General features: G+C 41.3%; 2 protein-coding genes across 3 annotated transcripts in view; both read right to left on the bottom strand.

Moving 5' to 3' along the window:
- Positions 1-16,120: 16,120 nt before the first annotated feature.
- On the bottom strand, positions 16,121-53,421 carry DMC1 (DNA meiotic recombinase 1; the record flags this gene model as incomplete). Of its 2 annotated transcripts, XM_080812192.1 has the most annotated exons (13): positions 16,121-16,190; positions 23,708-23,824; positions 35,662-35,722; positions 36,078-36,192; positions 36,316-36,389; positions 36,803-36,894; positions 41,807-41,879; positions 43,175-43,216; positions 44,956-45,008; positions 48,452-48,534; positions 51,464-51,610; positions 52,543-52,587; positions 53,371-53,421. In XM_080812192.1, the coding sequence occupies 13 exons, from the start codon at positions 53,419-53,421 to the stop codon at positions 16,121-16,123; spliced, it is 1,023 nt and encodes a 340-aa protein (XP_080668318.1). The 2 variants fall into 2 exon arrangements, with proteins under 2 accessions (XP_080668318.1, XP_080668319.1); XM_080812193.1 differs by lacking the exons at positions 36,803-36,894; positions 41,807-41,879.
- An 8,119-nt stretch (positions 53,422-61,540) lies between these two features.
- FAM227A (family with sequence similarity 227 member A) overlaps positions 61,541-69,633 on the bottom strand; it is a gene marked incomplete at both ends in the record, with an annotated part of 75,009 nt that continues 66,916 nt past the window's right edge. Inside the window, one exon of the mRNA XM_080810189.1 lies at positions 61,541-61,631. Within this exon, the coding sequence (XP_080666315.1) occupies positions 61,541-61,631 (91 nt within the window). The remainder of the gene's footprint in view (positions 61,632-69,633) is intronic.

Genomic DNA, 69,633 nt, shown 5'->3' with positions numbered 1-69,633 from the left:
ATAAAAACAAATCAGCTATCGAGCCATAAAAAGACACTGAGAAATCTTAACTGTGTATTGCTAAGTGAAAGAAGCCAATCTAAAAAGGCCCTATAATGTATGATTCTAACTACATAACATTCTGGAAAATGTAGAACTATGAAGACAGTAAACAGATCAGTGATAGCCAGGGATTAGCAGGGAGGGAGGGATCAACAGACAGAGTACAGAGGATTTTTAGGAGAGTGAAACTATTCTGTATGGTACCATGATGGTGACTACATATCATTATGCATTTATCTAAACCCAGAGAATGTACAACATTAAGAATGAACCATAACATGGGACGCCTGGGTGGCTCAGTTGGTTAAGCAGCTGCCTTCGGCTCAGGTCATGATCCCATCATCCTGGGATCGAGTCCCGCATCGGGCTCCTTGCTTGGCAGGGAGCCTGCTTCTCCCTCTGCCTATGCTCGCTCACTCTCTCTCCCTCTCTCTCTCTCTCTGACAAATAAATAAATAAAATCTTTAAAAAAAAAAAAAAAAAAAAAAAAAGAATGAACCATAACATAAACTATGGACTTTGGGTGATGGTGATATGCCCATGTAGGTTCGTCAATTGTAATGAATGTGGAAGTGTTGATAATGGCTCTGCATTGATGGGAAACAAAGGCAAAAGAAAAAAATTTCCTAACTACCTACAGCCCGCTGACAAGTCCATGAAACAGGCAAAGTGACATTCCTTGAGGAACTCTCAATGTCGATACTTTGCTAAGAGCAAAAGGCAATCTTAGCCCAATCCCCAGGATCCTGTAAGTCTACTTTAACATATAAAAATTCCTTTGGAAAGTTCTTTTGTCTCTACTACCCAAGCTATATGTTGGCGATCATCCCCCAAGCATATGACCCACTGATACGCATCTGAAGGGTCTTGTGACTTAACCCCCTCCCCACTTGAAAGTGTATAATTGCCCTCTCCTCATGACCCCAGTGCACTCTTTCTGCCCATGGACCTGTCCCTATGCCTTAATAAAACCACCTTTTTGCACCAAAGACATCCCAAGAATTCTTTCCTGGGCTTTAGCTCCGAACCCCAACATCTTTCTTATATCATGCATGTGTGGGGCCAGAGGTATATAGGAAATCTCTGGACCTTCCTCTCAATTTTGCTGTAAACCTAAAACTTCTCTAAAAAAAATAAAGCCTTAAAAAAAAAAACACCCTAAGAACTGACAGCTATCGTGTACTCATGCTTACTGTATCCTAGGCACGTGCTATGTGCTTTATTTTATTCTCATCTGTAAATGAGGCAACAGTGCCTCAGAGGATTTTAGAAGGAGCAAATGAAAATACACACTCAGAACAGTACCCGGGCACATTAACACTCAGTGAATGTTACCTGTTATCATCCCTCCACTTTCCTGGATGAGAAAGCTGAGGCTTAAGAGCCTAAGTCACTCACCCGGGGTCACACAGCAACTGGCCTAGCTGGGACTCAACCCTAGGTGCTCTAGCATGGCTTTCACGTGGTACTGTTGACATCTGGGGCCAATTTGTTGCGCCGGTTATCTCGTGTGTGATAAGATGTTAGCCGCATTCTGGACTCTATCAACTACATGCCTATGGAATCTCCCCCTCCTCCAAGTTGTGACAACAAAATGTCAGAAAATGCCTCTTAGGGAATGCTGAGAATGACTTTAACTGACAGCTGCTCAAGAAACCCTATGCTGTACTACCTCCCCATGGGATCATAAGATGATTATTATTCTCTTTCAACTGTCAATTTTTTCTGCAAATTTGGTTTGTCTTCTGCACTCTACCTGCCAACAATACAATGTCATTTTTCATTTTATCTGTTTTATTGTTATTATAGCAGTAAAATTTATGTTCAAGACTCAATTTCCAACCACTAAGAGAATTATTTCTTTTGTTTGGATTTTAAAACCATAGGTTTTTAAGCTACTTTGACTGTCAACCACCTATGCTAAGTTCTGTACCTACATTCTCTCCCTCTCAGTGTTACAACTCTGCAATTTCATAGTCATTAAACTCCCCAAATGGAAAGACAGTTGCCTCTGCTTTCTGCTTTGGTAGGACCGAGGTTAGGTTTTTTTTTTTTTTTTAATGTTTTATTTATTTATTTTACAGAGAGAGTAGGCAGAGAGGCAGGCAGAGAGCGAGGAAGAAGCAGGCTCCCCACTGAGCAGAGAGCCCGATTGTGGGGCTTGATCCCAGGACCCTGGGATCATGACCTGAGCCAAAGGCAGAGGACCAACCCTCTGAGCCATGTAGACACCCCCCAAGGTTAGTTTTTTGAGAAAAAACTAACTAATTGTACTAATTGTACTTTGGATATAAGAGGATGAGAATTCTGACATTCTTCAGTCAACAAGGTAACCTAAAGAATTTGCCTTCCAACCATGGTATAGGAGGGACACATAGGAAATCTATTTCCAAAACATGAACTTTTATATACACTCTTTTCTAAAATTGATAAAACTGAGAAATTTGTTTAAAATGTCACCCTCCTGTGCACCTGGGTGGCTCAGTGGGTTAAGTGTCAGCCTTCGGCTCAGGTCATGATCCCAGGGTCGTAGGATCGAGCCCCACAGCAGGCTCCCTGCTCACCAGGAAGTCTGCTTCTCCCTCTCCTGCTTCCCCTGCTTGTGTTCCTTCTCTGTCTCTCTCTCTCTCTCTCTCAAATGAATAAATAATATATTTAAAAAATAAAAAATAAAAATAAATGAAATGTCATCCTCCTATTTTATAAACAAAAAGAATATTTCTTTTCTACCCAAAATCTGACCATGGACTTTGCCATGTATGTACGAATCTCAGAGGTTCCGAATATAGGGACAATTAGAAATGATGACATAAAAGTGAGAAAAGTAAATGATCCTAATGACTCGGTAACACATCCCGTTGCAAATTAGGAAAATTCCAGTTTTTTACTTTCCAACAAAATGAAAAGAGGGCTATGTGGAATTTTTAGGAATTTTCAGGATTTTAAAGGATGATGTTGGATATCAAAGTGCTATGGTATTTAAATTCCATCGGGATACATTCAGAAGAGTGATGTGGAGGTGATAGTTTCATATTAAAGTGGCAGATCATTAAAATAAGATTATGAGATTTTTGGCATATAACTTGGAAGGAGATTAAAAAATTGAGTGACATTACTAGAACAAAACTCTTTTTGATTTCTACCTACGGAATTATATGGATCAAAGTTTATCAGCACTTATAGCTATAAAAGGGGAGGGGGAAAAATAGCCCAAAGTAATATTCTTCCATGGATATAGGATCTTTTTTTCTTAATCTGCCTGTATCTTATTAAGAGATACTATTCCCAGGGCACCTGGCTGGCCCAGTAGGAAGAACATGTGACTCTTGGTCTTGGTGTTGTGAGTTCAAACCCCATGTTGGGTGTAGAGATTCTTTAAATAAACAAACTAACTAAAAACGTTTTAAAAAATTAAAAAAATAAAACATACATCCCCAATAAAACATTTCTGTTTAATAGTTAGAGTTTTAATGTATTTATGTTGCTTTATTTAATTGTGTTCTAATAATAATTATTATGGTAACTTAATCCAGAAGAAATTTTAGTATGTAGAGCCTTAGGATCATAAGAAGTGAGAAAAAAGGGGTATCTCGGTGGCTCAGTCAATTAAGCATCTGCCTTCGGCTCAGATCATGATCCCAGGGCCCTGGGAACAAGCCCCACATTGGTTTCCCTGCTTAGTAGTGAGTTTGCTTCTCCCTCTGCCCTCCCATCCCGCTTGTGCTCGCTCTTTCACTCTCTCTCTCTCTCTCAAATAAAATCTTTAAAAAAGTGAAATGAGAAAAAATATTTTAGTATTTGTGCCACAATTCTGTGTGACAGAAATAAATGAGGAATAACACATTTGATATAAAAATGTAGGGTAAGATTCTGGAAAGAAAATAGGAGTTCAAAGAGAAAATAGAACCACATAAGATGTCCAACTCTTAAAGAAGAACCCATTCATGTATTTTTATTATTTTTTTAAGATTTTTTTATTTTGGGGCGCCTGGGTGGCTCAGTCATTAAGGGTTTATCTTCGGCTCAGGTCATGATCCGGGGGTCCTGGAATCGAGCCCCATATTGGGCTCCCTGCTCAGCTGGGAGCCTGTTTCTCTCTCTCACAGGACCCCTGCTTGTATTCCCTCTCTCGTTGTCTCTCTCTGCCAAATAAATAAAATCTTTAAGAAAAAAAAAGAAAGAAAGAGACTTTTTAAGTAATCTCTGTACCCAGTATGGGACTTGAACTTACAACACCAAGATCAAGAGTCCCATGTTCTACAGACTGAGCCAGCCAGGGGCCCTCCTCCTAATGTATTTTTAAAGGATGATGTTGGGTATCAAACTGCTAAGGTATTTAAATTCCACTGGGATACATTCAAAAGAGTGATGTGGAGGTGATAGCTTCATGTTAAAATGGCAGTACTTCACCATATTATAAATTTTAGCTTTTAAAGCACTTTCGGGGCACCTGGGTGCTCAGCTGGTTAAGTAGCCAACTCTTGATCTCAGCTGAGGTCTAGTTCTCAAGATGGTAAGTTTAAGCCCTTCTCTGGGCTCCATATGGAGTGTGAAGCCTAACTAAAAAAAACCAAAAAACAAAACCAAAACAAAACACAAACCCAAAACCAACACTGTAAACCTACAATGAAAAAGTTGTATCAACATAAAATCCATTTTCAGAATTTCCTTCGGGGAACTCTTTGAAGACCGCTAATCTAAAGAGGTGAACCTGGACCACTTTGCCATGATCTATCTACAGTGGGTGGGTGCTTCACTGTGCTGTTAATTGCTGCCAGGCAGAAATCAGGCTGAGAGGTGTGACTCATTGACTCCAGATGAACGTGTGTGTTAGTGGCTGCTGTTTTAGAGAGACCTAGAGAACAGAATCCCACCGTCACTGTTTTTACTTCGCTCTTCTGTATAAGTCTCTTGCTTAAGATTTTCTATTGCTCCCCATGACCAGAAGATCCAATCTTAGCTCCATAGTCTGACATTGAAGGCTTTCCAAATTCCGGGCCCAACCTCTCACCTCTCACCACCTCCCTGCTTCAGCAAATCCCTATTCTCTATCTTCTCCCACTTTTAAAATATGTATTTATGCCAACTTTTGTGATTTTATTTTTATTTTTTATTATTTTTTACTTCTTAAAATTAACATACAATGTATTACTAGCCCCAGGGGTACAAGTCTGTGAATTGCCAGGTTTACACACTTCACAGCACTCACAACTTTTGTGATTTTTGTTAATCCCGGTCCATACATGCAAATAAAAATGCTCAAAGTCTACTTCTGTCCGCTCTCTGCTTGGAAACTTAGAGAGGTGATTTTCTTCTTCTTCTTTTTTTTAAAGATCTTATTTACTTATTTGACAGAGAGAGAGAGATCACAAGTAGGCAGAGCAGAAGGAGGCAGAGAGAGGGGGAAACAGGCTCCCTGCTGAGCATAGAGCCCGATGTGGGGCTCGATCCCAGGACCCTGCGATCATGACCTGAGCCAAAGGCAGAGGCTTAACGCACTGAGCCACCCAGGTGCCCCTAAGACATGATCTTACGTCTGTCCTCTGGCATTTAGAAGCATTAGTCACCACCTGGAAACGACATTTTTTCTGTTCTCTTGATAGATAACGGGGGCAGCTGTTCGGTTCCTCCCTTCAGCGCAGCATGCAAGCACGCCGAGGAGGAAGAGAGTGGAGACTCTACAGTCAGCTCACTAGGGGTGACATAGTCAAGAATTAAAGAGAATGACTCACAAGCATAGAGATGAACAGTGTTACTGCGTCTTAACAACTCTAGATGAGAAAGAGGGGATTATAATTATCAAGGTGTGACGAATACTACACTCACATACACAAATGCTTGGCACTTATCTTTTGGAAAGCCCAGAATGGCATCCACCCTGCCCTTTGCCTCAGCAAATAGTACCTTTCTAACGAGGGTGGGACAAGAAAAATTTTCTTGGTGACAGAAAAAATTGTATTAATTCCCTAGCAGCCTTCTAAGTCAAGGGATCCCAGTAGCTGAAGGCTCTTTGGTTTGTCGAATACGAATGAATTTAAAGACAGTGTTAAATGATGTGTATGGGAGTGCAAAACCTGAGAAGCCAGAGGAAGTAAAAATGTTTTGCACGGGGGACGTGGAGGAGGAGGCAAGAACGCAATGTTTTACCTTCAGAAAAGCAGTAATGTTGTCTAGTGCTCAGTAGAGGATGTTCAGTGGAGGGGCCATTGAGATGCCATGGAGGGCTGAGTTCCTGTTCAAGACGGATACTGGTTGAGAGCAGACTGCCTGTGCCGAAGCAGCCACATGGGAGGTAACTGGTTCTCAGTCTGGAGAAAATTCCGTGGTGTTCCAGTAGATTATAAGGCACAGCGATGTAATTTTCTTTAGATTCCCAGCTCCCCGAATTCTCTGTTACTCTTCACTCCTACAGTCCCCGTCCCCCACCCATGACCACGGCTGCCAAGTGTGCAGCCAACCCCAGGCTTTGCAGCAGTTGAATCCGGGTATGGGTACTGGGTACGGCTGACATTATGGGCCCCTCCTCACGTGCTAGCGATAGAAAAACAACTATCACAGGCTTGGGCTGACCACAGACTGACCAACTGAGGCCATTTCCATGGTAGCTTTTTAGTTCTGGAGAAGCATAAAACGGACCCGAGCAAACTTCTGAGTCACTGCGGCCAAGGACCATCTGGCATGTCACATGCTGGGCCCCAGTCTCTGAGCTCCCCTGGGTGTGGCTCAAAGGTTAAAGATCAGACCTGCCAGAGCTGTGTGACTGGCACTGTGGGTGTTTCAGAGGCTCTGATGATCTCTGGAACTACAGCAGGGCCTTGTCTTGGCTGGAAAATCCAGACCCAAAGAACAGGGGATTGGCAACCTTGGTTTACTTTTGACAACTCTAGAGAGGAAACATCAGCCTTCACAAGCTGGAGGGGAGGGAGTAGCTATATGCTAGAGCAGCTGAACAGGAAGTCGAGGGACCAGGTCATGTTTTGAAATAGATTCCTCTGTTGTTCTCCAGACAAATACGGGGATGTTGATCAGGTATGGAGCCGAGTGGGGTATCTGAGAGGAGAGCTGGCAGCGACCTGCCAAGGAACAGAATGGAAAGGAGGAGAATTGACCAGAAAGTGTATAATTATGTACTTTAATTGTACCTTTAGAATTGCACTTAAGAATTACAATTGTACTTTGGAAATACATAGACTTAATAATGTGAAGAAACAGGCTGGCACCAAAAATCAGAACATAAGGACCAAGACAGTGAAAACATCGATGGGTCAGTTAAACACCAACTGGTGTCTCTAAGGTATTATATAATGAGAAGGAAAGTTCTGGTGTTTACATAATTTTGATCACAGAGGCAAAATATAGTTTGCACACACTTGGAGGAAAACCAACCAGCATCAGGGTGATCTCTTAGGAAGGACTTCGTGAAACAAGGACACCAAGCCTACACACACACACACACACACACACACACACACACATACACACACACACACCCTACCTGATCTGATCTGGGGGTGGTTTTGATTGGTCCTGGGTAGAGTCAAAAGAGGAGACCTTTGCTTTTGCGTACATATATGATTCTAGGCATCTATGTTTGAGAACTTACGGGGCTCCCCCCCCCCCCCCAAGAAAAGGGCTCTTGCCCAGAGTAAATAAGTCCCTGTAAGTAGTTTCACATGGTTTTCCCTCCTCTACCTGTTGAAATTGCTGCAAAGACCAGTTCTTAAATTGGGAAATGTGGGAGTTGACTCCCTTGGCAGTACTTGTAAATCCAATAGGGATTGTAGTGTTCAGGACAGGCTCTTTGCTCTCTGCCAAGGAGCGGGACTCCTTGAGGAAAGGGGGTGGAGGGAAGGTTGGCAAAGCAGCCATCCAAAAGCTACTCAGGGTAGAAGGTGCCTTGTCAAGACAATGTGAATGTCCAGGCTGCCTGGCAGGTCTCTGTACCTGCCCCAGACCTGCTCAAGCACACCCCAGACGGGGCAGTCTCCTGTGTGAGTGGTCTCATAGCTACCTGTATTTTTGCTTTGTGGCTCTTAGCCACATTTGGAATCATTTGGGTGATTTCCCCTGCAAGTCCATGGCTCAGGGACTGTCTTGATTAATCATTCCTATCTATTTCTGTTGTACTTGGCAACTAACTGGTGTCTCCGTATTGGAGGAGTACAAGGCAGTATGCTTTATAACTTAGGGATGCGTAGATATATAATCTAAGAACAAACAAATGTATGGGAGTGTTTGACAACAAATTCAGAAAAATGGTTAATTCTGTGGGGGAGGAAAGAGACTCAATCCTAGAGGATATTCAGGGGTCTTCAATTGTATTGGTAATGTTTCATTTCACAAGTATCAACTGCATTATTTTTTATACCTTTTTGTCTTAAGTACTTCATAATACATTTAAAATATACATATGGATGAGTGAATGAGGTTTATGTAGGGAGCCCTCTGAGTCCATAAATAGTTCAAGGTTTATATCCAAGCAACGTTACTTTTTTTATTGTTCTGAGATAGAGCTTCTTTTTAAAAGATTTTTAAATTTCAATTCAATTTACTTAACATATATTGTATTATTAGCATCAGGGATAGAATTTAGTGATTCCTCAGTTGCATATAACACCCAATGCTCATTACATCAAGTGCCCTCCTTAATGTCCGTCACCCAGTTACAGCTTCCCCCCACCCACTTTCCCTCCTACAACCCTCAGTTTGTTCCCTATAGTTAAGAGTCTCTTATGGTTTGTTCCCTCTCTGTTTTCATCCTACTTAAAAAAAAAATACTTTATTTATTTATTTTACAGAAAGAGTGAGAGAGAGAACAAGCAGGGAGAGCAGCAGAGGGAGAGGGAGAAGCAGGCTCCCCACTGAGTAGGGATCCTGATGCGGGGCTCGATCCCAGGACCTCGGGATCATGACCTGAGCCAAAGGCAGACCCTTAACCGACAGAGCCACCCAGGAGTCCCTGTTTTCATCTTATTTCCGCCCCCTCCCTTGCCCCATGCTCATCTGTTTTGTTAAAATTCCTTAAATTCCACATATGATATTTGTCTTTGACTTATTTCGCTTAGCATAATATCCTCTAGTTCCATCCACATCACTGCAAATGGAAAGATTGCATTCTTTTTGATGGCTGAGTAATATTCCATTGTGTACATATACCACATCTTCTTTATCCATTCGTCTGTCGATGGACTTCTGGGCTCTTTCCATATTTTGGCTGTTGTGGACATCAAGCAACCTTCTTCTGATTCCATATTCATCAAGCAACTTTAGCTTCATTTGAACTTGCTCACTGAGGCAATGGGTATTTCGGGTCAATCTTGACATCTGATCAGCTTGCTATTATAGTCCGTTCTCCAATATCAGTGGCATTTGGTATACTCTACTTGGCAGCTTGTGTGCTTCGTGAGACGGAGCTATTTCTCTAGAAATTAATCAGTACTGGGGAATTACATACACTGAAAATGAAGGCTGAAGGCCTGACCTTGAGGCATGGAGCATTTGCCACCACATGAGACCTCTTGAGAAAATTTCAACTAGCTTTCCCAGGTCAAAACCCCTTTGTCTGTGCCTGCTTTTAGGCTTACATAATCTTAAAAATGTTATTTAAATCCTGTGTGGCCATTTAACTTTCTAATACCTTGTGTCTCGTGATTCTGACCATATCGTAAGCTCTTGAAGATGAATTCTCCCAGCCTATAAGAGCCCAACATTGTATCCTGTAGAATACTGTTACACTGATGACTTCCAAGGAACCATAACCTCCTGACATTCAAGGTCCTGCATAGTCCCCTCCCACAAGGACTCTGGGCTTGGTGGGTGACTTGCTTTGGCCAATGGGACCTTAGCAAGCATGAGACAAGTAGAAGCTTGATAAGCTCTTGCCATCTTGGAACCCAGGTACCATGAAGAAGCTCAGGCTAGACTACGTACGGAATGATGACAGAGAAAAGTCTCACCCTTTCATCCATCCCTGCCAACATCCCAGACACATGGGTGAAGCCATCTTAGACCCTCCAGCCAACCCATGAGCTGAAGGCAGCCGTGTGAGCGGCTTGTTTCCTTGTCCCTTTATCTAAATGTTGCCGTATTAGGATGTGAAGCAGAAGTGCTGTAACCATCTTTTGACCATGAGGGGAGCTTTTGGAGAACCAACTAGCACTGAGGATGGGAAAGTGAAGAAACAGAAAGATGTTCTTTCTGTTTCTTGTTGTTGCTATATAATAGCAACATTATATAGTTGCTATTAATTTAATTACTATATTAATTATATTAATGAACTGACTAGTTAATTAATGAAGGTCAGCTTCTGGACTTTTCATTATATGAGAAGGCATATTTCCTCATGGCTCAAGTTCCTTTGAGTTGGGTTTCTGTTACCTGCTGCTGAAGGCATTTTTTTTTTTTCTTTAAGTATTCTCTACAGCAGATGTGGGGCTCGAAGTCATGACTCTGAGATCTAGGGTCTCATTCTCCACCCACTGAACCAGGCTGGTGCTTGGCAGCTGAAGGCATTCTAACTGATACACTGCTCAACCAGCTCCACTGGTACAAATAGAAAACCCCTGAAATGCCCTGCATTGTATGTAACAGACTTTCAATGAGTTTGTCTCTGCCAAGGAAGTAAAAGATTTTGTGGTAGAGACTGCCAGTTGCTTTCCCCCTTAATTAAAGAACTCTCAGTTCTAGCTGGGCATATTGCTGTCTAGAACAAAAGACTAATTCCCAACTTCTTTGTGTGTAGATATGGCTGTGTGACTGAGCTCAGGCCAATGAGATACAAGCAGAAGTGTGTGGGAGGACTGCTTCACAGGGGCTGACTCAGCTGGAAGGAACTTTTTTTCTGCCCTGCTGCCTTTCATCGTTCTTCCCCCAGCTTGGTTTCTCTGACAAGAGTTCCAAGCACTATCTTAGGCCGTAAGGTGACCTTGAGGATGCAAGCCAAGAGCGAAGATGGTCAAGCAGAAAGACAGAAGCCTGATGACAAAGTAGGGGTCCCGAGGACAAAATGGAGGCACCGGAGCATCTCTGGACTGCCTGGCTTCAGATTTCTTGTTAACGAGAGAAATAGAAACCTTGATTTTGTTTAAGACACTGTTATTTTCAGTTTTTCTTTTATATTCAGCTAAGTAAAATCCCAGCTTTCCTTTTAAAATATTAAAGGCTGGGGTGCCGGGGTGGCTCGGTGGGTTAAGTGTCTGGCTCTTGATCTCAGGGTTGTTGAGTTCAAGCTTTGCAACATGCTTAACAAAACAAAACAAGAAAAGGTTGCCAGAGGAAAGTATATGAAGAGTATGAATAATGAGGAATCTCTCATCTGGGTGTTAAGCAAGCCCTTCCTGGCTTCCTTTTTCTCCATTTCCCTGAAGCAGCATTTGGGAATCACTTTCTCTGCACCTTGGTTGGAATTCTAGATTGCAAGTAGTATAGTCCAACTCCAGCTAACTGAAACAAAGGCTAATTTGTCAGAAGGACATTAGGAGTCATTGGGTTGGCAGGGGGCTGGAAAACCACCCGGGGAATGAACAGGAGTTTGAACAACACTGCAGTTTGGGAGTCAGAAACCTGCAGTCTAGCAGCAGGAACAGACTGCCAGGTCACCGCACTGGCCCTGCCACCCTGCTGTCACTGCACGAATGAGTGGCTTCTAACCCATGTTTTAATCCTTCCAACTGTCACTCAGTAGTCTCAGGACAGACTACAGGAATTGGGGAGACATAACTCTTTAAAAGAAAACCAGGATCTTATTATAATAGAGACATGGAAACTGTACAACCAAAAAATTAGAAACATTCACTATGTCCAAGCCAGAGTCAGGTGAAGAAGACTTGACTGGGCACAGCTTGGTGTCCAAGGTCCCAATCCCTCTTTTCGCCATGAAAGACCTCCCTTCTCAATTGTCTAGTCTACCGTGTTCCCTGTTTTTGGCTTGGCCACCCTATTCAGATCTGGCTTTCTAGCCTTATTTTTTTCTTTGCTCTTTAAGGAATGATTGAACAGGAAAGTTAGAAAGGAATGGTGGAGATACCCTATTTCAACCTCTTCATTTTCTAAATGGATACTAGGTTTCCCTAGATCTTGACTTACATGTTTCTGTAGCCAGTATTGAGTACAGATTGTGTCTTGTGCATCCTGGCGTTTGTTAGGAGAAGTCATCAAGAAGTCATGAATGCCTGTTGACCTGTAAGCTAGACTCAGGCGATCAGAGTTCCTTGCCCCTACCCCATTCCTTGGAGTATGAGTTTCACTTATCTTTCCCATTTTTCTAAGGATAGACTTGAGAGAGTGGTATGGTGTTGAGAACACCTGCACAGTATACATGACTGAACCCAGTCAAGGCCTCTACATGAACTTTTAAGATTTGGTGGGCAGGCGCAGGGATCTGAACTTGTCTTGCTGTTGCCCAAGACAAGCGTCGTGTGTAAGTTCCCTTTGCTTACTAAAATGGCCACCCACCAAGAGAGTGGCCTGCCTCTTTCTTCAGTCGCTCCCTGCCCTCCACCCATGGGGGCTGATTTCAGATAACCCCTGGGAAGCTCCTGAGGAGGTTATGGGCCAACAGTGCTTGACCCCTGACTGCACCTAATTCTTACTAACTGCTTGGGTCCCTGTCCCCACTAAAATTCATACATTGAAGTCCTAACCCCTAATACCTCAGCATGTGGCCTTATTTCGGAATAGGGTCATTATAGATATAATTAGTCAAATTGAGGTCATACTTGAGTAGGGTGAGCATCTAATCCAACATGACTGGTATTCTTATAAAAGGGGGAAATTTGAACACAAAGACATACACATAGTAAGAATGTCATGCAAAGATGAAGGCAGAAACAGGGTGATTCTTCTACAAGCCAAGGAATGCTGAAGGTCACCAGAGAACCAGCAGAAGCTAGGGAAGAGACAGGGAACAGATTCTCCCTCATGGACCTCAGAAGGAACCAACCTTGACCTCGGACTTAGAGCCTCCAGAACTGTGAGACAATAAAATTCTGTTGTTTAAGCCATCCAGTTTATGGTATTTGGTTATGGCAGTCCTAGCAAACTAATACACAAACCTTCCCAGGTAAAAGCCCTAATCTCTCTTTGCCACTTCCTCATTCCTGACCATGATAGAAATATAATCTCCTCTCATAGGTTAGAGAACTTTGTCAACAGTCACCTGTGACTCTTCTGTTTTTATTCAATCTCACACCAATACTTAACTTACTGAACCACCTTTTTGAAATGTCTGTCTCACTGCTACTCCAGTCCCAGGCTAAACCATCTCAGAACTTAATTTTTATAACTGTCTCCTAGATTGTCTCCCTGATGCCAGTGTTATGTCCTTTATCCATTTTCTGTGTTTCCATCAGATTAATCCTCCAGCTTCCCAATGCCAACAACTTCCAATCAGAGCACACCTATACCCTTTCCTTTTTTCTACCATAAAGCTTTCCCATTCCTCTGCTTGCCTTTGAGTCTCTATGAAAAGCAAATAGAGGCCACTGACTCTCTTGCTGTAGCAAACTCTGAATAAATAACCTCTGTTCTCACTTGATAGTCATTGTTTGTTTTTTTGCCACGGAATGAATACTCTACGGAGGAAAAACGCATGCTTTTTCTAGTGGGTTTTCTAACTTAGTGGGATGTAAGCCTGGAGCCGCAAGCAGCATCTTGGCTACTATGTGGGGAAAGCCTGTCTGAGAACAACAGCGGCATGGAAATGATCAGAACAGGAAAAAGAGGTAGGGAGAGCAAGTCCTGATGATGCTGTTTGATATCTTGGCTCCATCTATGGCTAAAGTCAGCACTACTTCTGGACTTTTCAGTTTCATGAGCCAATGAATTCCTATCTTCATTTGCTACTTTGAGTTTTGATGGCTTGCAACCAAAAGGGTCCTGACCAATACAAGCTCTTTTTTGAGCTCGTCTGTCCCCCTTAGAATAAGGAGTGAGAGCTGTTTCTACAGTCTGGTGAACTGGAAGGACTGGAAAGCCCCGGCAAATTGAACCCTGGCCCAGCAGAGTTCCATGGGCACTGCACAATCTGCTATGCTGTCCCAAAGTTGGGCCTCAAGGTTACAGCTTCTCAGTTCACTGTCCTCAGTTCTCAGCTACTGTTCTCCAAAGCAGGACACACAGAGCAGCTGGACCCAGAGAGGTTTCCAGCCTCAGCTACATGCCGTATTACAACCAGCCTCCCCACGGAACTGCGGGCCCTTGGATTAGGCCCTGATTTCCAAACCTACTGCCTACCTTTTGGTAAATTCTCATTGGTGAGGGGGTTACTTGGTTTAATCCAGAAAATTTTTCTGAATCTCAAATCTTGGGACTTGTATTTCCTTTCCTACCAAAAGGCTCTGGGCTCCTACATAAATTAGTCCATTCCCCTCCAGCGCTCCGCATACCAGGGAATCTTTAGCTGTTGTTCCGTTTTTATCAAGTAACAAAATCTTCCCTTCCCCAGGACAAAAGTATGCATTTATATTTGTATACCAAAAAGAGTCATTTAAGTGACTTTGCTGAATACAGAAAATCTGTTCCTAGATATCTCTGCTTACTCAGAAAGTGGCTTCTGTGGTATAAAAAAAGTAAAAAGAAAAAAAAAAAGCTCTAATTTCCCAGGACCCCATACTGAACCATTTCTGCTTGTCAGGCTGGTCTCTGTTTCCAAATCCCAGCTTCTCTGCCTTTGCACATGCTGTCTCACAGCTTACCCTTTCCTCTCCCATTTTTGGAATCCTATAATCCAAGACCACACTACAGATAAATTAATTATATAATCATTTGCTCTCTTTCATTCTTTCATAAATATTGTATTTTCTCTTAACCAGTGTACATATTCTTTGAGGGCAGGAACCATACTTTCCTTGTGTATTTTTTAGCTCCAAGCATTGCTGAGTGAATGAGAATGGACAATCAAATCCTTTTTTTTTTTTTTAAAGATTTTATTTATTTATTTGACAGAGAGAGAGACACACAAGTAGGCAGAGAGGTAGGCAGAGAGAGGGGGGAAACAGGCTCCCTGCTGAGCAGAGAGCCCGATGCGGGGCTGGATCCCAAGACCCTGGGATCATGACCTGAGCCGAAGGCAGAGGCTTTAACCCACTGAGCCACCCAGGCACCCCAATCAAATACTTTTTGTAACAAATGGTACTTTCAACACTTGCAGTTTCATACAAGGTGATGCAACATAAGAGATGAAATCTTTTTGAAATCTATAAAGGTTGTCATTATAAATACTATTCATATTTTAATTTTCAAATACTTTTATCATACATTCATTCTGAAAACCAGATTTTATTTTTGTTTAACAGAAAAAAAAATATTCTTTTATACATTTCTAAATTTAGTGTTCAGAAATTTTACGTGTAAATTAACTTTAGTATTTTTTAAAAAATATTTTGAATTCTCTACCCTGAGCTTAAAATACAAAACTCATGTTATACTGATTGCCCCAAACTGTAAAGTTCCTAGTTAGCTTCCTCTTTTATCCCCCATAAAATATGTCTGTATCAGAAATATGCTTTTTCAAAGTAACTTTAACTCATCAAAAAGTCAAATGGATTAAAACTTAGTTTAATTTAATACTTCTTTTCTATTGCTATAGAGGTGAATGTACAGTTTAATGTTGTAAATTTTAAAAAGCTTTTTTCTGTGTCCTGTAAACTTTCCTTCCTTCACTGGCTCCCTCCCTTGGAAGTGTGTCCACCTCTGTAAGTGTTCAAGGGAAAATGGTAGGAGAATGGGGCATGTCTGAGCTTGTAGATTTTCTATCTGTTTAGTGGCTGACTTTGGACAGCTAAAGTGATGGGATTGGGTACCCCTTCCCAACTAGTTTTCCATAGCTTTATTCATATATACATGTGTAGGAATATATATATATGTATATATATATATTCCTGAATTGACATACAATGTATAGGGATTATACATCAGGGACTTTTAGGATAAATAGAAGACTTAAATTTCTCTTGTTGACTTTCCTCTAATAGCATGTGAAAAAAACAAACTCTTACTTCAAGTTCTGAAATTTCAGGCCGCCTTTCCATTTCTTCAGCTCCTAATAAGCACTAAGAAGCGATTTGCATCAATTTGCCACCTACTCCTTGGCATCCCCGATTCCTCCAGCAGTTATTGCGAAGGTGGCTTCATTTTCAGGCATCTCAGGGCTAACAGAATACAAGGGAACAGAAGTTTATAAAAAGCTCTATTTCTATAAATACCATATTCATGTCACAGGCATCACACCCCTATCAGTCTGAGTCTCCAGAGACATTTCAGAGTTGCTACAGCTAAATGTGGACTACAGAATTTACCTACAAGTATTATCAAGCCTCACAAACACTTATTAAACAGCTTCCATGTCTAAGGTTCCAAATGTCAAGAGAAATGACCCCAAATTTAGAAATAGGCAGAAGGAATAACTGGGTTTTCTTTCGGTATACTCTGAGGCACAGTACGGCAGGGTCTGGGTCAAAAGGGGGGTGCACATTTCTGCTGACTAGACCAATGCAGGGCAAAATTGTGAAAGACTTCGAAGTGAAATTAAAGGTTGCCACGTACTTTCAGTGGAAAATAGGTTGCCCAGAACATCCTTCCAGGTTCCCTTATTCTGTAAGGACTCTGACTTTTGTTGTCTTTGAGCTACTTGACAACTCTGCAAGTTGTAGGTAACCATGAATAATACAAATTATTCTTGTCCATAGAAATGTGAATTGTACGAGGAGGAATGCAATTGATTCTTGTCCTATGGATATTGATCTGTTTTTGGTCAATTTCTAATTCACTTAGCATTCCTTATTTGGCTCCATATGTGTGTTAATTTGATTTTTTCTTTGATCTGGTTATAAAAATCTTATTAGTTCCTGCATTAATTAATGAATTAAATAAAATCTTTGACATTTTATATTTGTATGTGGTTATATGATCTATTAGATTTTACCTTTTACTTTTTTCTACAACACTGTAGGAATAGAGGTTAATTTGTGGAAAACTGACAGCAATGCGGGCGATTCCTGTCTGAGGGTGATGCAGATGATTCCAGTCTATAGCACTGGAAATGAATTTCACTGTGTAGAGAAGCAATCAATTTCCCTCCAGTAAAGAAAACAACTTCAAATGTTACAATTGATTGTCTTGTAAGATATTAACCAGTTTTTCATCTATTTGCAAATTTATTTCAGCATTCCTCTGATTGACTACACAAATCTCTGTCAAATTATCCTTTGAATCAGATTCTTCATTACTTGAGTTGAATCAAATTTTTGACACATGTTAATTTTGTATTTATTTGCAAGAAAGTCATGTTTTCAACTTCGGAAAATCATACATTAGAAGGTACTAGATCCTACAGATTTCACAAAAATGGGACAGAGTCCCTACTCTCAAGAAGTCTAACAGGTGAACTATGTATGATGTATGATAAATATGCAAAGTAAGATAAATTTCATAAAGTCAATATATATGTTATAGAACTCTAAAGAAAGGTTGATTATACCAGTAAGGATGATTAGGAAAGGACTCATAGATAATATAAAGCCTCAGAGAGGGGCACCTGGGTGGCTCAGTGGGTTAAAGCTTCTGCCTTTGGCTCGGGTCATGATCCTGGAGTCCTGGGATCGAGCCCCACATCAGGCTCTCTCCTCAACGAGGAGCCTGCTTCCCCTCCTCTCTCTCTCTGCGTGCCTCTCTGCCTACTTGTGATCTCTATCAAGTAAATAAATAAAATCTTTTTTTAAAAAAAGCCTCATAGAGGCTTTTTGAGGCAGAAATGCGGGCATTCAAGGCAGAGGGAATAGTATGAACAAAAACAGAGAAATAAACACTTGTTTTATAGATAAGAAAGAAGAATGGGGCATTTGGGTGGCTCAGTCGGTCAAGCATCTGCCTTTAGCTCAGGTCATGATCTCAGGGTCCTGGGATTTTGGGGGTCCTGGGATAGAGCCCACATCAGCCTCCCTGCTCAGTGGGGAGTTTGCTTCTCCCTCCCTCTGCAACACATGCTTGTGCTCTCTCTCTCTCTCTTTCAAACAAATAAATAAAATCTTAAAAAAAAACAAAACAAAGCAAAAGAAAGAGAAGAATAAGAAGTTAGGTTTAGGTATGTTGTGTTTGAAGTACCTGTGTGACAGTCCTGCAGAGGAGTTCTGTAAGCAGGTAGAAACAAATATTTAAAACTCAAGTAAACCAAACAAGAAATAAAAATTTGAAAATCACTGATCCTGGGAGAAAGAGCCTAGTGCTACTTTGTGTTGTTATTATAGTCAGGTTATGGTGACTGTTTAGTAACATTAATAGCTTTCATTTATTAAGTATTTACTAATTTACTACATGTCGGTCTTCTTTATGATTTTATTTTAACTTTATGAGAACTCTTGGGTATGCATTATTACCCCCATTTTATAGATGAGAAAAATCAAGGTTCAGAGAGAAGTAATTTGCCCAAAGTCACAATTGCTGGTAAAGGAAGGTGCCAGATTGGAGACTAAATTATTTGACTCCAAAGCTCAATGTTCTTCTTCTTCTTCTTTTTTTAAGATTTTATTTATTTTTTTGTCAGAGAGAGAGAGAGCATAAGCAGGGGGAGCAACAGGCAGACGGAGAAGCAGGCTTACTGCTGAGCAAGGAGCCGGATGTGGGACTTGATCCCAGAACCCTGGGATCCTGACCTGAGCCAAAGGCAAACAGCAAACACTTAACCAACTGACCACCCAAGGGTCCCCAAAGCTCATGTTCTTAACCACCAGACTTTACTGCCTCTCAAAGCTGGTTTTGTTTGTTTTGTTTTGTTAGGGGGTGGAGATTAGGCACTGTACTCTGAGCACACTATGGGTTAGGTTACTTCCCTTAGGAAATAGTAGGGGGGCCTCCCCTGAGGATAGCAAATGGGCTATAAATAAGGCCGGTCTTGCTAAACTAAAACTAGAGCTGGGTAAGAAGGCCTGAGGAGAATCAGAAAAGAATCTCTTGGCTTTGATGGCAGATACTCTGTTGGCCACTTACAAATGGCAGGAAGCTAAGGAGATGAGAAAGAAGAAGACCAAGCAAGGTATCTGCAAAGTTGAACTGGGATTTGTCTGCTTTGTTGCTCTAGAAACAGAATAAAAAACAATTACTTCAGAAACTTGACCATTTAGGTGTCTTTTCAGTTTTTGGTAATTATTTAAAATTTGTTTTTTCTTTGAATTCAGTAGAGTTCTTTGTTTTTTGTTTTTAAGATTTTACTTATTTATTTGACAGAGAGATAGCCCAAGTAAGCAAAGAGGCAGGCAGAGAGAGAGGAGGAAGCAGAGGCTCCGCTGAGCAGAGAGCCTGACTTGGGGCTCCATCCCAAGACCCTGGGATCATGACCGGAGCCAAAGGCAGCCACTTAACCCACTGAGCTAGCCAGACGTCCCGAGTTGTTTTTAATGTCCACCAATTTCAAATATGCTAAATAGAATAAAATAAATGGCTTTTTTTCTTCTCTCAAAAGTTTTAAAGAGAGTGGGCACCTGGGTGGCTCATTCAGTTAAGTGACTGCTTTCGGCTCAGGTCATGATCCCAGGGTCCTGGGATTAAGCCGTGCATCAGACTCCCTGCTCAGCAGAGACCCCGCTTCTCCCTCTGCCTCTGCCTCCTGCTTCTCCTGCTTGTGCTCTCTCTCTGTGTCAAATAAATAAATAAAATCTTTTTTTTTTAAGTTTTTTTAAAAGATTTTCTTTATTATTTATTTGACAGACAGAGATCACAAGTAGGCAGAGAGGCAGGCAGAGAGAGAGGAGGAAGCAGGCTCCCTGCCGAGCAGAGAGCCCGATGCGGGGCTTGATCCCAGGACCCTGGGATCATGACCTGAGCTGAAGGCAGAGGCTTTAACCCACTGAGCCACCCAGGCGCCCCCAAAAAAGTTTTAAAGAGAGAAAAATGCATACTGGGGTCCAGCTATATTTACTTGTGGAAGCTATAAACTATAGTGGCACTTTAGTGAAAGAGCTTAGTCTGTTTTCGTAGTCTCACTCCTGTATATCTGGGAATTCTTCTGATAGCCCTTTTCTGCTCTATTCCTCGAGAATTCTGTGTTTTCTTTGAATGAGAACTGTCTTTCCCTTACATCTGTGTAAGTCAGTAGTTGAAGGCATGGGAGTAGCTGTAGCAGATGCTATGACTGTCCAAAATAGAGCATCTTTAACAAACTAAGAAATAGTGTAATGATTAAATGTTGGCCCTAGATTCAGACAGTACAGATTCTAATCTTGGTTCCATCTTTTACTGATTGTGTGATTTGGGCAAGGCCATTCATTCACTCACTAAGAAAGTATTTATTGGGCACCTGCTAAATCTTTGTTGTAGGTACTTGAAATCTAGAATTGAAAAAAATAGACAAAGATCCCTGTCTTTGTGGAACTTATATCTGGGGAGAAGAAGAAACAGATAATAAATAATGAATGTAATATATTATGTAATATGTTTGAAGGTGGTAAGTGTATGGGGAAAGAAAAAGAGCTGGGTGAGGTAGAAGTGTGGAAACTGGGAGGAGTTGAGATTTTAAATAGGGAGATCTAGACAGGTGTTGTGGAGAAGGTACTATTTGATCAAAGATTGGAGGGGGTGGAGAATGATAACCAGAATGAGGGCTGCATGGGGAAAGATGATTCTAGGCAAGTACAAAGGCCTTAAGGTAGAACTGCGCCTGGCACATTTATAGAACATCATATGGCCACTGAGGTCACAGTGCTGTGAGAGCCAGAGAGCAGGGAGAAGGATAGGGACATGCACATAGTGCTGAGTAAACCATTACAGAGACTTGAGCTTTTATTCTGAGTTAAGATGGGGAGCCACTGGAGAGTTTTAAGCAGAGGACAGATATCATCCGACTCAATTTTACAAGGGATCACTCTGGCTTCTGTGTTTAAAATAGACTGTAAAGGGACAGTGGCTACCTAGATGCTTGAGCCCTTGGTTTGCTCATGTGGAAAACAGAGATAATGACCTCCACCTCTTAGAGTTGTTGTCATAAACAATGAAACATATATATAATCATATTATATATAATTACAAATATGATTTATATAAATTATAGAAAATTATAAATTTTATATTTTATATAAAATTATAAAAATATATATAGTTATATCTTTTACATGTATATATACACATAAATATGCATATAAATAAAATAATTGGTGGAAGGCCTAGTATGCAGCAGCCACTCAATATGTATTAGCTATCATTAAGTAGCACCATCATCTTCTCAGCTAAAAAGTTTTCTCTAAAGTCAAGAATTCTTTGCGGGAAATCTTGAGGAACCAGAAAGAAGGGAAGACATGCTGCACAGCAAACTAAGTTTTGACACTTTTTGCTCTGACTAGTTTTGCTGTTTTAATTCAAATTTTTGGAAATTTGAATTTCTAACCTCTATGATCCCTTTAATTATCCTTTATTGAGTCTGCAGAACACTCGTATTCTCTCAAGACTGTAAGAACTGTAGGAGTTACTTGGTCCTGCAAATATGGAGGATTTGGTAAAATATGCGAATGACTGAACATGTAGATGGTGTTCATTATTTGTTAGTTCGACAAATAGGTACTGAGTTCCTACTATGTGCCAAGTACCATGTTAGTGCTGGGGACATTTGTGAATCAGACTCAGTCCCTGGTGTGAGGGAGATTTACATGGAATCAGCTGATGCAATTCAGAGTGAAAACTGTTTAGGAAAGTATTTTGTTTGTTTATTTATTTATTTATTTATTTATTTCAGAGAGACAGAGAGTGTGCATGAGTTGGGGGGAGGGGCAGAGGGAGAGGGACAGGGAAAGCAGAGTCCCTGCTAAGCAGGGAGCCTGACAGGGAGCTGAGCTCGAGCTCGATCTCCCCACCCAGAAATCATGACCTGAGCAGAAACCAAGGGTCAGAGGCTTAACCAACTGAGCCACATAGGCACTCCTAGGAAAGTTCTAAGCACAGCAATCTATCTAAGACACAGACCAAGAAACTGTAGTAAAAAGATGAAACAATCTTACTACCTATTTAATTCAACAAAAGCATATTCATAGCAAATTTCTAGAAATTTCTGAAATCCATAAAATACAGCATTTGTACATTATAGTCTATAGGGATAGGTCACAAAAAGCAAAATGGTCTAAATAACAGTCAGATGGAAGAACTGATTATTTGCTATTTATTCAGTGACAGCCCATAATAAGTACTGCGATTCATAGCAAATGCCAGATTAAGAGCTCATGTAATTTCTTTTCGGTTTTTCCTCCGTAGTATAGTTATCACAAATCCTTGCCTTGTTGATCAGGGTTGGCTAATCAGTCAATCACAAATATTGTTTATCTATTATGTCTCAGGTACTGGGAATACAGCAGTGAGCAAGAGAATCGGGTCCCTGTCCTCTGGGTATTTGCTGTCTAGCATGGATGGCATGCATTATATTAATCATTACCAGCGGAATATAAGCTCTATGTGGGCAGGGCCTTGTCTTTTTCTTTTAGTCATTGCTCTATTCCCAGAACTTAGAACAGCTGGTGTATAGTACGTCTCTTGTAAAAATTTGTTTTTTATAATTCTTTTTTTAAAAAGATTTTATTTATTTATTTGACAGAGAGATCGAAAGAGAGCACAAGTGGGCAGAGCAGTGGGCAGAGGGAAAGGGAGAAGCAGGGTCTCCGCTGAGCAGGGAGCCCAACTCGGGGCTGGATCCCAGGACCCTGGGATCATGACCCAGGCCGAAAGCAGCCGCCCAACAAACTGAGCCACGCAGGGGCCCCTTGTTTATAATTCTTAATTAAATAAGTAAATATCGTGAAAGAATATAAATTATAATACAGGTGTAGCTTAGACCGGAGGGTTAGGGACAGGTTCCTTGTGGAAGTGATGTTTAAACCAAAACCTATAAAACAAAACAAAACACCCAAAAAACAAATCTGGCAGAGGAAAGGAGAAGAATATATCTCTATCCTACTCTGTACTTTCCCGGCACTGACCAAACTTCAGTTGGAATCATTCTTTGGCTATCTAGCTTCACTGTAAGCTTTGGAAGGTCAGGGACCAAGTCTATTCATCAACAGAATCCCTTAATCCCTAGAACCTAGTCTGTAGTAGGGACTTCCCAATGGAGTGAATACTTTTTTTTTTTTAAGGTTTTATTTATTTATCTGAGAGAGAGAGAGAGAGAGTGAGAGAGAGCACGAGAGGGGAGAGGGTCAGAGGAAGAAGCAGACTCCCTGCTGAGCAGGGAGCCGGATACCGGACTTGATCCCAGGACTCCAGGATCATGACCTAAGCCTAAGGCAGTTGCTTAACCCACTGAGCCACCCAGGCAACCCGGAGTGAATACTTTTTGAGAAGGAAATTCAAACATGTAGGATCTGCCAGTGGTATAATTAAGGCATCTCATGGGGCGCCTGGGTGGCTCAGTGGGTTAAGCCTCTGCCTTCAACTCAGGTGATGATCTCAGGGTCTGGGATCAGGTCTGGGATCAGGTCTGGGATTGAGCCCCACACTGGGCTCTCTGCTCAGCAGGGAGCCTGCTTCCCTCCCCCCCCCCCCCCCCCGCCTGCCTCTCTGCCTACTTGTGATCTCTCTCTCTCTGTCAAATAAATAAATAAAATCTTTTTTTAAAAAAATTAAAGCTTCTCAGGAGAAGCAATTCTATTTAATGCCATATGCCCAAGAATCTGATTAAAAATAAGAAAATATTTACCTGTCATAAATCTTTGCAATTCTCAGTTCTCCTCTTCCTTTTCTCAAGCTTATTCTTGTTGTTGAAGCATGAGCCAGGATGTGTCCCCCGATGGGTTTTTTGGGGTCTGCCTGAAAACTGAATTAATAAAACGCTTTTTCAGGTTTCATCATAGGGACAATATATAGTAAAATCTGCAATTATAAGGCAACTTTTCTCTGGAGCACAGAAGGAGATGGGGTAGGTGTGTGTTCTAAGGAAGCAGGGGCTCATTCATTAACTATGGAGTGGGGTATGGTTTGGAGCTGTCATATACCCCTTGCCATCCTATTCAGGCTCCTGATGTAAAGTTCACGATTTGATTGCTTTTTTAAAAGGAAAAAACCACAAATAATATGTTATTCACTGTCTTAGGATAATTCTTGGGGGTAAGCAATTTTTCTTCTTTACAAAATATAAAGACTGAATTTATTTCTTCATTCATTCATCAGAAATCTTTACTAATGGCCTACTATATGCCAAGCACCATTTTAGTCTAATGAATAGGAAATGCCCAATTATCCCTATGAGGTCATGATACAACTGAGAGCAGATTGAGAACCTCCTTCTTGTTCATTAACTCTATGTTGGAAGCCTTCAATGTTGCACTCATTATGAATTTGCAGTGAGAATAATCTTGGAAATGTCTTTGTCTTTATCACTGATGCTCAAAGTTTACTCTTCTAAAAGAGGATACAGAAGAGATAAGTTCTGACTATGTCTGAATTTTAAAAATATATTATGATTGCAAGAGGTATGACACTCCTCTTGAGAGATATACACACTAGGGTTACTAACACTCACTTGGCAAGAAGTGAAGGGTCCTTAATAACTCTAATTGTGAACCCTTTAAAAAAAAGCCCAGGTGCTTTAAAGCATCAACAAAATGCCAGCAAACCAAATCTGGAAGCATATTAAAAGGATTATACATCATGACCAAGGAGGACTTATTTTAAAAATGCAAGAGTGGTTCAACATAGGAAAATCATCAGTGTAATATACCAGATCAAAAGAATGAAAGGAAAAGACCCCTACATACTCATCCCAGTTGACGCAGAAGAAAACCTAGGCTTTGAAATCATCAATAAGGGGAACTAAATATAAACTAACAGGTTATACTTGATCAAAATAAACTGTGACATAGCCTAATAACCTCAGCTCTGGGAGAATATGGTTACAAGTCAGTTTAAATTCTGCTTGATCCATGAGCGTGCTCAGGATTCTGGTTACTCTAAGCATGAGGCATGGTGTAGTAAGGATGTAGCTGATTAGCAGGAGGTTGAGTAGGTAGCAGGGTGGTGGGGATAAGAGCTTCTTGGTGAATAAGAAGTTCTCTGGTGAAGGAGTCAGCTGATACCAGCAGGAATTTGCTTATAAACTGCTGCTTGTTTAAATGGCTCAGGAGTTAGGACCAGAAGATCCTTGGCTGGGGCTGGATAGGACGGATTAAGAGTCAGTACGTCCAATGTTGAAATAGACACAGAAAGTTGGTTTTGGAGTGAACCACCATCAAGAAAGTAGTAGCCAGGCCATTGAGAGGGACAGCAGTTAAGAAGTTGGAAGGCTATATACCACGTCTTTATCCATTCATCAGTCGATGGACCTTTGCCCTCTTTCCATAACTTGGCTATTGTTGATAAGGCAATAAGGGTGATTCATGCACCCCGAGGCTATAAACCTCAGGGTGCATGAATCCCTTCGAATTAGTGTTTTTGTGTCCATTGGGAAATACATAATAGCACCATTTGCAATGACGTGGATGGAGCTAGAGAGTATTATGCTGAGTGAAATAAGTCAGTCAGAGAAAGACAATTACTGGATGATTTCACTCATATGTGGAATTTAAGAAACAAAACAAATGATCATAGCAGGAAAAACGAGAGGCAAACCAAGAAACAGACTCTTAACCATAGAGAACAAACTGATGGTTACCAGAGGGGAGAGGTGGGGAATGGCTTAAATAGGTGATGGGGATTAAGGAGGGCATCTGTGATGAGCACTGGGTGATGCATGGATGTGTTGAATCACTAAATTGTACACCAGAAACTAATATTACACAGAATGTTAATTAAGTGGAATATAAATAAAAGTTTAAAAAAAAGAAGTCAGAAGTCTGGTTTGCTTTCTGCAGACAGCTGAAGGGGTAGTAAAACAATACTGTGATCTCAGTTGGATGAAATAGCTAAACTTGAGTTGTCTATGTAATGCTTTCAGATCAACGTCACTCTTAATGGAATGGCTCTAAATTTTCCAGGTGATCCTATTCAAGGTCTTAAAAGAATCCTATGGTTCTATACAGATGGGCCCTGATGATATCAAACAGGGCTAGGACTCTGAACTTGCAAATACTATATTTACATTTCCTTAATGCACTTTTCATACTGTGCCTTTAGTGCTATTATTATGCACCTTTTATATTTCCCTTCAATCTCTCTTCTATTACCTGTCAGTAGGCTCCTTAAGGGCAGACAACACTGTATTTAACATTGGAGCAACCAGCTACATAGTGCGTGCTCAAAAATATTTTTGAAGATAAGATATGGAAGTTACAAAAATATCAAGGAGAATATTGGACTGTAGAAACATTGGTGCTGCCACAGAAGGTAGACCAATTAGAAATTTCTATCAAGAGGAGACACACTGTGAAGAGAAGTTTCAACAGCTATGTTACTGCTTCTCACAGATGGTCTCTCAGCATTGCTTTGTAGTTCTCCCGTATGAGCATGGTTAGTCTCCTTAAGCCCCCTTTTCCATTCTTGTCCCTTCATCTTGGATGACAAACCTTGCCTTTTTTTTTTTTTAAAGAGTTTATTTATTTATTTGACACAGAGAGAGAGAGACAGCAAGAGAGGGAAAACAAGCAGGGGGAGTGGAAGAGGGAGAACCAGGCCTCCTGCTGAGCAGCGAGCCTGACATGGGACTCTATCCCAGGACCCTGGGATCACGACCTGAGCCGAAGGCAGACGCCCAACGACTGAGCCAGGTGCCCCCCACCTTTTTCTTTTTTAAAAAGATTTTATTTATTTTTTCAAGAGAGGGGCAGGGCAGGCAGCGGGAGAAGCAGACTCCCCACGGAGAAGGGAGCCTGACCCGATGTGGGACTCTATCTCAAGACCCTGAAATCATGACCTGAGCCAAAGGCAGATGCTTAACAGACTGAGCCACTCAGTCACCCTGACAAAGCTTGCTCCTTTGTAAAAAAGAAATGAGTGTTCTCAGGAAGAAGCTCCCTCAATTTCCCCTTCTTTCTATCTGCTGTTTAAATACTTTTCTATAGTTGTAGTCATCCTTCCTTCTTCCCTCTCAAACTCTGCTTTTTCCTTCTTCCAACAAACCCTCTTACACCTTGATGCCTTTGCACACACAATTCCCTGTAAACGAAGGCTCCTTTCCCACTGTGTTTGTTCATTTAGCTCCTACTCATCCATCCAGTGCCGGCTCTTCTTGGAAACCCTGCCTGGTCCTCTGAAACAGAGTAAAGCCTTCCCGTCTCTCATACCACTGTATATTCCTCTTTGAAAGCACACTATATTGTAATTTTTCTTTAATTAAGTAGGCTCCACAACCAATGTGGGGCTTAAACTCACGACTCTGCTATCAAAAGTCGCATGCTCTACCAACTGAACCAGCCAGACACCCCCACATTATGATTTTTAATTTATAGGTCTCATTCCCCTACTATAATCCAAGTCCTTATTCAGCTGTGTAACTCCTAGAAAACTGTGTATAATATAAAAGGCTCTGTATAAATATTGCTGAACGAATAGAGGGGAGGACAATTTGGGTGTCCCTGGTCTACATTCTTTTGGATACAGATCTGGATACACATCTCCAAAGAAGCTATATAATTCAAGGAGCTTTTGAAGGGTGTTCTGACCAAAAGGCAAATGTAAAAGGAGATAGAATTTCTCTCTAATTCAAGTAATCCTACCCCCCCCCCATTTACTGATCATCTAAAGAACAGCAGGAACGTGGAGCTTTTAGATGTATAGCCATGATTTTTTCTTAGCAAATTACTGTTTGCTGTGACCAATGTGATACCTTATGCCCCAAAAAGAATACATACTACTGCTTGTTACTGATGACTCCAGGTGAAGAGCCTGAATGTTAGGAATGTTATCTGAAAAAAAAAAAATGTTATCTCCAAAGGGAGGAGATTTTGAATGAACTAAATGGGGAAATGAATTATAGAATGTGCGAAAGTACTAAAAAAAAATATAGGAAAGATATCATGGGAAGAAAAATGTCCTCAAAAGTGACTCAAACAGGGGCACCTGGGTGGCTCAGTGTGTTAAGCCTCTGCCTTCAGCTCAGGTCATGATCTCAGGGTCCTGGGATTGAGCCCTACATCAGTCTCTCTGCTCAGCGGGGAGCCTGCTTCTCTCTCTCTCTGACTGCCTGTCTGCCTACTTGTGCTCTCTCTCTGTCAAATAAATAAATAAAATCTTTAAAAAAAAGTGACACAAACAGAGGTTGTACTTAACCAAATTGATTGCCACATACAGTAATAACCTTAGCTCTGGGAGAATATCACACCGATTTGAATTTTACTTGCTCCATCAAGGTGTTCAGGATTCTGTGGAGAATTTCGTGTAGAACTGATGGTTCTTCACGTTTCTTATAGGTCACTAACACTTGGATAATTTAATAAAAGATATAGACTCTCTCCCAGAAAAATGCACATATGTATATACATGAACTTTTCAAGTACGGTTAGGGGATTCATGGTTTCTCTCTCCTCTGAGGCAGATGAGTATTAGTAATAATAATAACACCTAAGATTTATTGAGTTCATACTATGTGACAGACATGCTTCTTAACTCATCTAATTATTTCCTTTTGTTTCCACATTTAGTGAATAACTTTAGATTAACACTTAAACTCCTATGAAGGTCTGCCTACAGGGAGAGAATGCACTGGTTACAAGAAACTCAAATACAGTTACATTTTTCATTGTCAGTAGACTGGCCCTCTGATCTATCATTGAGTCTCCTGAGCTTGATTAATATGAATCTGCCCTTAAGAGATTATTGGTTCTCAGCAGGTGACCAAATCAAATCTCTGCCTATAAGGCTAAGGGTGTTGAACTCTGGTCCATTCGCCAGGGTAATGGATACATCCCTGCAAAGTTTCTCAAACGGCAGCTTGCCAACCTCTCTCCAGGCATGTGTGGCTCTGATATACTGTGTATGAGCATTGGAGTTAGACCCAGGTTCCAGTTTCAGATTACCAGCCAGCCATGCGACCTCAGGAAAATTACTTAAGAGTTGTGTCTGTTTCTTTATTTTAAATGGGGGGTAATAAAAGTACCTAACTGGAAGGGTATTTGTAAGAATAAAATAAAATAGTTTAGGTAAGGCATTAGCCCAGTGAATATAATTATCTACTTTCCCAGTCATGACTCAATGCTATCATTGGGCCAGTTACTTATGTTCATGAACCTCAGTTTCTTTACCTGTAACATGGGAACAAAAAGATCTTACCACTAAGGGCTGTCATGAGCATTCAAGATATATTTAATATAACTCATTGAGAGCCGACTGCATGCCAGGAGCCGTGCCAGGTCATTTATGTACATTAGCTCTCCCCTTAACACTAATTTCGGCACATAAGAGATATTTAATTAAATGATTCCATTAAAACAGCCACTCTTTCAGTGACATGTAGAGCAAGAATTTTCTTAAAGTTTCTTTGAACTTCCTGTGTATTTTAGCAGTTACAACCAAGGCTCGAGGAAAGTACGAGAAGATGTAGCATTCCGCATCCTTTCAGAGGGCTTTAATTTACTTCTATTTTTGACCTAGTAAAAACAGCTTCAGAAAACCACCCACATTCCTCCTCCAACCTATTCTTATTTCCCCTTCTTTCATATTTTCTTCTCTTCTTTCTTCCTTTTCTCAGGGGATGGCCGAGTATGACAAGCAGGAGTAAGAGAGAGGTGTGGATATTAGGAATAAAGAGGGGCCAAGAGAGACTGCCATTTATCCCCATCTGGCTGAACTGGACATAGTGTATTAGTTGCTGAGGGTAAGACCCAGAGCAGCCTGACCTCCCAACTTCAAACTGGGCTGCTGGGGTCATGTAATACAAGGTTATGGTGATGGTAGGGCAGGTGATATTTTCCTAGGAGGGGGAGAGGGAGGGTAGCACAGTGAGGCTAAAAGAGCATTAACTTTGGATTCAAAGATACCTGGGTTCAAATCCTGACTCCCATTTTTAAATCTTCTTTTTTAAAAGATTTTATTTATTTGCCAGAAAGAGAGAGCGAGCACGCAAGCAGGACGAGCGGCAGGCAGAGGGAGAAGCAGGATCTCTGATGAGCAAGGAGCCCAATGTGGGACCCATAATCCTGGGATCATGAGCTGAGCTGAGCTGAAGGCAGACGTCCAACCTACTGAGCCACCCAGGTGTCCCCTAACTCCAGTTTTAAACTGTATGATTGAAAAAGTAGATACTCTGAGCCTCTGTTTCCTCTTTTTCAAATTAGGAATAGTAATAGTATCTATGTCAAATACTGGTTGGAGCAGGGACCTTCAAGGGCCGGCACAGGGGCAAGCTGGTACTGTTCCTGAGGGACAGCAGAACCCCTGGTCCTTTGGACCTGCTGCAGGGGAAGCTTTTGGGTAGAATTTTTGAGACGGGAGCTATTGAGGAGAGAAAGGCTGAGTGAACATGCCCAGGAATGAGGAGGATTCTTTGAGATTAGAGGAAGATAGGGAAAGAAGAGTACGGCAAAAAAAGAAAATTTGGGGAGAAGGAGAAGAGACTTTAAGATTTTATTTTTAAGTAATCTCAAAGCCAATGTAGGGCTTGAACTCATAGCCCTGAGACCAAGAGTCACATGCTCCAACAACTGAGCCAGCCAGGCACCCCCAAGAAGAGATGGTTTTTGAAAAGGGCTATGTTTAGGGACACCTGGGTGGCTCAGTCAGTTAAGTGTCTGACTCTTGATCTTAGCTCAGAGGTCTTGATCTCGGGGTCATGAGGTCAAGCCCTGGAGTTCAAGCCTTGTGAGTTCAAGTCCTGTGTTGGGCTCTACACTGGGCATGGAGCCTACTTAAAAAAAAAAAAAGTAAAAAAATAATAAGAGATATGTTTGAGAAGTTTTGTTATCTCCCCACCCTGCTCTTTTCTCATAAAATCAGCAGAAAAATCTACATTTTTTTCAAAACTTTGAAGATGGAATTCTGGGGCAGGCAACATAGCACTATTTGGAGACTGGCTTCATAGAAGGAAGAGGGAGGCACAGGGAGGCTGAGCTGGGGTGATAAGTGAATTATATAAGACTGCATAAAAGCACCTGGCAGCAATCAATAAATATAAGGCCTCTTAATCTTTTTTTTTTATTTTTTTAAAAGATTTTATTTATTTATTTGAGAGAGAGAGAGAGAATGAGAGAGAGAGCATGAGAGGAGAGAGATCAGCGGGAGAAGCAGACTCCCCATGGAGCTGGGAGCCCTATGTGGGACTTGATCCCGGGACCCCAGGATCATGACCTGAGCCGAAGGCAGTTGCTTAACCAACTGAGCCACCCAGGCGCCCCTGCCCTCTTAATCTTTTAATGGAGTTCATATAGTTTATTTTTACTTATTTATTTTTTAAGTTTTTCTTTTATTTAAATGGGGCTCAAACTCAGAACCCCCAAATCAAGAGTCACATGCTCTTCTGACTGGGTCAGCCAGGCGCCCCGAAGTTCAGTTTAAATGACTTGCTCAAGGTCACCGTGCTTCTGAACTTGGCTTAATGTTTTTTCTTTAACCATATTGCTTCTTACGTGCTTGCTGTTGGATCAGTGAGTGACACACTTAGAGAGCAAACTGCACATTTACAAGACTTGCAAATGTTCTAAGATGACTTTTGGTTTTAGCTAAACAGATACACAGAGTAGCTGAGTAGGTCATGGTCTTATTTGTCACTCATATTCTCTGCCCTGGTGTGGAGATTTGCAGGCTGATACTTTTCACTTTTTATCTCCAGGCCTTCATCAACTGGATCATTCTAGTTCTAAAATCTGTATCTGTAAGCCTTGTCTAGGAGCTAATGCTCTGCTGTATCATACAGCAGCTCCCCGCCTCTGTAATTTTGTTCCTTTTTAATACGATGTGCCATCAAGTATAATGCATGGGACATAAGCCTCAATTATTGTCAGCATACTTGGGGACTCATACCAATTATGGTGATATTTCTCTGACAGGTCCCAGGCAAGCTGCAGCTTGGAGTTCTTTAACACCGAGAAACAAAGCTTTTCTTTATGGGAGGTTTTCTAATAGCATTTGAGTTCCTTTAGTTTAAAACTGTACATTATTTTTTCACTTAGTTGTGGCAATCTATTGCTTTATATAAAGACACACATTTAATTTATATTGTTATAATTTAATATACTTTAGAATATACTAATTATAGTGAACCTTGATTCCTCACAACTTGGTTTGGTGAAGGATATGAAGCTTCGAAGCAGAGTCATCCAACAAAAATATTAGCCTTTGCTACCTTGTCTGGTTCTCAGGTCACTTCACTATAAATCTCCCCTCTCCAGCTTCTACAATTGTTTCTTTCTGTCATCTCTCTCTGTCTCCTTTTGTTGTCTTAGTGGAGTCAATTCAAAATGGTTTTACTCTTTTTGAAACTGTCTACGAATTTAAGAAAAAGAACCCCTATCTGACCTAATTTCCACAGATTTCCTTTGCCCAATAAACCCAGATAGACAGTTTTGGCCTCTGCAGTGTTCCCTCCCCACACCTGAACAAAGAACACTGCTCTTTAACTCGTACTGTTTTATTTGAATGCAACCCACTTCCTCCCTCTGAGCCAATGAGTCATTTTCTCTTTTTAAAGTGAGCCCTGAAAATCTTCCATTTCTCTCCAGTTTAAAATTATTCTCTTTGTGAAGTACTTCATGTCCTGTGTATGAAAGACACCCTATAAAATGAAGAAGATTGCCTTAACTACTCAAGGACTACAGATAATGCATGACCTACCAAGTCTTCACAATTCTGAGTTAAATGGACACCACCTATTTGCTTCTTTATGGAGTCAAGGTACATAGTCTCTTTTGTGCACTAGTGAATTCCCAGAATCTTGATACATAGATTTTCAGTAAGTATTTACTGCATGAATAAATGATTGATCTCCCCCTCCTCAGTCTTTTTAACTTGCTTAATACCATTCACGTAGTTAATATTTTTCACATTGGACTCTCCTGTGATTAAGTAGAAAATACTCATAAAAAGGGTATTGAAAAGTGAGAGATACAAATTGCAGAAGATGCAACAATACTCTTAGGGTTAATTTAGAAAATGCCTGAAGGGGGCACCTGGGTGGCTCAGTAGGTTAAGCCTCTGCCTTCGGCTCAGGTCATGATCTCAGGGTCCTGGGATTGAGTCTTGCATCAGGCTCTCTGACTGCTGCTCTGCCTATTTGTGATCTCTCTCTCTCTCTCTCTCTGTCAAATAAATAAATTTTAAAAAAATTAAAAAATAAAATGCCTGAAGGGGAGTGCCTGGCTGGTTTGGTCAGGGGAGCCTGTGACTTTGGATCTCAGGGTTGTTGGTTTGAGCCTCACACTGGGTATAGAGGTTACTTAAAAATAAAGTCTTTTTAAAAAATTAAAAAATAGGGGTGCCTGGCTGGTTCTGTCAGTGGAGTATGCACCTCTTGATCTCAGGGTTGTGGGTTTGAGCCCCACACTGGGTGTTGCGATTACTTAAAAATAAAATCTACAAAAGAAAGAAAGAAAGAGAATGAATGAAACAGAGAATGCCTAAAGAGAGATTCATTCGTCTCAGTACAATTTACATAATTTACATTGGATCAAATATCTTCTAATACATGTGTCATTGACCCGTTTATCTGCTACTAAATGATGTATTGCCTTGGTTTTAAATATTGCGCTCATCAGAGTAATAACTGATTTAAGCAAGAACCTTCCATAGATGCTAAAACCAACTGGCGAGAGCTAACTACAGGACATGATATATATTTTTTAAATTTTATTTATTTATTTGAGAGAGAGAGATGACAAGTAGGCAGAGAGGCAGGCAGAGAGAGAGGGGGAAGCAGGCTCCCCGCTGAGCAGAGAGCCCGATGTGGAGCTTGATCCCAGGACCCTGGGACCATGACCTGAGCCAAAGGCAGAGGCTTTAACCTGCTGAGCCACCCAGGCACCCCATACAGGACATGATATTTACACACATCTCAGATTACTCTAACACAAATCAGTTATTCATTATAAAGGCAAAAAGGTCTTTTACAATGGAGAAATCTTGTGAACACCATCATAATCCCATGACCAAACTTCATATCACTAAAAATGGGACAAACCGCCTTGTATGCTTCCTGATATGATCTATGGAGAAGGCCATAATATTGCTTATGTAATTCTCCTGCCAAAAGTGTTTAACATTTTAAATAATGAAGAAAAATACCCTCCAAATTGAGGGACGTTCTGAAAAACAGTTGGCCTGTGCTCTTCAAAACTGTTAGTGTCAGGGCGCCTGGGTGGCTCAGTGGGTTAAAGCCTCTACCTTTGGCTCATCCTGGGATCGAGCCCTGCATCGGGCTCTCTGCTCAGCGGTGAGCCTGCTTCCTCCTCTCTCTCTGCCTGCCTCTCTGCCTACTTGTGATCTCTGTCCGTCAAATAAATAAATAAAATCTTAAAAAAAAAAAAACTGTCAGTGTCATAAAAGCTTAAATGCTGAAGAGCCATTCTGATGAAAGGAGACTCAAGAGACAAGACAACTAACTCCAGGCCGTGTGTGGTACTAAATTAGTCTTGAATCAAAAACAAAATTAAAAAACGCTGGCAACTATAACGGACATTTCTGAGACAATTGGAGGTACTGGAATATAAATGTATGTTAGAAAACACTAGCGTGCCATTGTTAAATTTCCTGATGGTGATAGTTACCCTGTCATTATGCAGGAGAATCTTCTTGTTCTTGCAAGAAGTATGCTGAATTATTAAGAGGGGAAGTGTCCTAATGTCTGTAAATAATTCTCAACAGTTCTGGTGGAAAACCTCTTAAATGGCTCACCAAAAAATACACACATGTATATTGGAGTATGTGTGTGTGCGTACAGAGAGAGTTTACACATATGCACACACACAGGAACACATAAAACATCAGAGGAAAAAAATGTAGCAAATGTTTACAATAGAAGAACTTAGCTGAATGATATATGTGTATTCATTGTACTAGTCTTGTAACTTTTCTCTGGTTAAACAATTTTCTAAATAAAAACTTGCTGGAAAGATTGACATCACGAATTCAGGGTTGTTTGATTGCTTATTCAGATACATAATGCTCAAAATGTTTGATCGTGGCAACTAATCATTCTTTGAATTTTCTGTTTTCATCATCCTGCTTTATTTAGCTCTCCTTGCCTTTCTGTTCATGGCCATCTGTCAAGCAAAGCCATCAAAAAGTATGTGATGTGCACAAACACCTCAACAGATTCTGAATATGCCTAAGTGCGAACTGAAATTCTGTTTCTTCTAACAGGAGACTTCTCTCATTGGACCTCTTATAAATGTACCCTTGTATATCCTGCAGAGAGCCTCCTTTTTTTTTTTTTTTTGTTTTTAGGCTGATGGCTTATCAGTACAATAAAAGCCATTCATGTAAATGGGATATAATTTTTTATCTTTTTCTTATTGTCCTCTAATATCCTTTTAGCCCTAGACAAAAGAGGAGCCCAAAGTATCTCTGAAAATGGTTAAACTATTGCTTTATTCTATAGAGAACTAGAGAAAAATAGACTCCGGATAACAAGTGATATTTGCAATTATGAAGTAATATTCACCGTGCAATAGAGTAATTTGTGATATATTTGTGCCCACATTGGGACTGATCATTTTGGAATTATTTTCTGTTATTCACTCTAACCCTTTTGATATTAACCTTTGGGAAATACAAAAGCAGAATATTGGGGCTTACGTCATAGTTGCTCCTGGATCAGCAGTCATTTGATTGGTCACAAACACAGCCACGTTATATTCTGCATCAAGAAATAAAATTAAGAAACTAAGACGATGGCAATATAAAAAGTTCACTGCTTTCAGAGTTTAGGAATACTGTGCTATGAAATGATTTTATAAACAATATTACATTCCTATTTTTTCATTGGTAACATAGATTAACTTACTTAAAGTTATTACTGTTGTTACTATTTAGGTACTTACTGTATTAGAATCAGTATTTTGATTTAAGAAAAAAAAAGAGTTGCATTCCCATGAAGGTAATTTTATTTTTAAACGTGTATTGCCTCCTGACATTATTCTGAGCTTCTCTGTGAAGCCTACTCAACAGTCACAGATGCTATTCTGATAACACCACTTATTTTAAAAATCTACCTTCTGAGATTTTTTGGAGTCGTGACAACATCTGGGCCAATTTTTGCTGCCGTTCAGCCAACTCTCCGCGACCGCTGAAATCCACTCGAAAAAGTGCCATTATTGAATCAATGATCTGCACAGGATTAATGTAAAAATAAATATGGAAATGGAAAGAAATTAATTTGGATTAGAATCAATAGAAGAAAAATAATACGCTAAATAGCTCTGCGACGGAGCAGTATAGAAAAGCTTGTACCAATAGCTTGAAGATGCCGGCTTCTTCATGGAACTTTGCTGCTACATAATCCAGTAGCTCCATCTGATGTTCACCTGGTGGGAAATGCAGTGAGAAAATGTTATAACAGCTAAGAAGGAGCAGAGGCTAAGATCATTTATGGTCCTGGAGGCAAGCAAAAGAGAGTCCTGAAAGGATTTTCTTAATTATTCATGGCTTTATTAAATATGATTTCACATTCTGCCTTAGCATGCATGCCAAAGGCTACATTATCCAAAAAGAATGTTACTCTCCATTTCAAAGACAAGAACAAGAAGTCATTTGAGGGCATTTTAATACCTCAGGGCTTGCCAGATGATAAAATCTGTGGACTGACTAAATAAATTTGGAGGAAAGCAAAATGCAAAGAGAAAAGAACAGCATCAAAATGTTGTAAGGATCAGCTCAATAGCAAATCAGTGCTGCCAACCTTGAAATAGCCCAAGCATCAGTTACATGGGGCTCTTACTAGTATATGCACGGGCATAAAGGACATTGTCCAGTACTGCGTCATGGTCTACGTTGAAGCGGTCAGCAATGTCTCGAAGGCGATCTGGACGGCTGGAGCATGCCAAGATTAAGGATCCAATAAATCAATTCCCAAAAAAGTTTAGAACAACTACAAAAAATAATACCTTAAGTAAGTAAACTAACAGAGAGGCAAACATCATACCTGCAAAGGTATTCTGAAAGATGCTAATAATTGCTTAAAATCTACATCAGATTTTTCTTTTTCATAAGTGCCCAAATTAATAAATAACTTAGTGTATAATAATGATAGAAATGATGAGCACTGATGAATTTAAATACCAAATACTCTGATCTTTACTATAACTTTGGAACCTAGTTGTTATGGCCTATATTACATTTTACAAATGAGGACACTGACAAACAGAGATTAGGCAAATGACTCAGGATTATGCAGCAAATCAGTTACAAGGAAAAAATCAGACGCTAAGATTTGTGACTCTCTTTTGATTTCAGTATAAAAATAGATCTATTCTAGGAAGATAATATCACTGAATTATAATTCAAGTCACTTCAAAGTGAATTAATTCACTCTCTTTAAATTCCTCGCTTGTTCAATATGAGTAATTTAAGATACTGTTAACCATGAGTTGCCAACAAATGATAAATTTGACTACATGAACCAAAGAATCAGTAAGTCATTTCAAGGATCATGGGGTGCCTGGCTCAGTCGTTTGAGTGTGTGACTCTTGATCTCGAGGTTGTGAGTTCGAGCCCTACGTTGGGTGTAGAGATTACTTTAAAAAAAAAAAATTTCAAGGATCAGAAGGAAATTAGCAACCTACGGTTTTTGGTCTGTTTAGGGTTTAAAATCTTCCTTCTTCTAAAAGACTTGTGTTAGCTTTCTGAAATTAGTAAATTCATAGGGAGGCAAATTCAGTGTACCTGCAAACGTTTTTTGGAAGATGCTAATAATCACTTATAGCTATCTAAACAATAAAGAAGTAATCCACATTTTTTTAGGTCTTCGGTGATCCAAATATGTCTACAGTATTCTCTGAATTGATGTGAGCTAAAATAAAATCTGTGTCTGTGTTCTCATTTCACTTTGTTTACAGTGTTTGTATAGTACTAATCACACTACAACTGTAAAATGAGGACAATTTACAGTTTTATTTGTGATGTTTACAACTAGCTCCGTGTATGTAGAATTAGATTGTCTTTACAATTCCCCAGCCATCTATATCCTAGTGCTCTACGTGTGTTCTTTTCTTCATAGCTTCAGTGACAACCACTAAAATCTTCCGCTGCTCCTGAGTTTACACGGGAGATATTTTTGGTGGACAGGTCAAATCTGACAGAGAATTGGAAGACACAGTAAAAATGCTTTTCAGCACATCACTTTCCACAGAACCTGGTTACTATGTGACTGAAAGTGTAAAAGTTGGGCTTATGCTGAAGGGAAGTTCAAATCAATTTTTAAATATTTGTTAGTCGATTACTATATGGAATTGACTACTATTTTAACCAATTACAAGTGCATTGTGGTATCATATACAGCGTTATAAAACAATCCGTACTACAGGTAAATGTAAAACATAAATAAGGAGGCAAAATATAAACATATAAAAAGGAAAATATCAGGAGAGAGTAGTGTATACGTAAGAGCAACTAAAGGAGGGGCGCCTGGGTGGTGCAGTGGGTTAAGTGGCCAACTTTTGGTTTTGGCTCAGGCCATGATGTCATGATCTTGGGATCAAGTCCCACAACAGGCTCTGTGTTAAGTGTGGAGTCTGCTTGAGGTTTTTTTCTTCCTCTTCCTCTGCCCCTCCCCTGCTCATTCTCTCGCTCTCTTTCTAAATAAATAAATAAAATCCTTAAAGAAAAAAGAAAAGAAAAGAAAGAAAGAAACTAAAGGAATGAGAACATTCCATTGGGGCTCTTGAATGTCCTTGTTCTCCTAAGCTGTCCTCCCTACTTCTTCTTGCAGAAGACTTGGCTCCTAATTGTTCCTCTCTATCATTCTTGATAAAATCCAAATAGCCCAGGGATGCCAGAGTGGCTCAGTTGGTTAAGCTCAGGTCATGACTCCAGGGTTCTGGGATTGAGTCCTGTGTTGGGCTCCCTGCTTGGCGGGGACCCTGCTTCTTCCTCTCTCTCTGCCTACCACTTACTCCCCTGCTTGTACTCTTTTTCTCTATGACAAATACAGAAAATCTTAAAAAAAAAAAAAAAAATCCCAATTGCCCAAACAGTGGCTGCTCATCTGCAAGAATCATTCCTCCCTCTTCAAGAACCATTCTTAACTGACTATTTCTGAAATGAGCTGAACTCCAGGGCTCTCCTCTTGCTACAGCCCTCTGCAGCATCCCACCCTCCTTCACTAAGCTTGGGGTCTCCTTCAGAGTCTTCTCATGCCCACTATTTCCAAATAAAGTCTTCTGCACATGGTTCTCTATTGTTCTTTTTTTTTCCTTCCAAGAGTGTATTTTAGATAGTAAATTCTTTAAAAAAAAAAAAAAGATTTTATTTATTTAGGGGCGCCTGGGTGGCTCAGCAGGTTAAAGCCTCTGCCTTTGGCTCAGGTCATGGTCCCAGGGTCCTGGGATCAAGCTCCGCATTGGGCTCTCTGCTCAGCAGGGAGCCTGCTTCCCCTCTCTCTCTGCCTGCCTCTCTACCTACTTGTGATCTCTGTCTGTCAAATAAATAAATAAAATCTTTTTTTAAAAGATTTTATTTAGGGGCGCCTGGGTGGCTCAGTGGGTTAGAGAATCTGCCTTCGGCTCAGGTCATGATCCCAGCGTCCTGGGATCGAGCCCCGCATCGGGCTCTCTGCTCAGCAGGGAGCCTGCTTCCTCCCTTCTCTCTCTGCCTGCCTCTCTGCCTACTTGTGATCTGTCTGTCAAATAAATAAATAAAATCTTTTAAAAAAATTAAAAAAAAAGATTTTATTTATTTATTTGACAGAGAGACACAGCGAGAGAGGGAACACAAGCAGGAGGAGAGGGAGGAGCAAACTCCCCGCTAAGCATTGGGATCCTTATCCCAATGTGGGGCTGGATCCCAGGACCCTGGGATTATGACCTGAGCCAAAGGCAGATGCTTAATAACTGGGATTATGACCTGAGCCAAAGGCAGATGCTTAATAACTGAGCTACCCAGGCGTCCCTAGATAGTAAATTCTATAACAGATTAAGAAGGACGAGGTTATTAGAAAAGGTAGGCCTTCAAAGGAGAGCCTTAAAGGATTTGTGTGATTCAGGAAGACTGAGGTAGGGACAGATGGATCAAATATCCAAGGAGGATAGAAACAAATTCCTCTATGACTGGCCAGATTCACATTTAAGAGTGAGAACAAAATAAAGGCATTTTCAGACATGCTAGGGCTCAAAGCTTACCACCCAGATTACTTTTCTGAAAGAATGACTTGAATAGGTATGCAGAGAAAACAAAGATACGGGGAAGAAAATTAATGAATACCTTTATAGTTAAGACTAACTAATTGCTGATGTACAAAGTTTTCATGTTTTAGAGACAATTTTAGAGAACAGATTGGATCCCTTTGCCTCTAATAGTGGTAATAGTCAGTAATGAGCTTGGAGAGCTAGGTTGGGGCTTCACTGTGAATGGCCTTACAAACTTGTGTGCAAGTCTTTTCTATTGTTAAAAACAATTTCCTCTGAACCTGATACCTCAAACTACTGTATTTCTTCTTCTATTTATTGGTTAATAGCACACTGGCTCCATTCTTTACTGTTCATTTGCAACAAGCTTCCATCATCTTCCGTAACTGTAAATGCTCTCTTGGATTCCTAATTTCAAATCTCAGTGATCTTTCTCAGTTTGTGCCTTCTCTCTCTCTTGCTGACTACCCTTTTCTTCTTTAAACTTTCCTTTTGCTTAGCTTCTATGACGGATTTCCTTCTACTTCCTCTGTCTCTATGGCATCCTCTTTTTTAGTCCCTCTTCCTAAACTTAGGCACCCAGGGAAGTGACAGTCTCAGTTCTCCTCTTGTCTAAGTTCTCCCGCCCTTTTGTTTATTCTATCTATATATCTCTGGCTCTACCCCTTCTCAGACAGAGTCCAACATTTCCAACTGCCATGTGGATGTCCTCCTGTTCCTCATACTTAACACACTGAAATGAAACACACCTTTTGTCTGAACCATGACCCTCCCAATTCTGTCTTTAGCATCATTTCTCTCCCAATATCTAGATAAAAAACCTGATAGTTTCTCAAACTTCTCTTTCATTTGTCTACCAAATTCAGTCACCAAGTCCTACCAATTTTCCTAATATTTCTTGTCCCTTTTTCCTTTTTAAGATTCTTATTTTTACATGATCTCTATACCCAACATGGGGCTTGAACCTACAACCTTGAAGTCAAGAATCACATACTCCACTGACTGACCCAGCCAGGCACCCCTTGTCTTGTTCTTTTTATTCAGGCTTCCAGCCTAGGTCAAGCTTTCATTACTTGCCTAGAATATTGCAAAAATATCAATTTATACCCCTCATCTGGTTTTAAAGCCCTTCATATCTAAGACCCAAATCATCTTTCCAGCCTTAATTCTGAAACATCTTACATTCCAATTAAACTACAATTCTTCCTGTGACCCAACCACATTCTGCCTTTTCCCATCCTGTACTTTTGTTCTCTTCTTTCTTTTCCCTTTATTTTGAACCATGACTTTGAGTCAACAATCATCTTCCACCTATTAAGTACCATCTTTGGAGAAGTAAGAGGACTAAAAACAAATAAACTATAAGTCCCTCTCATGTATTCATTTTGTGAATTTTACACCAAATACATCTAGAGAAGTGAAACTTTTTTAAAATAAAAAGTGACTTGAAAACTCTACCAACAACTGATTTCCCTGTGGCTCTTCTCATTATTGCTGGTTTAGGGGATGATTATATGAATGATATACTTCAAATTTTCTTTTATAATAACATTACTACATCACACTATTATGCAAGCAACTTATTTAAATAAAAAGGTTACAAAGTATTTTCTGTATCAATGAAGATAATCTTTCCTCCTGAATAGCCACCTGCTCCTGGAAGTTGAGCTGTCACTAGGAAGCAATTAAAAAAATGAAATAATATTAATAGAATTGAATAAACTTTGCACAAGCAAATATATAAATTAACAGGATTTATGTTGGTTGCAACCCTTTTGTCAATCTGGCGAAAAATCATGATCCTTTAATTTCTAAACAGCATGTTATATTTTTATATTCTAGCCAGTGGTAAAACTATAAGTATTCTATCAGCATGATAATTCAACAAAGAATGTCCATATCTCTCACAATCTTTAGTTCTCCTAAAGAATAGAATTTAAATATTACTTTTTTCCTATAAGAAATAATCACAAATATAATTTGTGCTATATAGCCCATTTGAGTCACCTTTCAATTAATGCATGTCAAAATTTAAATGCATTTTCTTTATAGGTATTAGTAATTGACACGAAGGAATTTCTTTATATCAGAATCATGTATTATTTCATTTATTTTTCAAGACAACCCTAACTTTGGCACTATCATTATGCCTATTTTATTGATGGGGAAAATTCAAAAGCTGAAGCAATTTGCCCAAGGTCACACAGTTATTAATGGTAGAGCCAAGACTGGGCCAGGTGCTTTGATTCCAGAATCTACTTCTTTTCTTTTCTTTTCTTTTTAATATTTCATTTACTTATTTGACAGAGAGAGAAATCACAAGTAGGCAGAGCAGTAGGCAGAGAGAGAGGGGGAAGCAGGCTCCCCGCTGAGCAGAGAGCCCGATGCAGGGCTCAATTCCAGGACCGGAGAAGAAGGCAAAGGCTTAACCCACTGAGCCACCCAGGCGCCCCCAGAATCTACTTCTTAACTGCTTGGCCATGCTCCTTCTGCTTAGGTCAAAGAAATGCAGAGTAACATCTTTGTACAAAAGGAGGTATTTTTGTTTATTCTGTTTTAGAAAAATTTATTTTTAAGTCTTTCCTAAGGCCAACTTTGCTTCATGGAAAGTTAGAGATTCTAGGCCTCAACTGATTTTGGGACATTCTTGTTGACAGAATACAGTAAAGATGAATTGGGAAAAATGGAGACAGGGAGGGCCTCTACCCACCACCAGCACTACATTCATATGCCCATTCACTTCCTCCTGGTTTCCATTCAGGTGTTCAGAGTGCAGAGTGCAGCACATATGACATTACCTCAAGCATCAAACATTCAAAGACTGGCTTTGATATTTGTGTAACCATAGGCAGGTTAGTTTCCTTGCAAATTCCAGATTACCTGAGATTATATAAAGTATCAGGCACAAAGTACATTAGTAAGTGACTGCTATGATTATTATCGTTATTGTGGTTGTTATGTATCCTTACCACAGAGGGTATGAGAGAGCTGGGTTTTTCCAGTACGAAATTCTGTGAAATATAGAAAAAAGCAAAACCACATAGTTAATTTCTAGATATTTTCATAAAGAACAAAATACAGTCTCAGAGTATGATTTTCTTTCCAACTGTCAAATCTTACACCTAAAGTACCACTGTGTCATGGATGAAGCTGGCAATACAAGGTGTTTGTTCACAGAACTGTCCTTTAGAAAAAATTTATCTAAACCAAGTTTTCCTTAGTCATTGTGAGACAATAGAAAAGAGGACATGGAAGCTCCACCCCTCTTCCCTCATACCTTCTCCTACTCATCTTTTCCCTCTAAATGTTCATCTGTAGCCTTTATCACATTGTTTAATAAACTGGTAAACATGAGTGAGTGTTTCCCTGAGTTCAGTCAGCTGCTTTAACAAACTAATCAAACCCAAGGAAGGGGACACTGGAACTTTGGACCTACAGCCCGTTTATCAGAAGCACAGGTAATAACCTGGGCTTGTGACTGGCCTCTGAAGGCGGGGGATTCTTACGGGACTGAGTCCATACTTAGCCTGTGGAATCTGGCACTTTCTCTGGGTAGGTAGTGGCAGAATTGACTTGAATTCTTGGATACCCTGCAGGTGTCCAAGAATTGCTTGCCATTGTCAGGGGAAACGTCCATATATTTGGTGACCAGAAGTGTTAGAAGTGAAGTGTTTGTGTGAATAGTAAAAGAGACTCACAGGAAAAAAAAAAATACACAGCAGGAAAGAGCTGGGTTTTCCCTATATAGGGGAAAAAACACGAGTTTTTTCATTTTAGTCATAGAAATGAAAGTTTAAGACCCTACCACAAGGAAGGAGAGCCTGGGGTTGCCCCACTGTACTGAGATCCTCAAAGGAAGGCTGAAGTAGTCTCAGACTGGTGGCATGCCCTACCTTCCAAGAGAAGCAAATTCTCTCTGGAGAAAAACTTCCCCGCTCACCAGTTTAGGTCCAGTGAGCTCCCATAGATCAAAATCAGGCAATAAGCTCAGAAATATCAATAAATACACAAGAGAGCAAGCCATTCAACCCTGACAGTTGACAGGAATAATTAAAAGCAGATTTATTTCTCTATGTCAACAGAAATATCAACAACAACCACAAAAAAACAGACTAGTTCCCCAAGGATTGCAGATACTGGAGTTGCAAAGCACAGCATATACAATACCTGTGTATGAATTGTTATGAAGAAAAATAGAGGTGCCCCCGGATGGCTCAGTTAGTTGAGTGGCTGCTTTTGGCTCGGGTCATGATCTCAGGGTCATGGGATGAAGCCCTGCATTGGGTTGGGTTCCCTGCTCAGCAGGGAGCCTGCTTCTCCCTCTCCCTCTGCTACTCCCCCTACTGTGCTCTCTCACTCTCTCTGTTAAATAAATAAATAAAATCTTAACAAAAAAAGGAGAAGAAAAATAGAAGATAGAATCAGGGAAGAAAAAATCTACTATGTCCATGGAACATGCCTATCCTAGAAATAAGATTGGTCTCATTACCCAACTACCTTCTGAAGGAATGAGGAAAAAAATCCTTTTTTCTTTTACGGAAGTCTGAGATTAAAAAAATAACAAATGCCAACAGGACCTCTCTGTTAATGATGGAATGTCTTTTAAGCTCAGGATGATCCTGTATTATAATTGAGATTTCAACATAAGTTTCAAAGTAGATATACAATGTACTATTGGTTTTTTTAAAATTATATATGTATGTGTGTATATAATTTTTTTCATATAACAAAATAGTAAGGTTCTACTTACCTCCAAAAGCTTCTGTAATTGCCATGCTTTCAATTCCACCTCCTAGCAATTTACTGGAAATAAAAAGTAAGCATTAGTAAAAGGAACAGAAACAGAGAGATCAAGAAAGGAGGAAGTGTGCCATTAATGTCATATCTGTCTGTCTCTCTCTCTCTCTCTATCCACCATGGACAGGAATTCTTGGTGGAACAAATGGCGTGCTAACTCTTTAGAACACTGATTCTGCTGTATATGGGCAGTGGATCAACAAATGATAAAAAAAAAAATCTTTTGTTGTTCTTGCTCTAGCTTCTGGGTACCAATAGGAAATGGACTACGTAGGCTTAGGTCTCATCATTCTTTTTTTTTTTTTTTTCTTAAAAGATTTTACTTATTTATTTGATAGACAGAGATCACAAGTAGGCAGAGAGGCAGGCAGAGAGAGAGGAGGAAGCAGGCTCCCTGCCAAGCAGAGAACCCGATCCAGGGCTCGATCCCAGGAGCCTGAGATCATGACCTGAGCCGAAGGCAGAGGCTTTAACCCACTGAGCCACCCAGGTGCCCCGAGGTCTCATCATTCTTTAGAACTGAACCTTGAGCAAATGGTTTTAGTTTTTAACTGGGTTGTTCACATTGTGCTTGGGACTATGTTTCTAAAAGTCAACTGAATATACATTCAGTGGGAGAACAGATAAGAAACAGTAATAAGTAAATAAGTAAAATATGTGGTATGTCAGGTGTTATTAAATTTATGAATAAAAATTAGATCCAGAAAGGAGATAAGAAGTGCAGAGGATGAAGGCAGGGAGTTTATTTATTTATTTTTTAAAGATTATATTTATTTGACAGACAGAGATCACAAGTAGGCAGAGAGGCAGAGAGAGAGGAAGGGAAGCAGGCTCCCCACTGAGCAGACAGCCCAATGCGGACCTCGACCCCAGGACTCTGGGATCATGACCCGAGCCGAAGGCAGAGGCTTTAACCCACTGAGCCACCCAGGCGCCCCAAGGCAGGGAGTTTAAATAGTTAAATAAAGTGACCAGAGAAGACTTCATTGAGTAGATATTTTAGCCAAGATCTAAAAGAGATAACAGCAAGCCAGGTAGATATAGGAGGAAAAAGTGTTCCAGGCAGAAGAAGTGGTAAGTGCAAAGGCCCCAACACAAGAGTGTATCTGGCCTGTTCTAGAAATAGCAAATAAGTCAGTGTGGTTGGTGCATAGCAAACTGAAAAAAGGATAAAAGATGAGATTAGATTAGAGAGGATTTTGGCTTTTGCTCTGAAATGAGGAGTCATTAGAGTAGTTTTGGGCAGAGAAATGTCATGATCTGACCTAACTGGTTTTTGTTTGTTTGTTTGTTTGTTTATTTGTTTGAAGAGAGTTGGGGGAGGGGCAGAGGGAGAGCATCCCAAGCAGACTCCCCGCTGAGCATGGAGCCTGAGAACAGGAAGCTCAATCCCATGACCCTGAGATCATGATCTGGGCCAAAAACAAGAGTTGGAGGCTCAACCAAATGAGCCACCCAGGGGCTCCTGACCTACCTTTTTTTTTTTTTTAAGTTATTTATTTATTTGATAGACAGAAATCACAAGTAGGCAGAGAGGCAGGCAGAGAGAGGAAGGGAAGCAGGCTCCCCGCTGAGCAGAGAGCCAGATGCGGGGCTCAATCCCAGGACCCTAGGATCATGACCTGAGCTGAAGGCAGAGGCTTTAACCCACTGAGCCACCCAGGTGGCCCTCCTGACCTGAGTTTTAAAGGGATCATTCTGGCTTCTGTGTGAAGAATAAATACTAGGGGCAAGGTCTGAAAAAGAGAGAGGTTAGAAGTTATTATACTACTCCAGAGGCAAAGTTAATAGGTAATTTAAACTAGTAAGGTAACAATGGAGGAGGTGGTGGAGAACTAATTGAATTCTTATTTCCTCTTTTTTTCTATACACACACACACAGGAAAAAGATATAAACTTTATAATGGAAGGTTTCAAACATAAACTAAAGTGGACAAAACACTGTAATAATGATCAATCAAAGGGCACCTGGGTGGCTCAGTGGGTTAAGCCTCTGCCTTCGGCTCAGGTCATGATCTCAGGGTCCTGGGATCGAGCCCCACATTGGGCTCTCTGCTCAGCAAGGAGCCTGCTTTCCTCTCTCTCTCTGCCTGACTCTCTGTGTACTTTGTGATCTCTGTCTGTCAAATGAATAAATAAAATCTTAAAAAAAAATGAGCCATCATGTACCTCTCACTTAGCTTCAACAATTATCAACTATGAACTCATGGTCAATCTTTTTTCATATAAACCTCCAACTACTTCCTTCCCTTTTCCTGTTATTTTAAGCAGATACAGGACAACATATCATTCATCCTAAATATTGCAGCAGGTATCTCTAAAAGACGTATGCTCTTATTTTAAACATAACCATATCATCATTATTACCTAAACAAGTAGTAGTTCCTTAAGAGCAACTATATGGTAGGTGTTCAATTTTCCAACTATCTCATATATAGCTTATTTTTTAATACTGTGCTTGAATCAGGATCCAAATGAAATCCACATATTGGGGATTAGGTAATATGTCTTTCAAATCTCTTTTAATCTCTAGGTCTTCTCCTTGACTTCATCTGTTTTTTGATTCTTTGTAATTTATTTGTTGAAGAAACTGGGTGGTTTGTTGTAGAAGGTAGAGCAGACTCTTAATGAGTAAGAGTTAGGGTGTGAGATGAAAAAAAACAAAGTGCCAAGGACAACACCAAGGTTTTAGTTCTGAGGATTAGAAAAGAGGCAAATCTGAGAGGAGGGAGGCTTTGGGATGTGCAGATCTGGGACAGATAACAGAAGTTTGGATTTGGACCTGTGAAGTCTGAACTGCCTGGGAGACATCCAACTGGAAGCAATATTTGACTATGAAATCCTTTTTTCTTGGAATACCTTATGAGGACAGGGTTTTGAGGAATACTTTGTAGAAATACTGCTTTTGTTCAAATTGCTCTTGGCCACTCGTCTAACCTATGAACTAGTAATTCTGCCTAGGAAGGTAAGGGAAAAAAAAAAAACACAACTTAGTCAACTTGCATTAGGACGATGATAATTATGTTTTAGGAATCTTGAGATAGTAAATAAAAAGGGAAGTTAAAGCAGCTGATGCTAAAGAGAAAAAAAAATCCCACTGGATTATGTCTTCTAAAATATTCAATCTAAACAACTGATTTTTAAGTAAAACCAAAAGTGAAATGGAATCTCCTTTATCAACAAGGAGAAAAGAAAATGAAAAGTTAAACTGATTCTCAAGATGTTTTTTTTAAATACAGGCTGACTCAGAAACTACTTATATTTTGGGTCTGAATTTCTTATAACAAATTTAATCCTGCTTGTACAAATTGTCTGGAATTTGTTTGCTTCAGTAGACTTATGGAAAAAAAAAACTACAGAAAAAGAAGCTATTTCTAACAAACTCAAGAAAAGAGATACAACAGTCCAAAGATTGTGTCTAGTGGTCATAAAAAATATGAGGTACACACTCAAATTCCTGGCTCCCAGTGGTGATATGGAAAACCATCTTTCTCTTCTCACTGTACTCAAAGGCAGTCAAGAATCCTGGTTCCTATAAAAAGACAAAAGGAAAGGTTCAAAGGGGTGTAAGATGATGGTTTCGTTTCAAATGCTGCCCAAAACTCTCTACTTGATTATCAGGGTAATCATTTGATATGAGCTACAGTTCATTAGTCTTTGAAGGCAGCAAAAGATCGTGGTTAAGAAAACTGACTCTGAAGCTACCCTATCTAGGTTCAAAATAAGTGTCTAATACTTATTAGTTGTATGGTTTGGGGTAAACTACTTAATCGTGCTGTTCTTCAGTTTCCTTGCTTGGGCCAAATCAGGATAAGAACAGTGATAAGTCAATCAGAGAAAGACAGTTATCATATGATCTCCCTGATATGAGGCATTTGAGAGGCAGAGTGGGCGGTTTGGGGGGAAGGGAAGGAAAAAATGAAACAAGATGGGATCGGGAGGGAGACAAACCACAAGAGATTCTTAATCTTACAAAACAGACTGAGGGTTGCTGAGGGGAGGGGGGTGTGGAGAGGGTAGTTGGGTTATGGACATTGGGGATGGTATGTGATATGGTGAGTGCTGTGAAGTGTGTAAGCCTGATGATTCATAGACCTATACCCCTGGAGCAAATAATACATTATATGTTAATAAAAATAATTTAAAAAAAAGAATAGTGTCTCTCTCATAGGGTAGCTGTAAAGTTTAAATGAGGTATATTTATGGCACAAAGCAGAATGGTATTTTACCAAATGACTCAATTGATTTCATTGAAGAGCATCATTTTCCCTTCACTCTGGAAGTTTCAAGGAGCACAGAAATTCCAGTGTTCACTATTCATGAGACAATATATATTGCAATGGTAGAAATACTACTTATTTGACAAATCAATGAGCTATAGCTGATGTAGTAGTCTAGCAAGAAGAGGCCCGATGTGCTCTCATGACATGGTCTAATGTATTCCCCTTAAAATAAAAAGATTTTATTTATTTAAGATGGAGAGAGAGAGAGAGAGGCATGAGCACAAACAGCAGGGAGGGGCAGAGGAAGAGGGAGAAGCAGCCTCTCTACTAAGCAGGGAGCCCGATACAGGACTTAATCCCAGGACCCAGGGATCATGACCTGAGCCAAAGGCAGCTGCCTAACCAACTGAGCCACCCAAGAACCCCTAATGTATTTCCCTTTTTGTTTTATACTATGACAGTGGCTCTCAAACTTTGGAGAACTTAAGAGGGGTGTTAAAAAAAAAGCCCAGGCCGGGGTAGCTGGATGGTTCAGTCAGTTGAGTGTTTGATTCTTGATTTTGGCTCAGGTCATGATCTCGGAGTTGTGGGAGAAAGCCCCACATCAGGGTCTGGACTGGGCGTGGAGCCTGCTGGGAATTCTCTCTCTTCCTCTCCCTCTGCCCCTCCCCCATCCTCTTAAATAAATAAATAAATAAATAAATAAATAAATAAATAAAAAGTTTAAACTCACAACTATTTTATTTTATTTTATTTTACTTTATTTATCTGACAGAGAGAGACAGTGAGAGAGGGAACACAAGCAGAGGGAGTGGGAGAGGGAGAAGCAGGCTCCCCACAGAGCAGAGAGGTCAACACTGGGTTCGATCCCAGGACCCCAGGACCACAACACAAGCCAACAACTGAGTCACCCAGGCACCCTAAACTCACAACTCTTAAAAAAAAAACAAACCAAACCAAACCCAGGCCTATCCTATTTCAATGAGTCTGGGCCTTTGTGTTCTTTATTAGCCAATCCAGGTCATTCTGATACACACCAATGTTTGGAACCACTGTACTATGAAATTAACTCCCCCCCCCACCCCCGCCCCGGCCAATCTCTTTTTCTCTAAGAATAAACAGCTTTAGTTAAGAAAGGATGCAGACTCTGGGTATAGTAGTGTGGATGCTTGAGAAGGAGAGGGATTCTTTTCTTTGATAATGGGATTTAATTTGTAAAGAAAATAAGACTAATGCCTATGAGCTATAACATGGCAGTTTTGCAAACTCTGGGTACTGCTCGAAGGCAGTTGTGGAGCTGGCCTGTGGGTATACTGTCTGAATTTACTCAGAAGTTAGAGCAACTGAGCTCGGTTCAGAGCAGTTCAGTTAGGTCCTCTCCAAGTTCAGGACCATACCACCACTGTCATCACTGCCACACTTCAATTGCCTCTGGGTGAGGAAACCAAATGGCTGTCAGTGAAGAGAGCTTCTAGGACTTGCCGGGAAGGAGACTCTTACATACATATGTAGACATACATGGAGAGCCTTGTTCTTCTGCAAAAAGAGAGACTGGTGACTGCACATTCCTGTTTCCAGCGATAGTGCCTCCACGGATCCTCCAAAAGGTCAACACAAAAGCTTGAGTCAAAGACATATGTTTTTGCTTGGAGCCTCTTTGTTGCATGGGCCACTCAGCGTGTGTGGGCCAGCTACAAGGTGTGAGTTCAGCTCAGCTTTAGCTCATCTGCCTCAGTGACCATATTCTTGGTCATATTTATCTCAATTGTACACATGCAGACCCACACTTAGTTTTTTTCTAACCTGATGCTCTCTTACTAATTGGCCTATACCAGGAGAGAGCAACTTCTTTGGTTCTAGTGCTTTGCAACAACCAAAGATACAATATTTGAGGAGACAAAGTGAAAATAAGGAGGAGTTAAGGCAGAGAAACAGAAAGGGAGAAAAATTAATATAAAAGGAGACCAAAAAAATTTTTGGTAAAAATAATTACCTTTTTAGTAGTATTCAAGTCTCTTAATACCTGTCTCAGTCTGTCAAAAATTAATTGTTGTTGCTTTGAAACTGAAGTGATAAAAAGTTAATGTGAGGGGGTATAACAGATTGTGATCTACAGAAATTTGGGGTCCCCGCAGTAGTTTCTGGTGTTCATGAGAAGTGTCTAAGGTTCAATGAGAAAGGCTATAGAGCCTCACAGACCCTTCTAAGCTAAAACAACAAAGAACTGATTTTGCTTACAATGAGTTTGTTGGCTGCCTCTTTAATTTTGTCCACTTTTGCTTCCGAGAGCCCTTTGACATTGCATAGTGCTCTTCTTGTTGTCATCTGTATCCCTTTGATGGTACAGATTCCTACGGACTTCAGTTTCTTAATGTCAGCCACGTTCTGTAAATAAAAGAATGGGTGCAGCAGATTGATAAAATGCCAGCCTGCAGGGCTCCCATACTATGTCATGTGCTTTTGAGTCCATCTCCTTCCACCAAGATGCCAATTTTATCCAAGCAGCCAGGTGGAACCCACCCACCATGTAGCCAAATGTTCTGGAAATATCTGAGTAGAACATATCCAGCACGCTGCCAAATGTTCTGGCTGTGCCCTGATTTCCCAAGAATGTTAGTGAGACCATGGCAATGTAACAAGGAATTCAAAAGAGAAGTCTGTTGGTGGAAAAGCTAGCAAATGTATCACACGTTCGCCCCCTCAGTTCATCTCTTTCCTTCTAGAGAACTTCATTATGATTATGTTCTTTTAAAATTAAATTTTTTCCCCCTCGATCCTTGGAAAATGCAAATAACTACATCACCAAAGGACTAGGATTTTCTCTTGCTCCGATTTTCTAAATCCAGCTGAAAGAGATTAAATGTGAGGGCTTCAGAAGATAATGTCAGGGAAGTTTTACTATCAGTGAACTGCTGCTGAAATGCATCTACTTAAAGTCTGATTTCAGTCAACATTATTTACTCTGATCATCTGCCACAGAACTGAATTTTCTGTTGATGAAGACAGGGGTGGGTAGCTCTGAATGCCTCCAGTTGGACCAGTGGTTCTTGGCTGGGGACAGTTTGCCCCCTTAGGATACCTGATAACGTCTGGAGAAATTTTTGGTTGTCCTAACTAAGAGGGGGTGTTACTGACATCTAATGAGTGGTCAGGAGCCAGGGGTGCTGTAAACACTCAACAAATGCACAGGAAAGTTGCCTCCCCCCAACTAAGAATTGCCCATTCCCAAATGTCAGTAGGCTCAAGGCTGAGAAATTCCGAATTGAACAATTTCACATTGAAAAATTACTTACATCGAAAATTGAAAAAATACTTACAATCCCATGTTTTTGTAACAGGTCAATGTCTTGAAACAAAGATTCCTGGAGGAGATGGAACAGAAAAAAAGGGAGCTTTGATTCTTCATATTCAATTGTATCATATCTTTTAAAGAGTTAATTCAGTATTATGAGTCACTCCAAAATGCCTCAAATTCCACTTTCCTAGACAGAGCGAGTTAGGATCAATAATGTTTTTTCAAACACATTGTTATATACTTAGAAGATGCACCAACACTGAAAGGGCTGGGAAGCCCAGTATTTTTGTCGTGTCCTGTCCAGATTTTTAAGACCTTAACCCAAAGGAGTGGAACAACATTTAACCTTTTTACTTTTTAAAAAAATTTATTTATTTGATAGACAGAGATCACATGTAGGCAGAGAGGCAGGCAGAGAGGAGGAAGCAGGTTCCCCGCTGAGCAGGGAGTCCGATGTGGGGCTCAATCCCAGGACCCTGGGATCATGACTGGAGCCGAAGGCAGAGGCTTTAAACCACTGAGCCACCCAGGCGCCCCAACATTTAACCTTTTTAAAAATATGTTTTCTCCACTTTCTGCCCCACCAAACCTTGAACTCCTTCAGTACCAGCATGGATTGATACCATTATGACCATACCAGTTAGGTTATTAAAATACTTTCATGCTAGTTGCTAAGTAGCTAATCTTAGCACCCCTTGCCAAACAAGTCATTACATATTTGTAATATTGCCTCTCTCTAGAACTGTTTTCTTTCCACTCTCAGTTTCTAAAAATAATAGCCAACAGAGCAGGAACTTCATTTTTGTGGAATGACTGAACGTCTACCCATGTTTCAGCATTCTAGCCATACCTCTTCATCTTGGAATCCTGGTTCTTCCAGCACGACTTGATCCTCCTTCATCTTGAAAGGTGAGCAGCAGAAAAATAATCAGTTCTGGGAAAATAAATATTATTTAGGAAGTAGTCATAGATCAAAATCCTTTGCCCAGAGACCTCCCTGATTTCATTTCAAAGTCACCAAGGACCAGAAGAGGAATTAGAGAAACATTTAGTTTAGAATGACTGGGCTGGCCTATCTGCTTTCTGCTGGGCATGTGACATTATTTCTTTTGTGGGTGTATGTATGTGAAGGTGGGGAACTTAGTTTCTACTCCTTTTCCTGAAAATTGGTTACTTTTCTCATCTTTTGATTTCCTAAAGCACAGATATCATGACTGCTAATATCTTTTTTGTTGTCTTGGAATACTATTTAGTATTCCATGTTGCTGTTTAACCTTTCACGTTTATGTTAACAATACCAATTTTGTTAACAACACGAATTTTGACCTCATGTCATTCTTCCTGTATCTCTCCTGGCTCCTAGAACTTAGTCTACTCTCAATCAATAGATTTTATCTTTCTCATATATGATGAACGCCTTCCCGCTTCCTAATTATGAATGGGCTCTCTTGCAACATATTTCTTTGTTTCATAAAACAATAGCTCTATTTTGTTTTGTAATATTTACCAGTCTCAAAATTATTTTAAGATTTAAAATTATGGTAGATACCCAATATTATGATAACATGAGGGCCAATAAGCAGATAAGTGGAGTCTTAAACATTGTAGTAGTTGTTTTAAGATCTCGGGAATCTACAAGGCGTGACCATAGAAAACAATGTCGTCCAAGCAATCAGTTTTCTTGGTTTATTGCGGTTTCTCGCTTCCTACCAAAGTCACGGTTGGGGCCCAGCGGAAGGGACACCGACTACTACGGTAGAGGTATGATTGCTGTCACCTAATTCCGCTGAGCAGCACGGTATCTGAGGCAAAGAGGAGACGACGTGAATGGGATTTTCGGGAATACTGTCCCCCAGACAGGTAAACACATATAGGACGACCCTAAATTCCACACTGCCCTCATGGAAGAAAAAAACCGTTCATTTCTTCTCGCCTTGATAAAACGAAAGATAATTCTTTCTCAGGTGGCCATGGATGGATGTTAGAGCTGCACCCCGAAGCAGGCTCCCTGCCACCTCGGTTTCGGGCGTCGCAGCTGGGGAGCCGCCATGGGCATCTTCCCGACACCCGGTTCCCCCCTAACGAGGCCGAGGAGGCCGCGTGAAGACTTAGGTCCGACTTGCTTTAAAATAATGCTGCCGGAAATCCCTCGCGGTCCCTGAGATTTCCTCCCGGGGGTGGGGACAGAACGCAGAAAGTCACCGGCCCAGGGCCCAGCGACGACCACCAAGCCCCACCAAAGGAAGGAAGCCTTGGCTTTCCCCTCACATTCTTCACACGCTCGCCCTTTTTGCCACAGACCCCGCTCGTACCTACAGTCTCGCGAAGTTTTCAAGGTGACTCCCTTCCGCCCCCCGCCCGGGCTTTCCCGTCCTCAGGGATTCTGACCCCGAACCAGAACGCTGAGACTGGCAGCCCTCGCCTCACTGACCCGCAGGTTTGGCGCCAACGGACGAGAGTCTGGGCGCCGGTCCAGCGTGGGCGGGGCCGGGCGATGACACAGGGGCGTGTCCACAGTGGGGGCGGGACAAGGTGGGGCTGAGACTGAGACGGGGCGTGGAACAAGAGTGCGGGCCCATATGGGGCGGGGTGGGGGCGGGGCGGGGCGGGGCTTGCAAGGGAGGCGGGGCGGGCCCCGGTGGGGTAGGCATGGGGGAGGAGGAGCTAGAAGCCGCTTCCACACGAACCTCGCGGGAGCGCTCGGTGGGGAGAGGGAGGGATTCTGAGGCAGAGGAGATGGTATGAGGAGGGGGACCCTGATACGAGCGGAGGCTGGGGGTCTCCCTTAAGCTGAGGGAGATGCTGAAGTGGGGAGAAGACTCCAGGGTGGGGACCCTGAGGAGACGTGTGGAAATTAGGGGGCGCTGAGGAGGGCGCTGAGGTGAAGACTGGCTGCTGTGAGAAAGAAGGCCCCAAGGTGGGGGTTGTTCGAAATGGAGGCCGCTGGGAAAGGGTCATGAGGTGGACAACCAAGGCGGGGAGCGGGCCCTCAGCGGAGGTGGCTGACGTGGCGGCAGGTGCCGCGCAAAATGCTTGCCTTGTTGGGGACCCTCAGGTCAGGAGGTGGAATACGGGATCCTCGCTGAGACCCCAGCATTCCTGATTTCCGTCCCTTCTCTGTGGCTCCCACACCATCAGCGGCTCGCTCTCTGGCAGTGAGGCACCCAGGGCCCATTCAGGATGGAGAGTAATTTTTCTGCGTCTGAACTTGAAATTTTAAATAGACAACAGAAGCCAAGCATATTTTGGTCCAGCTTTTAAATAGAAATTTGGGGCCCGCCTTCTTGCCAGCACAGCCGTCTCTGGCGTCTCTGGCGGCGTCATCTTGCTCCCCTTAAATGGAGACTGACTGTTGACGAGAGTCATGAAACATTTGAAAGAGCATCTGTTGAGGTGGAGGCTAGCATGGGTGTCTGTGCAAACAGTTCTCGGAGTTCAAGACCTAGTACAGGACGACCCTTTTCCTTCAGTGTCTGAATCATTTTGCGGGAATAAATAGAAAAAAAAAAAAAATTCCCACAATAGCAGTTGGCATTTGGTAGGACATTTTTCTTCCCCCTCAGAGTGGATTGTTTAAAAAGCCAACAAATAACTACTGTAGCTCCTTCAAGATCTTACTTTCCAGAAACATAGCCTGTCCTTCGTGTTAAATGGAAATCAGTGCCCGGTCTGGGGATGGATGAACTGGATGGAGGTGATAGGCCTTCACCTTGACAGCTCACCTAATGATTGTAGGAACCTCCCAGCAACTCGTTAGGTGAGGACACCCAAGTGTATGGAAGAGCTGCAAAGAGCACAGCAAGACGATTTAGGGAAATCTAACATATGTAGTTTGGTGTAGTGACAGCTGGGAGAGAGAAATGTTCATAATATTTGAAGGTTGTGTGCACTACACTTAAAGAAACAGAAATGAGCTTGGGAACGACAAATTCATAAAATGAGGATAAAAATCGTGTTTGGATATGGTAATGATGGTTATAGGCAACTTAAAACAAATTTTTAACCCAAAAGCTGTGGGTAGTTAAAAAGTATACTTGAAGACTTATCCACTCAAATCAGGCCAAAAAAAAAAAAAAAAAAGGACTAGCCTTTCATATCATATAAAAATTCTGAATATGACGACGGTGATATTTCAGATCAGTGGGGAAATAATGAATTCAGGGAATGGTGCTGGAACAACTAGGTAGCCATCTGGAAGAAAAATAAAATTAGAACCCTACTTCACACCTTATACCAAGATAAATTCTAGATGGATCAATAGGTTAAATCTGAATGTAATAACAAAAGTGCTAGAAAAAAATGAGACAATTTTTTAATTATCCCAGAATAAGAAAAATCTTTTAAAAGATGACACAAAATTCAGAAGCCATAAAATACTTATAAAAATGACTACTTTGAAAAAAAACCTGCATTGTAAAATGCTACTTTCCCATTTTAGAGTATGGGGAGCCAGAGCTTTTGTATCAATCAGTAACTAATTAATAATTGTGTCAAATAGCTTTCCCAATTTCTCAAATCCTTCAGCGAGTCTACAAATCCTCTACAAAATTTTGAAAATTTGTTTCATTTTTATGGTATTCTGAAAGCAACTAGGCAGTGGGAGTACCTGAATTTTAAACCATTACACTTTACTGCCCCTCTGTGGACAACCGCCTTATAATCAAATACAGTCATATGATCCCACTGTCTGCAGTCGGGTTTCCTCGAACTGGTGCCTGTGGCTATATGTTCTTGGAGTTTCAAGAGCTCAAATATGAGAAATGCTTTGGTAGAGAACTTAAGAATGAAAGATCATCACACAAAAAAGAATTTCACTGGGTATCTCCCCTTCAACAAATTTAATCCGTTCAAAAGATGTTTATTGAATCCCTACTATTTGCCAGACACTGTGCTAAGGGTTATGTACCGGGATTCAACAACCAACAAGATACAAACCCTAATGGGGGCTATAGATTGGTATGTATATAGGCAATTACAGTGAAACACACAAATACACACACACACACACATACACACACACACATCAGTCATTTGGGGGCTTTCTCATTTATTTATATTTATTTCCAAATTTGAAAAACTTCCAACTTCAGCACATAGCTGCCCAGAGGCATGCCCCTGACAAGATATTTAACCAATATTTACTAAACACAGCTTGGTGGGGTGCCTGGGTGGCTCAGTCAATTAAGTGTCTTGCCTTTGGCTTGGGTCATGATCCCAGGGTCCTGGGATCAAGCACCATTTCTCCCTCTCCCCCTGCCTGTGCTCCCTCCCTCCCCCTCTCTCTCTCTCTCTCAATAAAATAAAATCTTTAAAAATTAATAAGCACAGCTTGATTCCAGCTTTCTGCTGCATAAGGAGATGAAGACAGGTCTCTGCCCTTCAAGAGCCATGAGTCTAGTAAGGGAGATAGACACTGAAACATAATCACACATAGGGCAAGGTAAGAGGGATTATACGTGCATTCAGGTAACAGGTAGGTGTCTCATTGCACGATCTTCCCAGAGGAGGTGACCCTTAATTTGGGGCTGCGAGGACAAGGGAGGATTTGCCAGCTGGGCAGGGTGGGAAAGGCAGGGACAACACAGAGACTTATTTAGGGAAATGCAAGTGGTTCTACTGGGGTGGAAAAGTGCTAGGGAGAAAGTAGCTCTCAAAAGTGCAGGACAGGGGTGCCTGGGTGGCTCAGTGGGTTAAAGCCTCTGCCTTCAGCTCAGGTCATGATCTCAGGGTTCTGGGATCGAGCCCCGCATCGGGCTCTCTGCTCAGCAGGGAGCCTGCTGCCTGCCTCTCTGCCTACTTGTGATCTCTCTCTGTGTGTGAAATAAATTAAAAAAAAAAAAAATCTTAAAAAAAAAAAAAGAAAAAGGAGTGGCGACTAAGCCAGGCTTACATAGTACAGATCAGCCAGTCACTAGCTGTGTCGTCTTGGAGAAATTACTTAACCTCTGTGCTTCAATTTCCTCATCTGAAAACCAATAATAGTAATTGTGAGAATTAAATGGGTTAATACACGCAAAGTATTTGGGCTGCTGTGTGAAGAATGGGTTGAAGGGGGAGAGGGGTCAGGAATACCTAGGAGAAGACTGTAAGTCAAAGCCAGGGGTGGTTCAGCCAAGAAAAGCCTCCTGAGCAGCACCTGGGTGGCTCAGTGGGTTGAGCCTCTGCCTTCGGCTTAGGTCATGATCCCAGCGTCCTGGGATCGAGCCCTACATCGGGCTCTCTGCTCAGCGGGGAGCCTGCTTCCCCCTCCCTCTCTCTGCCTGCCTCTGCCTACTTGTGATCTCTGTCAAATAAATCTATCTTTAAAAAAAAAAAAAAAAGGCCTCTTGAAAATGGGGAAAACTGCACCTCACTCACAGAGTGAGAAGACAATAATATAGCGAGAAGACAATAAAATAAGGCGGAAATACGCTTAAAAGTGTTTAGTTCAGGGGCGCCTTGCTGGCTCAGTCAGTGGAGCGAGTGACTCTTGATCTTGGGCTTGTGAGTTCGAACCCCACATTAGGCGTAGAGATTACTTAAAAATAAGATCTTTTTATAAAAAAAGTGTTTAGTTCAGGGCGCCTGGGTGCCTCAGTTGGGGAAGTGTCTGCCTTCGGCTCAGGTTCATGATCCGGGAATCCCGGAATCGAGTCCCGCATTGGGCTCCCTGCTCGGCGGGGAGTCTGCTTCTCTCACTGACCTCTCTCCTCTCACGCTCTCTCTCATTTGCTCTCTATCTCTCTCACTCTCTCTCAAATAAATAAATAGAATCTTTTTTAAAAAAGTGTTTAGTTCAGAGTAAAAACCTTGAATTGTTTTATTATGGATAATTCCTAATATATACAAAGGTGAAATAATGTAATATTTTCATCACCCAGCTTCAACAATTTTCAACACATGGCCAACCTTATTTCACTTATATCTCCATCCACTTACTCCTCCTATTATTTTGAAGCAAATTCCATACATCACATAATTTCTTCTGTGAATATTTCAGTATGTCTAAAAGATAAGGACTCTTTTTAAAAACATAACAATAATGCCAATAGCACACTTAAAATTTAATAACTTTTATGGGGTGCCTGGGTGGCTCAGTGGGTTGGGGCCTCTGCCTTCAGCTCGAGTCATGGTTCCGGGATCCTGGGATTGAGCCCCATGTCAGGCTCTCTGCTCAACAGGGAGCCTGCTTCCTCCTCTCTCCCTCTGCCTGCCTTTCTGCCTACTTGTGATCTCTGTCAAATAAATAAAATCTTGAAAAAATTAGTAACTTTTAATATCAAATATACAGGCAGCATTCAAATATTCAATTGTTTCATCAATGCCATCTATTTTTTTAAGGTTTGTTTCAACTGGGATCAAAAAATGTCTACATGTAGCAACAGACTGATGCCTTTGACCCTCTTTTGAAAAATCTATAGACTTCCTTCTTTCTTCCTTGTGACTTGTTTAAAAAAAACGGAGTCATTTTAAAAAAGATTTTATTTATTTGAGAGAGAGAGAGAGAGAGAGAGAGAACAACCAGGGGGAGGGACAGAGGGAGAGGGAGAAGCAGGCTCCCTGCTAAGTAGGGAGCCTGACTCAACTTGGAGCTTAATCCCAGGACCCTGGGATCATGACCAGAGCCAAAGGTAGACACTTAACTGACTGAGCCACCCAGGTGCCCCCAAAATGGAATCATTTTTAAAAATGGATTTTTCCAGAGCCTGGATTTTGCTGATTGCATCCTGGGGTGATATGCTCCCTGTCCCCTGTATTTCCCATTACAGTAGTTGGATGTAGACTCTTGATCAGATCCAAGTTTATTATCTTATAGGTGGTCTACCATTAGGAGACATTTAGTGGCTTTTTATCTTTTGGGGATGTTAGCAGCTGTTGATGACCAACCTAGATTGATTAAGTCATTGGGGGTCGCAAAATAGTAATATTTTAATTCTGTTCCTTTTTAATTTATTAAGTGGAATACTTCTAAAAGAGAAACTTCCTCTCATCTACTGTTTGGTTAGCTGGTAATATGGTTTGTATGGAAATGGCATGATAAATGCTGACTTTTGCCAGATTTCAGAATAATGAATTGGTTCCCTAGTATCTTTCAATGGTGACCAATTAATCTTTTTAAAGCAATAGTATGAATATCTAAGTGAAAATGTTTTGGGGGGATTTTTTTTTAAATTAAAGATTTTATTTATTTATTTGACAGAGAGCGATCACAAGTAGGCAGAGAGGCAGGCAGAGAGAGAGAGGAGGAAGCAGGCTCCCTGCTGAGTAGAAAGCCCGACGCAGGGCTCGATCCCAGGACCCTGAGATCATGACCTGAGCCAAAGGCAGATGCTTAACCCACTGAGCCACCCAGGTCCCCCTGAAAATGTTTTTGATGTACTTCAATTCCTGGCAATTATTATTACAATGCTTAAATTGTCCCAGCCTTTTTTTTTTTTTCTTTCAGTAAGCACCACACCCCATGTGGGGCTTGAACTCATGACCCTGAGATCAAGAGTTGCATACTCTACCGACTGAGCCGGCAGGCACCCCTAAATTATCCCATCTTTAGCCAATGAGATCCCAAGTTGGCTCATGACTTTCTCAGACAGGACTCTTATCTTTAGTAGTTTTTCTGTTGTCTAGTGGAGCAAGAGGTTGCATGTTCATCTCATGATTTCCCTGCCCTAGACGGGGAACCAGACATTTCTTCAAGGATTCTTGAATCCTTTTAGTGCAAATAGTGTTTCAAGTCCATGGTCTGGGGCATTGCCACTGCGGTCTTTATTTCTAGGTCAGTTCAATGGATAGAGTTAGGAAATAGGTTTTTTGTTCTGTTTTAAATAGGTTGAGGTATAAGTGACATACAAGAGAATGCATATATTTAAAATGTGTCTACTCCTGAGAACCTTTCACCACAATGAAGAGAGTGAACATATCCATCACCCCAAAAGCTTCTTCAGGCTTCTTTATAAACCCTTCTATTCTCTCCTCCCCTCCCCTCTCTAGACATCCCTCCTCTCGGTTACTCAGGCAACTGTTTTTAAGCATAAAATACATCCTTAGTTCATCATCAGCTCAAAATCAGGACAGTAGGATTTTACCTTCATCTCTTCTACTTTAATGTGCTGAGGGTGCTGGTTCTCAGCAATACTGGGAATGACAGAACTGGAGTATTACGCAATTACTCATTTGTTTTATCCATTACAGTAAATGCTTCTTAAATGTTAGTTCCCTGCAACACTCTGTCTACTCCCTTCCCCTTATAAAGGGCAAAGTATCCTTCACCATAATTTTCCCTTCTAATATTTACAAAGAACAGAGACAGGTCTTTTCATCTGGAATTTCCTGAGAGGTCTATGGTTAGGAGTCCTCAGTAATTTCTGGAAGGGGTCTGTGCAGAGATCTTGGCCCCAAGCTGTGCAAAGCATTGTCTCGAAAGACAATCTGGGTCCAGAAAACCAGGACAGCTTCTGGGTGGGGGCTAGTAGAAACAGGTTGACAGGCGATTACATCCATTATGGTAACTGCTACCATGATGGATGGGCATGAAAGGCTGTGGGAGCACATAGGAGGGGTCCCTGTGCCAACTTTGTTGATGGTGTATCAGGGAAGGCTTCCTGAAGGAGAGGATGCCTATGCGGGGTCCTGAAGGTGGAGCAGGAATGAGTGATATTGGGACTTCATAGTGAAGAGGGATAAGGGATTTTCAGGTACAGAAGCAGAGGAAAGGCCCAGCGTATGAGTATGGCTCCTTAGAGAAACTGTTAATAAAGGGCTAACTGCAATTTGAGTGCAAAGGGAAGGTGTGAGAAACCTCTGGTTATCTTATGTGGCGCCTTGCACATGGCAAGGGCTCCGTATGTCCTGGTTTCGGGAGAAGTGTATATTAACAGCAATGACAACAACAATAGTGGGTAGCAATGGCCAGGTGAAATACCCCTGTGCGGAGAACGTTGCATAAATTATCTCATTTAATGATCACAACGCTACTGCTAGGCAGGCATTCTCTTTCTGCATTCAAGAAAACAAGTGCAGAAAAGGTCAAGTTACACAGCTACTAGGCCCAAAGTCATACATCTATTATGAGGCAGGGTAGGGACTCTAAGCCCTGAATTTTGGGGGGCCAAAGCGTGAACTCTTTCCTTATCACCCTTCCCCCATCCCTTTACCGGGACGATTCAAGTGAATATACGTTATCTGTGGGAGACACTGGAGATCCCAAGAATGTACTTATTTTCTTCTTCGTTCAGGCAAATAGCCATCTGCTTCTTTTCTTCCAACTTGGCATTGCCAGGCAGACTGCTATAACACAGACCAGGTCACCTCCTAGTGCCCTAAGGACCGAGTGATGAAAGCCACACCCGTCAGCCCAGCTCCTTCCGCATACTCACCCCTGCACCTCTGAGTCTTGGGGAAGTCGCCTTCCATTTGGATTTTCCTGGATTCCACACAGATTTCTAGCAAAGCTTAATGTATTTATTGGCTTCTACATCCTTCCCCTCTTCCAGGCCGTGTGCACCTTAAGGCCAAGTACTGTGTCTCTATTCGTCTCCATACCCTCTGGGACTGCTGCAGGCATGGTAGAAAATAGACATCCAGAGGGCTTGCGCAAACCCTCCAAATCCCAGTGTCCTCCCAGGAGAAATGGAGGTGACAATACTCACCTTGTGGGGAGCCCCTAGGAGGGTTAATCCAGATAACGTCTAAGCCGGACTTACCAGAGTACTCAGCATATCATAAGTACTCGGTAACTGTCTCCTATAATTACTATTACTATTTTATATAATAATATTAAATCTTCCATAGTATTACCACTAATAAGTGAGTGAAAGCATTAGTAAGTGAATGCATGAGGGAATGAGGTGACTTAACTTCAATTTAAATCCTGACTTTGTCCAAGGGTAGAAGTGAACTTTAATATTCTTTGTCCCATGGACTGGAAACAACTACATGTGTTGTGGTATTATTGTTTTGTTTGTTTTGTTGTTTCTGCTTTTGATGAGACCCAACAACGTGGGCAGGCTTCAGCCAATAGTTGTCCCCATTCTTGGACAAGGGTTCATCCAGGAGAGTTAAAAGGTGAGGGGTTAAGGAAGCTGGATTCCTTTTTCTGCATTGGTTTTCACTTCTTGGTGTCCTCCCTGTAGATGAATCATAAAAACATAAAAAGAAAAAGATTAAAAGGCCTGTGTGATGAAGAGAATGGAAGTGAGTCCGCAGGGTTACATAAACAGCCTAAAATCAACCACCCAGAGTAAAACTGGTTAGAAGACTGGGAAATGAACGTGAAATGGACAAGACTATGTAATGTGTCTGAATGTAGTGCAGGGCAGATTTGTATAACCAAGGGGAAATTTGGAAATAAATTGTGATATGTACATGACAAAAGAAAAAGGGAAGAAAATAGACAGATTAAAAAGAGAGAGAGAGACTTAGTTCCAGGGATAGCAGAAGGTTCTATAGGAAAACAAAAATCACCACATCACTCTCCATGGCACATGTCAATTGTGTTGATGGTATAACAACGCTGATTAGTGATCCACACCAAACCACCACAGAAACACACCAAAAGGATGAGATAGGAGGTATGTGCGTATGAGAGAGAGCCCAGTCCTCCCTTCCCTGCTGAGAACTCAATGCACACTGCCTAACAGTGAAAAATCAAGCAGCCAGAGCACCGTGGTATTTCAACAGGGACAGGAAAACAAACACTCAAACCATCAGTGAAGAAAGTGGAATGTGTTCCTGGGGAATGGAAAGCAAGTCCAGAGGAGTGCAATCTTTTGTAACAAGCTTTGTCCAACTATTAACTGATTAATTTAATAAGTACTTACCTTATGCTTTTCATAGTTAATCAGTTCATTTTTTAATTTTAATTTTAATTTATTTATTTTTAAAGATTTTACTTATTTGTTTGACAGAGAGAGCGATCACAAGTAGGCAGAGAGAGAGGAGGAAGCAGGCTTCCTGCTGAGCAGAGAGCCCGACCAGGACCCTGAGATCATGACCTGAGCTGAAATCAAGAGACAGATGGCCAACCAACTGAGCCACCCAGGTGCCCATCAGTCAGTTAATTTAATGGGCACCTTATATATTACTTTACATCAGGCACTGTTCGCAATGTTTTACAAATGTTAACTAATTGAATTCTTATGCTATACATACCATTATCATTTCCACTTTACAAATGAAGAAACTTGAGACACAGAGAAGTTAAGTAAGGATCAAGGTCACAGAGCTAGTCATAGGTCAAGGAGCTGGGACTGACACTCAGGTTATCTGACCCCAGAGCTGCCTCTCTATTTAACTTTTAAAGGATGAATATGTATTATTTTAATTCAAATATAAGCCAAAGAAATTTAAATCAGTGTGATATTTTAAGAGGATTTATTCCTAACTTCATGGGTATAGAGAGGCAAAGTTCTAAAATGTGATCAATTTTTAGTATAAGCAACAAACTGAAGCAGAATGCTAAACACACATTAGCTAATCATTAATGCTTTCACCAAAAATTCACTGAATCCTTACTATGAGCAAGCCATAGGAACAGGTACAAAAGATTCAATGCTGAATTAGAAAAGGTCCTTGAACTTGGGAGACTTCTAGTACAGAGAGCGAGATAGACAAGTCTATCACTAAAGTTGGTCATATTCAGGGGAGCAAACTTAGAAAAGCACAGAACACAAAGTAGGAAGTCACTAGGGCAGTTCGGGGAGACTTCCTGGAGGTGGTGATGCCCATGCTGGGCTTTAAGGGTCAGGTAGGAGTTGGCCAGATGAAAAAGTGGCTAAAGGATATTTAAGGAAGAGGACAGAGCAATGAATACTTATTAAAGTGAAATGAATTAGTGGCATTCTTCTTCCATTCTGATATATTAGAAGGTCAGAAACAACAGTATGTACAAGCCCCTCTTAACCTGAGAGATTCCACAGCCCAAACCAGTGGGGCTGAAAACCATGCGGCTATATGCCAGGATCAGTGGCTGTTTCTCTAATCAAAGGAAAAAAAATAAACTGATAAAACTTGTCTTCATATTAAGTTTACTTCTTAACACTTCTCTTAGAAATAGGCTGTAGGGCAGGCCCTAGAGTGTGGCTGTGGGTTTCAAATCCTGGCTCTTCTGTCTACCAAAGGCGAGAGCTTGGGCAGTAATTACTAAACCTCTCTGGCCTCAGTTATAAAATGAGGACAACACCACCCCAGAATTTATAGGAGTGTTGTGGGGATTAAAGCATACACACACCATGCTTAGGACAGAGTAATATCTAGCGAGCATGACTCTGTTGGGTGCCCTCGCTCAAAGTGATAAAACGAATGAATAAGTAAAAGTTAAAATTAAGAAAAAGAATTAACCTAAAAAAAAGAAAAAAAATTAACCTGTAAAAAGTTATAATTTCTTGGGGCGCCTGGGTGGCTCAGTGGGTTAAAGCCTCTGCCTTCAGCTCCGGTCATGACCCCAGGGTCCTGGGATCGAGCCCCGCATTGGGCTCTCTGCTCGGCAGGGAGCCTGCTTCCTCCTCTCTCTCTGCCTGCCTCTCTGCCTACTTGTGATCTCTGTCTGTCAAATAAATACATAAATAATCTTTAAAAAGTTATAATTTCTTAACATATTATATGTTACTTTAAGATACCAAAGTTTGCAGATATACTGAAGATCTATATTTTATGCTACTCAATAGTCCTTTATTTGGGTGGCAGAATTTAAAGCAGTGATATTTTGATGGGTTTCTGCAAAGAGTACTATGACTTCTGGCTGTCCTGCCCCCAACACACGGGAGAATCAAGGCTCTGAGCTCAGGAAAATGGCCTGCCTACCTCTTCCTCTACCCTAGAGCAGTAATCCTATAAAACAATGGCCAGATGCTTTCTTCAAATTGGGTCTGCCCCAAACCTCCCAGTCCAGAATGGTCCAATGTACAGTTGACCCATAAGGAACCTGGGCCTTGACTTAAGCAAGCCTCAGCTGCCTCCTTTGAAAATAGGAAAAATAAAATTTACCTAGACTTGAATGGGACAATGGAACATGCCTAGCACAGGGCCAAGACAACTTCCCTCAATTCCCCTTCCAGTATTTGTAATAGGAGGAACAGGTCTGCTCTTCCTCAGGCTCCGAAAATTCTGGGGTGGCCAGTCCTTAGTGATTTCTGAAACAAGTGTCTGGGGAGACATTTTTGGATCCTGTGTGTGCCCTCTCTTAATGTGAAATCATAGGGACGCCTGGGTGGCTCAGTCAGTCAAGCATCTGCCTTTGGCTCAGGTCATGATCCCGGGATCCTGGGATCAAGCCCCGCATCAGGCTCCTGGCTCAGCGGGAAGTCTATTTCTCCCTCTGCCCCTCCCCCTTTTTGTGCTCTCTTGCTCTCTCCCTCTCAAACAGATAAATAAAATCTTTTTTTTTTTTTAATGTGAGAATAGGGGCACCCCGGTGGCTAGGTTGGTTGGGCGACTGCCTTCGGCTCAGGTCATGATCCTGGAGTCCCAGGATCGAGTCCCGAATCAGGCTCCCTGCTTGGTGGGGAATCTGCTTCTCCCTCTGGCCCTCCTTCTTCTCATGCTCTCTCTCTCTTCCTCTCTCTCATTCCCTCTCCCAAATAAATAAATAAAATCGTTTTTTAAAAATGTGAGAAGCTTGGAGCTTGGAGGCTCTTCCTTGCAAGTAAGAATTTGTGTTTTCTGGAGCTTCACCATTTCAGTGCTCAGGGGTGGCTAAGTAGGATAAGGACTGCCCTAAGAGGTAAGAGGCTCAGTTGTTCCAGGGCCCAGAAAGCCTGGGAGTCCTTCTGAGCTGGGGTAGACCACTGGTCTCAAACACGCATGTTCGAAGATGTCGTGGATGAGGGAAGGTAGGAAGCTTTATGAAACAATGATACAGCGACTATTAGTAACTGTCAGGTTCTAGGGCAGGTTCTCCACACGTAACCACCATCCACGTCTTTTAGGGCCAGCGAAATAGGCCCAGAGAACAAAGGTACTTGACCTGAGGTCGCAGAAGGAGCAGAGCAAAGATTCAAAACCCAGATCTTTTTAGAGTCAAGTCTACTCTACTTGTAGAGCCTACTGCTTCATCTGCCATCAGGACTTTTAAAACCCAAATATTTTTAAAATCCACAACTCCCCAAGACTTAGAAAATAAAGTGTTTCACGGATACCCCTTCCTGACTTGTTCGGAGATCTTCTCTGTGTTCACCTCTCCTGGAACCCCCTTCACACCCTTTCTTGATCCCCCACCATGCTAATTCCTGCCTCTGAGCCTTTGCCTTTGCTGATCTGTCCACCACAGGCTCATGCCAGCCTCTTGCCTCATCCTCCTCCTTTGGCCTGGCAAATCCCTTCTTTTTTTTTTTTTTTTTTTTTTTTTTTTTAAAGATTTTATTTATTATTTATTTGACAGAGAGAGATCCCAGTAGACAGAGGCAGGCAGAGGCAGAGAGAGAGAGAGAGGGAAGCAGGCTCCCTGCTGAGCAGAGAGCCCGATGCGGGACTCGATCCCAGGACTCTGAGATCATGACCCGAGCCGAAGGCAGCGGCTTAACCCACTGAGCCACCCAGGCGCCCATGGCAAATCCCTTCTTATCTTTTCCAGACTCAGTTCAAGGAACACCACTTCTGTAAAGTGTTGCTGGGGGTGCCCGGCTGGCTCAGTCAGAAGAGCGTGTGACACTCGATCTCAGGGTTGTGAGTTTGAGCCCTATGTTGGGTGTAGAGATTACTCAATTAAAAAAAAATCTTAAAAAAAAAAAAGAAGTGTTTCTGCATGGCTCCTGGGGTCCCCTCTGTCTAACAGAACCTCCAGAGTTTAGGGTGTTCATTGGTTGATCCATTTGCCTTCTCTCTACCAGAGTGTGAGCTTCTCGAAAATAGGGACTGTGTGTTAACGACTGTTTTTTTACCCAGTGTCTATTTCAGGGAACTTCTGAAACCTCTTATTTTCTTCTTATTTTATTTTATTTTATTTAGAGAGAGCAGGGGGAGGGGCAAAGGGAGAGGGAGAGAATCCCAAGCAGATTCCATACAGAGCGCACAGCCTGACACAGGGCTCCGTCTTACAACCCTAAGATCATGACCTGAGCTGAAATCAAGAGTTGGATGCTTAACTGACTAAGCCACCCAGGCGTCCCTGAAGACTTTTCTTTCTTTTTTTTTTAAATTCATTTTATTTGTCAGAGAGAGAGAGAGAGCACAAACAGGGGGAGCAGCAGGCAGAAGGAGAAGCAGACTCCCTGCCGAGCAGGGAGCCCGAAGAGGGACCTGATCCCAGGACTCTGGGATCATGACCCAAGCCAAAGGCAGACGCCTAACTGACTGAGCCACCTAGGCGTCCCCCTGAAACCTTTTCTAACCTGGGCTTGCTGCTGTGTAAAATGCAGTGGGTCATATCTGCCTCATACGGCTGTTATGAAGGTCAAAATGAGGTGATGTCTGTCATGCGTTGAGCTTACTTGTTTAGTTAACAACTAAAGTCATTATTATATGCCAGTTTAATACTGTTAGTTGTAATATTTAAAATAAATTAGTGGGGGCACCTGGGTGGCTCAGTGGGCTAAGCCTCTGCCTTTGGCTCAGGTCATGGTCTCAGGGTCCTGGGATCGAGCTCTGCATCGGGCTCTCTGCTCAGTGGGGAGCCTGCTTCCTCCCCCCTCTCTCTCTGTGCCTGCCTCTCTGCCTACTTGTGACCTCTGTCTGTCAAATAAATGAATAAAATCTTTAAAAAAAATAAATTAATGGCTAAAAGAGTAAAGGCATGAATAAATGCAGTGCCCCAAGCAAAAACTCCGCACTTCTGCTTTTCACTCAGCCTAGGAACAACTATGATGGAATATTTCCCCTGTCCTGGGAATAGCTATTTCTGTGTCTCAGTCTTTGGCCACAGTTTCCTTTTTCTCCTGTTGTTTTATCCTACCTGGTAGAAATATCAGGGCTCCTGAGGGAGCTTCCCAGTCCCGGAGAGAATTAGTCAAGGTCTGATAGTAACAAGGGAGAGCAGTCCAGCTTCTCTCTTACTTCTCTTTCCCTCTCCTCCTTTTCCTTCCTGTGGGGGAAATTTAAAAAAACAAAAAAACAAAAAACAGTTAACAAAAATTGGCTCAAAAATTCAGTGTGATTTCTTCAAAGGTGTCACTGGAATCTTGATAGATACTGACAGGAGATATTT

Source organism: Martes martes (genome assembly GCF_963455335.1).
Source record: "Martes martes genome assembly, chromosome: 8".
NCBI lineage: Eukaryota > Metazoa > Chordata > Mammalia > Carnivora > Mustelidae > Martes > Martes martes.
The sequence above is the reverse complement of the archived record's forward strand: the minus strand, read 5'-3'. Positions and strand labels throughout refer to the sequence as shown.